This window comes from Sorghum bicolor, chromosome 3 (assembly GCF_000003195.3).
Source record: "Sorghum bicolor cultivar BTx623 chromosome 3, Sorghum_bicolor_NCBIv3, whole genome shotgun sequence".
Lineage (NCBI taxonomy): Eukaryota > Viridiplantae > Streptophyta > Magnoliopsida > Poales > Poaceae > Sorghum > Sorghum bicolor.
The window spans coordinates 53,440,185-53,501,132 of record NC_012872.2 but is presented as its reverse complement, the minus strand read 5'-3'; the positions used below and the strand labels follow the sequence as shown (position 1 = coordinate 53,501,132).

Genomic DNA, 60,948 nt, shown 5'->3' with positions numbered 1-60,948 from the left:
ACATAAAAAAAGAAACTTTTTTCTTATGGATTTGCAGCGTGTCAATCAAGGCCTTGTTTACTTGCAAAAAAATTTGCAAAATGTGAACAATAACACTTTCGTTTTATTTGACAAATATAGTCCAATCATAGGCTAACTAGGCTCAAGAGATTTGTCTTCCAAATTTTATACAAATTGTGTAATTAGTTACTTTTTTTACCTATATTTAATATTTCATACATGTAACGTAAGATTTGATGTGAAAGAGAATCTAGAATATTTTACAAAATATTTGGAGAAGTAAACAAGGCCCAAGCGGCCCAGCACAACCATGGCCCAGACAACCCACAACGCCTGTACGTGCGATACGGCCCAAGTATGGTTCAGCAACAACGCCGACAAGCCACGCCCAGGAAAAAAAAATCAGAAAAGAAGCCCCTCCTTTCTATTCGCCGCGCGCGCGCCGTCTCGCGATCCGCCGGTCTCCTTCCGCCGCAAGCTTTTGCCCCATCCCCATTCCCACCGCCGCCTCTTCCGCCTCCGCCGGCAAAATGCCGGTCTACCGCATCCGCGGCGTCGACGTCGACTTCCCCTTCGACGCCTACGACTGCCAGATCACCTACATGGACCGCGTCATCGAGTCCCTGCAACAGGTGACCGGAGTCCCCCTTCCCCGCTCCTCCAACCCCGCGTGCTAAACCCTACCCTCCCTGCGCCGTTTGCGCGCCCAAAGTTTTGCTCGGTTTTGACTGCTTTTGCTTTGCGTTTGCGTTGCCTCGGCGGATCGATGGACAGGGAAAGAACGCGCTGCTAGAGAGTCCTACGGGGACGGGGAAGACACTGTGCCTGCTGTGTGCGTCGCTCGCGTGGCGCCGCACCTTCGGCGAGTTCCTGCGGGTCGGGCGCGGGGGCGGCGGCGGCGGGACTCAGCAGTTGCCCTACGGGAGCCAGCCGTCCGTTAGCCAGCAGTCAGAGGATTCCACGTCTCAGCAGCAGCAGTCGCGGTACCCAGTCATCATCTACGCCTCACGGACCCACAGCCAGCTTCGGCAGGTTATCAAGGAGCTCAAGGCCACCAGCTACAGGTCGGCAACCGAACTTGTACTGCAGCACCTTGTTTTTATTTGAGAGCTGACTGTGTTGAACTGTATGCTGTTAAGTAACTTCTCATGAATGCCATGGTACTGAGGGCTGGTTATGTCTTCAGTAGCTGCAGTTGTAGATTGACAAATCCTAGAGTCTCTGATGGTTCAGATGGTGTTTCACAGGCCGAAGATGGCTGTGCTGGGTTCCCGTGAACAGATGTGCATCCACAACGAAGTGAGCAAACTCCGCGGAAGAGCACAGAACAATGCCTGCCACTTCCTCTGCAAGAAACGACGGTGCCCTCATAATAACCATGTTTCTGGTAATTGCAACAAAATTCTTTTTTTGTTTGATATAAGCCTTAAAATTGGCTCTGCAGACAAAAATAAACAGCAACCTAAAAGGAAAATGCATACACAAATTCTTGCCTTTACCTGAGATGCTTTGGTTGATACAAGGCTTTGTCTCTCTGAATGCCATGATTTATTATTTTATTCTTGCAAATGTCTCTTCAAGTGGAGGGCCTTCCTTAATGCCTTAAAAAAATATTGGTTCAATACTCTGGTTGAATACTTCTGTTTTATTCAACCTACTTCCCTGGTCCACCTTTTGCAGCTAAGTTTTTTCTTTATATTCCAAATAAATTTCTATCATCAATAACACATATATTGAGCATGAATGGCATTTTCCTGCAGAGTTCATGAAAAACAAACCTGAGCTTGGGAATGAGCCTTTTGACATAGAAGATTTGATTAATATTGGGCGGCGTAAGGGCCCGTAAGTTTTAAAATTTTTCTCCCTAATTTGCATTTTTAGAGAAATAACAATAACAAGCATGACTATAGATTTTTTGACCCACAAATGGCATCCTTTTCTTTATCACTTCAGGTGCCCATATTACATCTCCCGGGAACTTTCAAAGTCGGTTGATATCTTGTTTGCTCCTTACAACTATCTTATTGACCCGGGAAACCGTCGTTCCTTGAATGGCATACCATGGGACAATGCAGTTCTTATATTTGACGAAGCACACAACTTGGTAAGGAGCTTCTTCTGCTTGGACTCTCAATACTATATAGCCCCTTAAGTTGAGCATTCCAGATGTAAAAAAAGTACTTTTTCAGACTTAAATGTGCCATAACTCTTTTATGCAGGAGAGTATATGTGCAGATGCAGCCTCTTTTGATTTATTTCCGAATAACCTCACAGCTTGTATAGCGGAAGCTCATGAATGCATCAAACTGTGTGCAGCAAAGAGGTCCATCGAAAAATCTGCTGATAAACAATTTGATCCTGAAAATTATGCAATACTCAAAGGTGAACTATAATTCTTTCAACTTCTCAAAGTCGCATTCAGATCCATATTGTCCACTTCTATATGCCTCTTTCGTTCATATGTGGAAAGCTTGCAACTTAACTTTGATGATTTTAAGAGTGATCTTCTTGTGGTAATGCCGGAGCATTCTTTCCAGCTCTCTTAATGGCACTTGAGAAAAAAATTGGTGAGCTGTTAATTGCATCCAAGGAGTTGGGCTACACAAAAGCTGGGAGTTACATATATGATTTTCTTTCTGAACTGAACATTACATCAGACACATCCAAAAAACTGATTGAGACAATTGATGGTGCTTCTCTGCTACTAGAGGAAGGTAACTGATTTTTATGGTATTAATTTTTCATCACAATACACTAATATTCTTGATAATTAGTAAGATCAAAGTTGTCCATCTTTGCAGCTCGATTGTGTTGAACACATTAACTTTTACTAAATATCTGGATGGTTAGTGCAAAGTAGTTCAGTAACTATTGTTCTTTTTGTCCTCGAGCATGCAGGAGAATTGTGTATATTTGTATTAAGATGGAAAAATACACACCCACAAACCCTTTGTTTTTGAGAAAACATACACGCCTTTTTCGTACAACAACATGGCCTTGACCAAAACTAGAAACTAGAACACCTATTGGTTACTGGCCACCAGCTGCAGGGAAAAAAAGGAAAGATAAGCCTCGAGCCCCCACCAAACTCCAGTACCACATCCCTGCAAAGGCGAGCAACAAGGCTCCATCCAAGTTGGGAGACATCGATTGTGATTATTTAAAATCATCCAAGTCCAAGAATTAATATCGAATTCAGCCCATTCCTAGTCATGTCAACCACTCCAAACTCCACATTAGCCACCAGTCGCCAAAGGAGATTTCATCTTGTTGTGGAGAAAGATTGTTTGGCCCAACTTTGTGCAAAAGATGAAACCAGAATTAATTGTCTCCTCCCGGTCACAAAGGGGGTAGCAGGCAGGATGGCGGGAGACCATGACGTGCCAATCGATCCGCAGTCCAGCATCTATTATGGTAAGCAATCACATGAAGAAGTGACAATTCCCGGGTGCCCATGCTTTCCAAATATGTTCCCATGAACTGAAATTGATAGAGACGAGGAAGAAGCCCATGTAAGCTGATTTAGCTGAGTACTGTTCAAAGGCTGAAAGGTGGCATATGGGAAATTCTCTATACTGGGCTGCAAGGCAACCTCCTCAAGAATATCCCACAATCTCAGAAATTCAGCAATAACACCTATTAGCTCCCTGGATGTCAGAAGTCCATCCATGACTGGTGAGGGCCTCCCTCACAGTCCTCTTGCTTGCCCCAGGGGCGGATACAGAAAAAATAACTTTGGGGAGGGGTGGTGGTGGTGGTTGAGCTTACAAAGGCACTATAGGCTTTGCCCTTCTTCTCACAAGTGCAAAAACTTGCAGAGCAAGATCAGCAACTTGCTGCCCATGTATAACTTCTGAAAAGGTAGCACCATCTCTAACTTCTGAAAATATTGCTATGGAAAAGAAGTCCCTGACTGAGTTATGAACTTGGATAGGAAATGCTAACCATGGTCTATTAGTCTCGATTTTGTGAGTGGTGCAAAAGCTGCTGTCAGCTGTGAAAGATCTGCTGTGAGCTATGTGCTGTGGGAAAACTGTAAGCTGTTTGGTTAAAAGTTAAAACAATTAGAAAACTGTTAGAATTGGCCAACACATTCTATTCCAGGCCCAAAGGGGCAAGTATACATGTGTGTACATATGCAAAGAACCCCTCCAATTAGAGGGAAAATACAAAGTACATCTATATATCTAACAAAAACTACCCCCTCTCTATCCCCTAACAGCTGTGAAACATCTCTCTGTTTCCACCCATTTGGAAAAGCCGAAAGCAGGGTCTAAGATGCCACTGCGCAAAAGAAGCGGTAGACGAAGTAGCTGACGCAGATGTAGGAGAACCGGGTGATGGGGGAGTCAAAGCGGGTGAAAGAAGACACAACCAATCAATCTCCCATAGGCGTTGTGAATCTCGATACATAGGCCCAGTTCCCACCAAAAGACCCGTACGAAGATCCTGAACACAACAAGAATCAGACTCAAGGATTATGCGACAACCATGATCAATGATTTGACCCACAGACAGAAGTTGCATGGTGAGTTGAGGAACATGCGAAACAGTAGGAACATCAAAAGAAGTCGAACAAAGATAGGTGGATCGGAAGAAGACAAAGAGGACATGTGATGAAAAGAGGCACCAGAGTCAAGAAACCATCGGGATGATATACGTGACGGAGGAGGAGGTGCGGAACTAGAAGCCTGAGCTGTAGTCCCATGAGCAGAGGTTTGAGCTGTAGTAGTGAGGCGACGAAACAGGGTAAGAACCTACTGCTCCGCTGTAGACACAGAACGAGTGCCCTGCGAAGTAGAGGAACCACCAGATAGGGGCCCTGAGAGTGGCGTCTATCATGACGCCCCTGTCAATTGCGCTGCTTCTTGCGACAATCCTTCTCATGTCCGTAGAGCTTGCAGTAGCCACACTGCACACCAGATGGGACCCCTAGCACCATCGGAGACTGGGATGGAGGCGGGGAGACCGGTGGAGGTGTGGTTGGCTGGCCGCGAGGACGGAGCGCTGCGGCGAAGCATGACTCACACCCCTAGCTCAAAGACGGGTCTCCTCAGTTCGCAGCTTAGGCATCGCCTTTGAGAGCGATGGGCGCGGACGACGAGTCAACAACTGCGCCCGAACATTCTCAAACTCCGGACGCAGCCGAGAGAGGAACTCGTAAAGGCGAAGTATGTCTCTCTGGTCCCGGTGATGCCAGACATTTGTCATCTGACGGTGGAAGTTGCCAACTGTAGAATCAAGGTGACGACTCTCCATCTAAGCCTCAAATGCCTCAAGTATGGCAGTCTTGGCATCATCGTCAGCATTTGGCGGGTACTTGGGTGGCGTGGGGAGAATAGGACAGGGAGGACAGATCCGCTCATCCGTGAGGTAGCCCCACAAGAGCTGCCCATCCATATGGACCTCCAGATGGAAAACAAATTCACCCCAGTTTGTGCCACTGAAAATGTCAGGGCACCGAGGGACAGGAATAGCACCAGGGCGATCGGGCGACGCCATGGAAGAAGGAAGCTCATTGGTTGGTGTTTTTTTTGGGGTGTGTGTGTGTGGGGGGGGGAGGGGGGGGGTTGTGGAGAAGGAAATAAAAATAAAAAGAAGGAAAACAGAGGAGGGAAGGAAGAGTAGTGCAGGGCTGCTGGAAACAGAGGAGGGAGGGAAATAGAGGAGAGGAAGGAAAGAGCAGTGTAGGGGCCGCTCTGGCGGTGTGAGGCCAAGGGCAGCGCAGGGGCCGCGTGAGCGGGCGCGCGGGCGCGGAAAACTTCGAGCGAGCGGGACGGGAGCTGTAGGCCGTTGTGAGGCGAGAGGGAGCGGGGCGGACAAGGGAGGCATAGGCAGCCACACGTGGGCGGCTCGAGCATGGCGCAGGCGGCCGCACAAGGCGCGCACGAGGCGGCGCGGATGGCCATGCGGAGCGGCGCTGGGTGGGCACGGACTGCTCCCCGAAGCGGGCGCGCGACGCGGCGCTGGTCGGCTGGTGGCTGAGATAGAACCTGGAACCCTAGCTTGATACCATGTTAGAATTGGCCAACACATTCTATTCCAGGCCCAAAGGAGCAAGTATACTTGAGTGTACATATGCTGAGAGCGAATATATCTCAGGAGTGGATTGATATATTGCATTAGGCCTCATAGGCTGATTATATAGGGTACATAGGACTAACACCCATGTGAGTAGGCAATGTGGTACTATTCCTATTTACTATAACATTGAGCAGCCAAGTCAAATAGGTTTGGGCGCCAGGCTCATGGCCAGCCCATAGGGTGCCTATTCTAACATATGCAAAGAACCCCTCCAAGTAGAGGGAAAATACAAAGTACATCAATACATCTAACAAAAACTACCCCCTCTCTCTATCTCCCTAACAGCTGTGAAACATCTCTCTATTTCCACCCATTTGGAAAAGCCGAAATCTGAAAGCAGGGTCTAAGATGCTGCTAAAATTGTGCTACGCAAAAGCAGCTGCTTCTGAAAAAGCAGCTTCAGGTTCAATCCATTTGGTTGGCGTTCTGCTTTTTGGCAGTTCCAGAAGGTGAACCAAACATAGCCGAAGTGCCCATCCAAGCGTTTGCAAGTAAGAGATAACGAGTGCACCATACTGCGGAGACAGCTGACTTTCGTCCATGCCACCAAACAATGACCATCCGTTGCATCCTTACGCTCTTTCCCAGGAGAGCTTCTTCTAATCTTATCAATGGTCTTAATAGCCTATGGTGGGAGGTCTAAAGCCATTGCAAGATAGATCAAAGTGGAAGTGAGCACAAAAACCAAAATACGTCTCCCAGCTTGTGTCAATAGTTTGCCTTCCACACGGTGGAAGGTAAGCAATTATATCAATTAGAGGCTGTAATTGTGCTATGGTTAATTTCCTCAAAGATAAGGAATACCAAGGTACTTACAAGGGAAACTGAGCACCTCACATGTCAGCTTTTCTTTCAGAACTAGAATATCACTTCCGAGCTTTGGATAGGACACACGTTGCTCTTCTGCACATTGGTTTTGAGAACCGATCCTTCACCAAATAAATGAAGAATGTCCAGGGTTATCTCTATCACTAGCGGTGGGCCGGAGGAAAACACATCGTCTGCATATAGAGAAATCTTATGAGGTAAGACACATGTAGCAAGGGGTTGTAGGCTCCCTCACTGGAAGCCAGAGACCAAAGTCACCATATGCCCAAGTATCTCCATCACAAGAATAAGTAGCATAGGTGATAATGGATCACCTTGCCGCAATCCTTGCCGGTGTAAGATAACCTCAACAGGGATCTCATTCAGTAGCACCTATGTTGAAGATGATGCTAAAAGGCCACTTATAATATCACACCAAATAACCCCCAAACTGAGCTTTCTCAACACTTCAAGGAGGAAGGGCCAAGACACTGAATCGAATGTCTTTGTGATTATTGAGTTGCATGCACCGACCAGTTCAACCCAAAAGCTTAAGTTGATAGGGAGAGGTGGACAATTCACTTATATTACAACACTCCCCCTCACGTGGAGGCTCCCTTAGGCCTCAGACGTGGAATAGGAGCGAGCAGCAATTATTTTATTTAATTGCGCTAACTAGGATTCGAACTCGAGACCTCTGGCTTTGATACCATATTAAGTTGCATGCACCAACCAGTTCAACCCAAAAGCTTAAGCTTATAGGGAGAGGTGGGCAATTCACTTATATTACAACAGTGATGTCTAATTTGAGGAGAAGGTGGGGCTGTTTTTGTTGATGAAGAAACTTTGCCATTTGTTGGACAAGTATGAAGTTATCCTGAAGGAAGTGTTTCTTAAGGCATTTTGATTCAGACACCATAAGATGAAGCCAAGTTGCCAAATGATTAGCAAGGACTTTGGTGTTCACTTTAGCAAAACTGTGAACAAGGCTTATAGGCCTAAAGTCCTTGACATGACCTGCCCCATCCTTCTTAGACATAAGAGTGATATATGCCGTGTCAAGTGCTTCCATGTTCCTGAATTTTCTGCTCCAAACTGCTGAAATGCAGCCATACTATTCTGTTTTAACTTTTATTCTGTTCCTGCATATTTAGGAAATTCTGCTGAAACTGGGCGAGGGGTCCAGGCAAAGGCCACAGTGTCTAGATTGGAGTCAATTAGGGACATGTTAGACATAATTTTTAGGGGTGGTGGTCAAAACCATGCAAAATATTATCGAGTAAGTTTCTCATCATTTACATTTCTCAGTTCATTTTCATTGGGTGTTTAAGTATCTCTCTAATTGCATTTCCCTGTTCGCTTTCATTCGGTGTTTATCCATTATAGCTATTTCCATGCCTCATAATTCTGACAATCTGACTTCCCTCTTATTACTACCATCCCTTTACATATTTGCAGCATAAGCTTTGCATATTTTACTGTACTCTTACAATCACACTTGATATTTTCAGTTTCATGTGAACGAATCTCAACAAACATCTGGAGATGCATTGAAAGTTCTGGGTAAGTTCAAAGTCGATCCCTGAATGTTCTTTATATGAAGGAGAAAGTCTGTAATCCCTGGTACAGTCATGAGTACTATAAACTGCATGGATAGTATTACTCCACTGATTACTTTCAGATATTGTTGATTATTTAAAGGAAAACACATGTGACACTTGGTACAGTTCATTCTACCTACATGCTTAGAATAGTTACACCAACTCCCTTCAGGCATGGTGCCGTCAATAATAATTGAAACATAAAAGATTTATATTATTCCAATCCACACTTCAGTTCATTCTCAACTACTGAATAACTATATCTTTATTAATTATCTACAATTTTCTTGCATTCTCAGGTAAGTCTTCAAGGACCCTTAGTTGGTGGTGTTTCAACCCGGGGCTGGCAATGGAAGAATTTCTCAAGTTGGGTGTGCGCTCCATTATATTAACCTCAGGCACCTTGTCTCCCTTGGATTCACTAGCCATGGAACTAAACCTGTAAGTAAATCTATGTTGATTCAGTTTACTTAGTCATTGGATTGTATCTTTATTGGTTGCTTATTGATATTGGCTTCTCTGTTTGATGTTAATTGTCAAGATAATGTTTTTTTTCCCATGAATCCAGTGAATTCCCAGTTAGACTAGAAAATCCGCATGTCATTTCCTCAGACCAAATCTGGGTTGGAGTTGTGCCTGTCGGCCCTTCTGGACATGCTCTTAATTCTTCTTATCGCATGCGTAATACTATACAGTATAAACAAGAGTTGGGCACTGCAATAGGTAGGCCAATAGTAACAATATATGCAGCTGCTTTTGTTCTGATACATTTCTGCTGACATATGTGCTCATTTTGCAGTAAACTTCGCACGCATTGTGCCAGATGGACTCCTTGTTTTCTTTCCTTCATATTCTATGATGGATATGTGTGTTGAATTCTGGAAAAATAGGGTATTTGTTGTTTCTGACTAGTAGTTCTGATCACTTGAGGTGCTTATATACTTAGAAATCCATAACTTAATCTCTTACAGAACCATTCAAATTCAGCGTCTGAGAACACAATTTGGCAGCGGATCTGTAAGCACAAGCAGCCAGTTATAGAGCCTAGGCAGTCATCAAACTTTCAAAGTGCAATTGAGGTTTGAAATATTTTATTAGATGTTGCTTGCATGATAATGATAACACTTCGTATGCTCATATAATTATGAACCATTTGATTTGCAGGATTATAGAGCCAAATTACATGATTCTTCTTCTGGGGCAATATTTTTTGCAGTGTGTCGTGGCAAAGTTTGTTCCTGTTCTTTGCAACCTTTGCTATCTATTATCACTTTTTTTTTATTTTAGTTTTCCATTCTCAATGATATTGAGTTAAATGCTTCTTTTGCCAGGTCTGTAACATGCTAATCAACTTATTAACCATTATGTTTACTCTTTTTTTTTTGCGCTGAAAGATAAAACATGCTTAACGGCATAGGCCCTGTTTGGAATGGCTTTTCTCCCAGCTTCCCATCAGAAAAAAGCTGAGGCAGCTGCCAAATGCTCGGCTTGCTTCTTTCGCTTCTATGAACGGGCTGAGAAGCGAGAAGCCAGGGCTGAGGTGCTGTTCCCAGCTTCTTCCCCACCGCCTGTACGTGCATGCCCCTCCTTTGCCTAGCTCACTCTCCGACGCAGCTCCTGCCCTTGTGCAAGCCCTGATGTGACAGATGCGATGGCGCCGCTCCTCGCCGGCGGCACAACTATTTTCGGACAGACATGCGATGAGCTCGGACCACGCGTTTCGGTTTGTGGCTGTGAGACGAGCTCGAACGGGGTACATTGGTCTCGGCAGCTCGATGACCTCGGACTGTGGTGCAGCACCAACCAATCGGTGATGTGTGGGGTGGTGCAGTGCGGTTTCCCCACAGACCTCACCTGGAAGACAGCCCCGGTGGAGTGGGCCTTGGGCTTGGACTTCATGGAGAGGGTGAGGATTCACAGGATTCATGGATGCAAGATTGGGGTAGGGACATCGGAAGGGGTGGAGATGGGAAGAAGCAAGTGAATTCCAAATGGGAAGATTCTCCTTTTACAAAAGCGAGCTCATCGTAAAAGCTGACTTATCAAATATAAGCTCATAAAAAAAGCACCTCCAAACAGGGCTGTAATAGCTGTATGAGTGCTGTAATGTTAATATAAACACTGTACGTTTATAAAGCAGTTTCATGAATGCTCTGCGAAAAGCAGGCATACAAGATCATGAACACGAATGGCTTGTTTCTGCTGTAAACATACATTTCATTGCGCTATAGAAGTAACCATTGGCTGGGCAAGAAAAGATTGACGCTGGGGGCCAAGCAGGATACTTATGGAACAGGAAGTCTATAAACTCGATGGTTCTAGTGCAAAATTATGAAACATGAGGGCGTCTCTATGATTAAAAATTAAGTGAACAAACCAATTGGTCATTAGAAGGACATGTACTAATAAGTTGGCAGTACCATTTCCAAAATGTTGCTTTTTCACTAATCTTTGAGCTTTTGCTCCCTCATTTGTTCATTTTTGTACTTGTGCAGGTTAGTGAGGGTCTTGATTTTGCTGATCGTGCTGGGAGGGCAGTGATAGTTACGGGAATGCCCTTTGCTACTCCAACTGATGCCAAGGTTTGTTTCTATCTGTATGATGTGTAGTGTCCTCCTAAAGCTTTATCACTAAAAGTTAATGTCTCCTTTTGTTACGCTCCTGTTCTTGCTTTGGAACTGACAATTTTGTACCAAATATATTGAGTTTTGCTGGCTTGTTATGTTGAGCCAGGTTCATACGTGGATATTCACACACATTTTTAATTGTCACTTTGGATGAGTTGAATTCTGCTTCAGCCTTTTTAAGTCTGGAAGTATTTTGCCACCATTCATTAGTTTTTCTAAAGGCTATTGATTTTCTTTTGTTCCTTGCTTTTTGACCTGCATGATTTTATTATCATATATTCATATTGCACAAAGTACTAGCTCTTGGACTTTGGGCAAGAGTAATTGGTATTTTCCTTTAGTTAATCGTCAATTTTCCTGTGTCTTTGTTCCAGGTTCGGCTCAAGCGTGAGTATTTGGATAAGCAGGGGACACCATCTAATAAAAACACAAAGGTTCAACAAATTCATTGTAAATTGTTAAGCAAACCTTTGCTGATCAATTTTACAAAAAGGTTTTGCAATTGTTTTTTAGACATTGACAGGAGAAGAATGGTATGTGCAACAAGCAGCAAGAGCTGTCAATCAGGCTGTTGGACGTGTTATCAGACATCGCCATGACTATGGAGCTATTCTTTATTGTGATGAAAGGTCTAAGCCTAATCATTGTCCTCTAAGTAACAAATCATTGTTGCTTTTGTGCTGAATTTCCTGTGGAAGTATATTCTTTATTGTGCTGGACTGTCAATTATTTCTTGAGCTTCCATGGTATAGTAGACACTATCATGCATACAGTTATACCCAATTCGATGGCATCGTTAATCTTATTGAAGGGGGATATTCTGTAATTACACACATGATTTCTTGGTTTTGTCCAATCATTAATGCCTTGAATATTTTTCTATAATAGTAGCTACATAGAGCACTCTGAAGAAATCATATCGAAACCACTTCACTATATTTGTTTATTCTGTTATTCATGTATTCTGTAATCGGTATACTGCCATTTTGGGCTCCATAAGTCCATATTGTAATCCTTAGAGTTAAACCAGAAAAAAGAGGATCAGCGTTTTTTTTAAACAATGGGATCTGCGCTTTGCAAATATCAAAATAGTCTTTGCATTTTGTGAGCTTAGGTTAAAGTAAACTAATATATGCAATTTTAAGAATCATGAGGCAGTACATGGCTTTGCATTTTGAACCATGTTGCTTGTTTCAGTCAAACATCTCCAGAACAGGTCGCCTTTATTAACAGAGCTACTTCTCATTGTATGTTGGTTATTATAGGTTTGCGTGGCCAAATTATCAATCTCAGATGTCATATTGGCTTCGACCTCATATAAAGGTACTCCCTCCGTCCAGTAAAATTTGCAATTGTAGAATTCAAAATTTTCCCAAAAAATTTGCTTACATATAGTCACTACCATGATGGACTATCACATCATGTGGGACCCACACAACACCTGTACTAGTGCCCATGTCTCTCGAACGCTCGTCGCACCAGTAAAAAAGAAATAAAAAAACTGCCGCACAGGCACGCCATGCACAGCCTCACCTCACGCGGACACCGTCCCAGCCACTTGTTTTTGAACTGCCATGCGTCTTGCAATGATGTGAATTCAGAACAGTCAGTGCATCAGAAACCTTTACAGGGGCAAAAAAGTCATTTTACACTCACCTTGATTTGCTCCTCAAGTCCTACAATTGCAAAAAATTTGGGACGGAGGGAGTACATCTTTTTACTGTCTTTCTACAGTGCTCTTTCCTGTGCTTATATTCCTTCTGCAGTGCTACTCAAAGTATGGGGAAGTAGTCCAAGGATTGACCCGTTTTTTTCGAGATAAAGCTTCTTCAGATCCTTTGTCGCTAGAGCCAACAGATTGTAATAGTAAGTCTAGTTTTGAATATTGTGATAAACTTCTTTTATATGTTTTTTCTATCTATTTATACGCAAGTCCACACATATTTAATTAATTTTTGAAACTTAATCTGGTGTACTTGTTTTTCTCGAACAATCCAGTGTACTTGTTAATGGTACATGTTCTGCTGTGAATATGGTTTTTTTACAGCTTATTTGTTAGTTGACATGATGCAAAATTTTCTTCAGAAATATATCATTAAGGTTATCTTAGCAAGTTACCCTGTTAAACCTACGGTAACAGTCCACATCTCCAAATTAGCAGGAGTGTCTTTAATTCACTGGTCATATGTTCGTAAGGACCCAATTTGATGCTTGTAGGTAGTTTAGGATTCAAGTAATGAAAGTGTAATATAAATGTTTGATTGTACAAACTTGAACAGAATGGGACTGAATCAGCAAAATCAACTATAGTTCTACCAATACAGGGCTGGTGCAAAGGCGAGGTTTTCTTCAGTATAAAAGTGGCTGTGGCTCAAGCAAATTGCATTAGACAGAAATTGACAAAGGATGTCTATGTCTATGTCTATATCGGGGGATAGAGAGCTGATTTTTGGCCATTATTGTTGGTTTTGCAGTCCATATGGTCACTGATTTAATCATTTAAATTGACCAGTGAACCTGATGAGTCTGCCTCTTGTTTTAGATTGCCAGCTTAGGAGTGTCATAAGATTATAAGAACCTATCTGAAATCAGCCCCTGGGGATAAGGGAATAGTTGATGCTTTGCGCCACCAAGACCCTATGGGCTTTACACCACCAAGCGGGTGGAAAATCTGTTCGTGTATTATTATATAATTGTAAAATGCCATTTGCAGTTCTTCATGATGGAAAAGGAATTTTGCAAATTTGAATATATTTTGAACTACATTCAAACATTTGTAGCTTTGAAATTATGATTCGAGCTGTGACTATTAAGATTAGAAGAAACTAAAAAGAATACTAGCACATTAGTACATACACGCGTAAATTACACTAGCGGTCCTCAAACTATTAGGATATTCTCATCTAGGTCCCTAGCGAAAGAAATTATTCACCAGCTAGATATAGCCCAAGACAGCCGTGCTCTCCAACCAAATGAGTTGTGGCTGCGCAACAACCTAAAGAAGCACACCCTTGCTCTAGCTTCACTAATGAGAACAATAGCCAGGTCAAGATCCCGAATAGGATGGCTTAAAGAAGGGGATGCCAACACCAGACTGTTCCATATGCATGCACGGCACAGAAAAAGGAAGAATTTTATTGCTAAATTGAGGGCAGGAGATCGCATTATCACTGCACACGATGAAAAGGCGGCTGAAATCTACGAGTTCTATTCAAATTTGATTGGTACAGTCTGTGACAGAGAAAGAACTATAAATCTTGATGCACTCAATATGCCAGGATATGATCTACAGGAGCTGGACAGGCCTTTTACAGAAGAGGAGGTCTGGAACACTATCAAAGACTTGCCATCAGATAAGGCCCCTGGCCCTGACGGGTTCACAGGAAAATTCTACAAAACCTGCTGGTCAGTGATCAAAGAGGATATAATGGCTGCCCTACACAACATTTGGGGAAAAAATTTCAGGAACCTGTCGATGCTGAATTCTGCATATATCACTTTGATCCCGAAGAACACGGAGGCTGACCAGGTAAAGGATTTTAGACCCATTAGTCTGGTACACAGTTTTGCTAAACTAGTGACCAAAATCCTGGCCAACCGGTTGGCTGGTCGTCTTGATGAAATGGTTTCCCCCAATCAGAGTGCCTTCATCAAAAGGCGGTTTATTCAGGACAATTTCATGTTGGTGCAGCAGACTGTAAAGTATCTACACTCCCAAAAACAGCCAACAATCCTCCTGAAATTGGATATCACAAAGGCTTTTGATTCGGTAAATTGGTCATTTCTTTTGGAAGTACTCAGGAAGCTCGGTTTTGGTGCGCGATGGTGTGACCTTCTTTGCGGGTTGCTTTCAACCTCCTCCACCCAAGTTCTCCTTAATGGCAGTCCCGGGGAAACTATTCAACATAGGAGAGGACTCCGCCAGGGAGATCCTCTTTCTCCAATGCTTTTCATCTTGGTGATGGATGTGCTGAACTGGATGGTCACAAGGGCCGATGAGGAAGGAATCTTGCAACCTTTGGCTAGAAGGCCGGTTCAACACAGAATTTCACTATATGCTGATGATGTAGCTCTCTTCCTCCAGCCCGCAGCAGCGGATATCACCCTTGAGAATGCTCCAGCTATTTGGGGAGGCTTCGGGACTAAAAACAAATGTGCACAAAAGTAATGTAATGCCAATCCAGTGTTCCGAAGAAAACATGGGGACTATCCAAAGTTTTCTACCTTGTGGTATTCAGGAATTCCCGTGCAAGTATCTTGGGCTGCCCCTCTCCATCAAGAAGCTGACCAAAAACCAAGTCCAACCAATTGTTGATAAAATAGCAGACCAACTGCCAAGATGGAGAGCAGACCTAATGACAAAGGCAGGAAGGGTGGTGCAGGTCCAACATGTCCTAACTGCAATGTTAGTTTATTTAGCCATGGCAACTGAGCTACCGTCATGGGCTTTTAAGGCAATTGATAAAATTAGAAGAGCATTTCTATGGAGAGGTAGAAAGGAAGCAAATGGCGGACATTGCCTCATCGCTTGGCCCAAAGTTTGTCGCTCTAAAGAACTTGGGGGGCTGGGAATTGCGGACTTGAAATCTCTGAACTTAGCACTCAGCTAGATGGCCATGGCTGAAAAAAGCTGAACCAAATAAACCTTGGGCAAGTCTACTACTTCAAGTTGGCAAAGAGGTGGAGGGTCTCCTCTCTATGGCAGTGATTACTGAGGTAGGAGATGGAGCCAACACACACTTCTGGAATGATAGATGGCTCGGTGGAAAAAATATCGAGGAACTAGCACCAAAAATCTTTCGTTTGGTCCCTAAAAGAAGAACAGGCAGGCGTACGGTGTTGGAGGCCATGACTGATGACAAATGGATTGATGATATTGGAGTCGGAATACCCGTAGAAGCACTGATGGAATACCTGGAATTATGGGATAAATTATCTAATGTTCAGCTTCATGAAGGGGAACAGGACAAACACATTTGGAGATTTTCAGCTTGGTAAATACACGTCTAAGTCTGCATATGATGCACTCTTCCAGGGCGCCATACAGTTCAGATCATATGAGAGAATATGGAAGTCATGGGCTCCTCCAAAATGCCGTTTTTTCATGTGGCTTGTTGCTCATAACCGATGCTGGACAGCTGATAGGCTCGCTCGACGAGGTCTTCCCCACCCAACCAAATGTCTGCTCTGTGACCAAGAAGAGGAAAGCATTCAACACCTCCTAATTGGATGTGTTGTTGCTAGGCAATTCTGGTTCTCTCTATTGCAGCATGTCGGACTCTCTTCACTCACGCCTCAGCCTGGGGATTCAGCCTGGGAGGACTGGTGGGAGAAAGCGGAGGCTGCCACCGCTGGGGATGTGAGAAAAGGATTAAACTCTATCATCATTCTTGGCGCCTGGAGCATCTGGAAGCATCGGAACGACTGTACCTTCAATGGGGCTGTACCAAACATTAACACAGCCCTTAGTATTGCTAAAGATGATGCCCATTGGTGGTGTTTGGCAGGAGCGAAGGGTCTGTCCTTGCTCACTGCTAGGGGGTCTTAATTAGTTAACACACTTGGTCGATGTAACCTCAGCTTTAGGTGATGTTGCAATAGAAATCAGGGACGGGGTGGTGATGTGTGTGTGTGTGAGAGTGTTGGGTCTATGTATGACTCCTTTTTTCTTCTACTAATATAATGATACGCAGCTCTCCTGCGTGTTCGAGAAAAAAAAACTATGAAATTTCATATCTAGGCCCCCAAACCTTGAGGACCGCCAGTGTAATTTACTCTTAGTACATATTTAACTCATGACTGATACATCTTTCGGTTTCTTATATTTATGACCACTGAAAGGGTTGCTATACAGCTTGGTTTTATTTCTATTTATAGAATAGGATAGCCAAGGTCAAGCAGCATAATGCCAGCTCTCTTCTAGTGAATGTTTGTCTAATTTCGTTGAGGGAATGCAATACAAACTTTTGGCATTTAAATTACTACACTTGTGTGCTGTTTCTTTTATTTCTCTTAGTATTTGGTATTTATTTACAACTCATTGCATAATGTTGTTACATGCAGATTGTACAGCACCAGTAGCAAGCAAACACATCCCTGAAGACAAGCTATCAGATTTGGTACATCCTTTGCATTGACATAGCTGATCAAGATTTAAGTTTAATGCCTCTGGAGCTTACAGATGCTGCCTTCCTTCTGCTAGGCTGCCAGTGCACAAGATGAATGCCCGCAAATCACATCATCAGGAAATTCAACCATGAGAAGAAGTAACTTCATGAAGTTGGCTCAGATCACTCCTGCTAATCGTTCAACCCTTACTACAAAGCACAACTTTACATCTACATCTACGAAGCACAACTTCTCAGAAGACCAACTGTCACAGGATAACAAGGTTGCTGATATGACTGATGACTTGGCAATACAAGGGCATCTGAAGGAACATACCTTCAAGTCTTTAGGGCTTAAGAAAGCTAAAACAACAGACAGATCCAAAGATGTTGGCTCGGATGACGTCTCTTCAAAATTGCCTCAAAATGTAGGGTCAAGAGCTTTGTCCAGATACCAATGTGAAGGATCTACACCTGAACCAAAGAAAAGCACTACAGCAACAGCATGCGGAAAGAATGAGGCAACCTGTGAAAAATCTGAAGGCCAGGAATCTAACTCAGGGCTAGCGTTCCTGAAGCTGGTATGCTGTTATTTCACTGTAGTTTGATCCCATTTTGTGCTTTGCAGAATCAGTGCAATTTGTTAATATGTAAATGTTTTCAGTATTTGCATGAGATAATTGTATTCCTTCAATGTTTGCTAGGCTCATGAAAAGCTTAGTACCGCAGAGTACAAAGAGTTTGTTGAATATATGAAGGCCCTAAAATCGAAAACTATGGATACCAAGGTCTCACTTGAAGCAATAACAAAGCTTTTTTCGTCCCCAGGAAAATTTCCACTTCTTGAAGGGTAACATTACACTTATTGGCAATTTGATATATTTTTTGGCTTTTCCTTTACTGGTTGTTCCCTTGTGTTATTACACCTTTGTTTATGCTTAATTGTCATTCTCGTTTGCTTTACAGGTTCAGGGTTTTTGTTCCAAAGAACTATCTTCCATTATATGAGCAGCTTGTTCGAAGATAGTGTTTGTAGTACATGACAACCACTTCTGCTATGTTCGCAGGCATATTCACTTTTTGTTGTGTCATGTTTTCATTAAGTGATAACTACAGTGCTGGTTATCAACACGTAACTGTTTGTCAACAGGACACTATCAGATTCTTGAGGTGCATGCATTTACTTTTGGAATGTCATATGGCGCTTCTGGAATCTGAGGAAAAGAAATGGACATGACAAAACTCCATTTAAGGTTGCTAAGCATATAAGTAGAGTAACCATTGATCATTTTCTAACATAGTAAACATTTTTTTTAATTGGAAATGAAATCTGGACTACTACACTGTTAATCTTTAGTTGCCATTGGGCCTGACCAGTGCTCTACACTGTTTAACAATCCCTCATGTTTATGCCAGCATGAAGTTTAACTTTTCCCCTGTTTTTCCTGAAAATTAAGTTCTATCAAGTTCCTTTGACAAAAAGGCATCCTATTTTTCTATGTTTTTCTGTTGGTGATAACCGCATGATTTCTATGGATTTTTTCATATGATCAAATCATCAAACTTCAGAGTGGCTGGGTTTAGCTTACTGAATATAGATGATGAATTTACAGAAGCAGTGCTCTACTTGTTTAGATGTTACTAATTTGTGGCTGTATTATCTTCTCTTTATAACTGGAATTATGCCTTCTAGGTAATAGATGTCACTCAAGAAACAACACTTGGATACTTTCTTGTTAGACAGAACAATACAATGTCATGAGCACCACCCTAATGATGATTGATATTCTTGGGGTATGCTGTAAAATTGTTAGGAGGGTTAAATAACTAGGTTCCTCCTTTTTTTTTTCTCAATCTCCATGTTGCTCAAACAATACATAGTATAAAACTTTATCCGTCTCTATTGATTATTATCCTATATAGTATGACAAGGTTTCCTGAGTGTCTGGTTGCCTTTTGCACTTGCAGATGAAGTTCTGAAACTTGAACGGTGAAATGCAGCATGCTGCTTGTTGTTTCGGATATACTCTGGAAGCCAAAAACAAAACACTCTGAATGGATGCCATTAAGTAGAACCATGGGAGACATCAAAGATAAATGTAGAGTTTTAAAATTTGGGACACCATAGTTGTCTATGTGACTGATTAAGCTGATAGTTTGGTGTACTATCCTATGGTTTACCACAATCAGTATCTTAGTTGTGGGTAGTGTGAATAAACGAATAATAGAATGAAAATAGTACTCCATCCAGAAAGCTATGTATCTAGAAAAGTCAAAGTAATTTACAATTTGAAACAGGGGGAGTAACTTTTACTATGGGAAAATGGAGTCTATCCTAAGCTCCAAGAGCAACTCCAAGAGAAGGGCTAAATGATTTTGTAAATGTAAATATACTCCAGCCAGCAGATTGCCTATCCCCTTCTCTAAAAATAGCCACAGGCTATTCCTGATTTTTCGACTTGCCAAAGAAAGATAGCGGTCTCCCTGTCGTGGCGCTGTTCTGCAGGAATTGGAGGCTGGCTCCCTGTCGTGGCGCTCGGTGAGCCTCAGAGAAGCTTTAAAGTGATGTTGCTTCTGTTTAATCCAGGTCTGATGACGTGGAGACAAGTTTTTTTTTTTAAAAAAAATAGAAAGTCAGTTTGGAGAAGCTGCTGCGGAACTTTTCGATTTAGAAAGGCTATATTGTTTTAGAGAGCCAATTTATCAAATCCAAATTTACTTAGGCTCTTGCTGATGCTAATAAAAATTCCTAACTGCCAACAACTTGTCGGTTTCAGCACAAATGATGTGTTTAAGCTTTTATGTGCAGCTCTATTTGCATGCTGCTACATGTTTTGTAAATATTTCTTTGCTTTGAGCTGTACAATTTATGAAGTAACGGTTGTCCATCCTAGTGATTTTTTCGACTTCTAAGGCTCTTGTCCGCCCACTGGTCATTTCCAGGGGTTGAACTGGCCATATGAGTTCCGGCAGTCAGGTCAGCAAAGGCTCTGAGAATGTGCTTGTGCACAGCCTTGTCATTCAACTGCAGGTAGAAAAAGAGCAGCTCCTCCAGGAAGTCCCAATCCAATGGATGACATACGCAACCATGGTGCATCTTTATCATGTTCTGCATGGATCTCCAGAAGTCTGTGTAAGGGTCCATGGAGAACACCACTATGGCTGCGCTGTCGCCGCCTTCCTCACCTGGCCTAGCTTCTTTGATGTCTTCTAAGGCTGATTCTGAGGAAGATGATGTCTTCGTTGTTGGTGGTGTCTCGTTGACGACTGATGTCGATGTGCCTGCTGATGATGATGGATCGTTGTTGTCATGTATGTAGAGGGACCGGAAGTTGTCGAAGAGGAAGCGGTCGACGTCGGAGAGCGTCGCCGCCTGGTCCTTGCTGTTGTCGTCCGCACTGGCGTTGGCTGCGTGGTCGCCGTCCAAGTCCAGCGACGGTGTTCTTGGGAACCTGCAGGTGGAGAGGAGGTGTGCGCTGGTGATATTAGCCGAAATGGCTGAGCTGGGGATGTGGATTGGAGGGATTTTCTTGAGCGTCCTGGAGAGGTAGAGCTGCAAGGATTTGCGCAGCCTGGTTCTTCTCCTGTCGTCTTCCATATCCACACCTCTCTCTCTCTCTCTCTCTCTCTCAAGGCCGAAAAGCAGAGCCTAGCGTGCTAGTAAAGGGTACAATGAGAAATATGGAAGGAAACAAACAGTAAACAAGGGTCGTGAATGGTAACATCCTTTCCTTTTTTCTTTATTATTGTGCTAAGAGTTACGAGTGAATTCATGGAGGATTAAATATGCAAGAGGTGTTCATGTAAGGGAATTTAATGACCTGGTTTTCTTTCGTAAAACATATAATAATCACAGATTCATTGAATACCTCAAGTTACTTTGTGAAAGAAGTGTAAGTGTTTGTTGAACACATATCCTTTATCAATACACGCATACTTTTCACTGCATAACCTTTTCATAAAAAGAAGAGAGATAAACCACTGTTTTTTTCCTGACTAGAAATAAACCACTGTTTGTAAACCGAAGAGCAACACTTCAAGTTGTAATTTGTAAGCCTCCTTTACTACCAATACCAATTACCACACAACGTGTTATACTAAGTTATATGGTAGGATACTTGATAAATTAGACCTAAGTGACTACTACTACTTAATTATCCCAACCCTAATCCCTTATCCTTCAATATTAATGCTCTCAGGTTTCACTTTAATTCCATGTATATATCCAATAACAACGTGTAAATTTGTGTAGAGGAAAACCATATCTAATCTAATAATAATGTGAACTCGAGGATCATCATCTAACACGAGTGAGTACAACCTCCTAGTACAATCAAAGCTTCGCCCATACACTAGCACTAGAAAACTAGAACTAGCAAAACATGGACGCAAATGAACTATTCATCCTATGTAAGAGGATGGCACATGAAGGGGCTCCGAAGGTAGGCTCACCCCTCCCACACTAGTGACCATATGGGGTCCTAGCATCCACCTTCCCATAGCCAGTGGCCTCTTTTCCTTGATGACCTCACTTCTCCCTTGTCCCTCTCCATCTATGTCCTAGATCACACCTCCCACATCCAAATACCCTCATGTCCTCCTTGATCCATATCCATCTCGTTCTCTCGTGATGCCTTTGATCATTCTACTCGGTGAGGACAACATGGTGGATGATGTTTGTGCGATCCCCAAATTCTGTCAGTACTCATAGTCCTGGTTTGAGATCTAAGTAGCTAGTCCCTTCCATCCCTTTAGTGTATGAGCTTTAGCAATAAAGGTGTCCTCTTTCTCTTACCTAGGATATGAGTTTATTTATTTTTCTTGTTCCTTCTTTGGCATACATGTCATCACTTCTTCCATGTAGAAGAGTAAGAAGAGATTGTAGGATCGACTAGCTCTTATCTAGCTCTTTTTGACATTTGATCTTTGCTTAGATCAATACCTATCAACTATTAATCTCTTCTCATTTACGGAAGCAAAGCCATCATTGAGACCAAACCCTACCATTTTCCCTTGTCTCACTTTGCTTGTCTTTTCTTCATTCGAGATTTGACAAGAGTTTGATAATGATTATTGCAAAAAGTCTTATTCAAACCTCATCAAACTCATGAGTCCTTTAATTGATTTTGTCCCTGTTTAGTTCTCCTTGCTAAATTTTAGCCAGCTAAAATTATTTTAGCTATTCTTGATGACTAGTGAGACTAAACTATTTTAGCTCCTTTTTAGTCAATGTGTTTGGAGTTTTAATTACTAAAGTGACTAAAGTTTAGCTGACTAAAATTTAGCAAGAAGAACCAAACAGTCCCTTTGTCATTTAACCACCAAAACCACTAAGGGCTAGATGAACTCTAAGGCCGATGCTGCGTGTGCTACTGTCGTTTGGATCAGCAGAAAAAAACCCCACCATATCAAAACGGAAGCATGGGATTAAATCTTATACTGGCATTTTAAAAAAAGGAAAATAGATAAAATTTTTTAAAGTAGCTCGTGTTGACCTTTAGGATGTTTGGCACATTTACCTTGACGCTGGACCAACACATAGATCTGCTTCATCTTCAGACTCGGGGAAAGGTTCAGTAGTAGGGGGGCTGCTGACATAACCTAGGTCTAATTGAATTTAATTTACAGAATAATATTCTCATTCCACTAAATTTTATGTACACTCTCTAATTAATTCTAGAAAAGAATTGAAGACTAGGCGGGTGTTACATCAGTCCATGTCCATGCTCAACGTTTTCTCTAATCTTTGCTAAAAAAACGTTTTCTCTAATTTATACTTCTTAACTTTGCAAGAGCATAGAAGAAAACGGCCCTTTTGCTGGAGTAAATAAAATTATTAAAAAATAGATCAAATTACGAGGAAACCAAGTGGCATTTTATTAATTAAGAAGAAAATATATACCAAAATTTTCTAGATGAGAACTTGAATAATATACTAGATGCTTTGGACATCATCCACGACCTCCTCAACCAGCTCAGCTATAGCTTCTTTGCAGTAAAAATATGTTGTATTGTAAACATAAGTAACCATCCTATATTTCCCGTAATATATATTTGTATCAGAGTATCCAAATTATATATAATACTACAAATATTTTTTAAAATGCTTCTCCCGTGTAATAAAATCCCCACATTCACAACGGTAATAATCGTTTGTTGTCAATGGTTCTTGTTGTCCTGGGCCCTCAAATCGTGAACGAGAATCGCATGGCTGGCCTGCACAGGGCCCGGTCAATGTTGTCATGCAGTGCAGTTTTCGACTTTTCTAGCGCCGCCGCTCCCTGAAGGTTTCTACGTACTCTGATCCTACTACAAGGTAATTAATATAAGGGACGATTCCATTCACGACTTGGCATCCAAAGAGTCATCTCTTGGTTGGTCTGAACTCAACTGACGCAGATCTTGCAAAGGAGCCAACGAGGTTGGTAAAATGAATGACTCATCAGAGAGATGATAGGCATTTGGCCTGGCAAATTAATATGCGATGGTTGCACATGCCAAAATCTCAGCACACATATAAGGATGGTGGACACACGTACCAGAGATGTTTCAACTGTCAAGTCAATCCTGCCGAGCCAGACAATAAAACGAATTGACCGACTCAAAGCTCAAATTTCTCCTCCTACAAGTCCTTGATCAAACAGGGCATGCAGCTCGCTCGATCGCCACACACGCTTAATTTTCCTGTCCTTCTTCCACTATAAATACGTATAGCCACCGATTCTTCTGCATCGCCACAAGCATTCTTCACTAGCTAGCACCTAGCATAGCTATTAAGGATCAGAGTATCGAAGCTGCGATACACATCTTTTCAGGCAGCTTCGAAAACTCTAGCTAGTTTCTGCAGCGACAGAACGAAGATGGTGGCCCTGAAGGCGTACGTGCTGCTGTTCACAGCCTTCTTCTTCTCGGGGCTCATGCACCTGTCCATGGCAGCACAGGAGAAGCAGGTGGCCGCCATGGGGACGGCACGGGTGGTGGTCGACGCCAAGGCGATCGATCAGGCTGTCGCCTACCTGCTCATGTTCGCTGCGCTCTTCGTCACCTATTTTGCTCACTGATCTTTCGGTGTCTCCATCGTTGGTAGTATAGCTAGTTTTGTGTCTTCTCTAAAAGAGAGACAGGCTAGCTCGTTCTATGATGTAATATATGCCGGGTCCTCTCCGTACAGGAATATAGTCAGAGGATCCAGAATGATCGATCGGCATTACATCGAACAAATTGTTTGTTGTCTATTTTTTAAAAGATATTCCATCTACAATGATGTATCCTGCTCATGCTGATAAGTTCAAAATATTTTAATCTCTTTTGAGAAAATTCTCAGTTATATATATGACATACTATATTATTATTTTTGCATGTATGTACAAATTAGTTCAATTTACGGGAAAGAGATGCACGATATGCTTCTGTGTAAATCGTGTTACTTTATTTTGAGGTAAGTTGCATGCACTAGAAAGTTAACTAATCTACCGAGAAAGTGGCCATTATATTTTTCACTTTTCAGTTCGACTTGCCCAAGTGTAGAAATATTCACACAAGACAACGTACAAACATACGCATTTCATATGAAAATTGGCTCTGGTAGCACCCTGCACTGAGTGAAGATAGAGGCAGCAAAAATAGCTAAATTAACAAGCATTTCATCAGAAATAGTTTGATGAACAGCGCAGAAATGATGGCTTGAACGCTTCAGGCATATCAAGCAGAAGACGAATGTTGTACTATAACATAAAGGGTCCGTTTATTTCAGCTTTCTACTTAGTCAGAGCTGAAACAAACAGTTCAGTTATTGAGCTGGCTTTTGAAAAGTTAGAAAGATAGCTTCTGAGAAATAAATTAAAAGATAAGCAAGCTGAGAAGAACTTTTCTAGCTTTTGATATGCTGAGAAGTTTAAAATTTATTACAAAACAATAACAAGAATCCAATAACTAGAAAGTCAAGTTTTAGAAAAAAAACTGTAACTCAAACAAATAAGCCCAAAGTAAATATGCAAGATGGGACGCCCACGTACCGACCCTCTCCTCTCTCTCTCTCTCTCTCACACACACACACACACAAGATGGCACCCACGTACCGACTCTCTCCTCTCTCTCTAGGTGGAATTTTACTCCGAAGATATCACTAGAAAAAAGATCTTGTGTCTAATGCATCTATTGACACATAGGTGTTTTAAAAAAGTATTCCCTCTGTTTTACATTGTAAGTCTTGTTTTTTATCGTGTATATCTAATAGGGATGAATCCAGATTTCTAAATAATTAAAAGATCCAATATCCGTATCCGTTTTAGCATTGGTATGGATATTCATATTTATATTCTATTTTAATATGGATGCTAAACTGATGTGTTTGAATCCAATTTTGTGATTCTTCTCTATTCAATTCTAGACCCATATTAGAAAAAATGAATACCCAACATTATCTTTGTATCTGTGAAGAACAAAGTGCCATCTAGAACTTATATTTATAACTAATTAACAATGCAAATGATAATTATTTTAATATAACAAGTTTAAATTGTATTAAAGTTGTATCTAGGGCTATTATAACTATTAAGTTCAATTTATGATCATTATAAAACTTATGATTAAGATGATATAAAACTAGTAAAACTTATATTAATGATTCTGTTATATATACAATAAAGGATATATAAATTTTAAGTTTAATTAACTTTAATATACTAGTCATATTAATTTTAAGTACTTTAATTTATTACTCCCTCCATCCCAAATTGTAAGTCATTTCAAGAATCTTGGAGAGTCAAAGCATCTCAAGTTTGACCAAAATTATAGAAAAAATTACAAAGTTTTGTGGCATCAAATAGATATACTATGAAAATATAAATAATGAAGAACCTAATGATGATACTTAGTTGATATCATAAATGTTATTATCCTGCAATATAAATTTAGTCAAACTTGAGGTGCTTTGACTCTCCAAGATTCTTGGAATGACTTACAATTTGGGATGAAGGTAGTACATATTAATGAATTTTATATATTTAAAATTATTTATAGATAAATATTTATGTAGACATTTGTTAGTTTTTATATATTTTATTATTAAAATATTTATTAATATATATGTTTCTACACTAATATTGATTTTTTAAGAAAATCTACGTATTATCTTCAAAGTCATGTAGCTATCCCATATATATCTGAATGCAAATCCAAATTCAAGATATTTGTTTTGTACTTGAATTCGAATTAAAATATGGTAAAGAGTGCTATACAGATTCGGTTTCACACGAATCCGATCTGAATCCGTTGCTACCATCAAATACATAGCAAAAGGCATATACCTAGAAAACACACTAAACGGCTAATAATTTTGAATGAGTAGTAGTTCTTAATGAAAAATGCACTCTAGCATGTTTTATTGTTGTTTTTAATTTAAAAGTTAAGCTAGATTATATTTATCTACTACACTTCTATTTATATATACTATCAAACATACTCATGCATTGCAACGGGGCTTATAATTTATTGTGCGGTTCTCACGCTAGTAATAAGGAGCTAACTATCTTTTATTGAATTTAATTTGGCTTTGCTCAACCCTAAATCAAATAAATTCCTATGTCCATAATAAATTCTAGTATAATAAATGATTTAATCCTGTATGAAAAATTTACAAGAGATTGTGCGGTTCAGTAGTAGGCAGGCTAACATAGGTTAGTTGAATTTAATTTACGTACAGAATAACATTCTCATCCTTCCACTAAATTTTATCTAGTCTCTAATTAATTCTTGAAAACAATTGAAGACTAGGGTGTTAATCTGTGCATGTGCAACGTTTTCTCTAATTTATACTTCTTAGAGAAACTCCAAAAGACAGTCAGAAAAAAAGAATAACTCCCAAAGACTATTTGTATTATTTCTAATTTATGGGAAATAGAGATATTAGTGGGAAAAACTTTTAAGCAACTTCTTTAATTGAATATATATAGACATCCTCTATTCCAAATTTCTCACTGGCCAAAGATTAAAAACAAGAATAGCTCTCTAGAGCGGACACAAGATACATAAAGCTATTAAATAAAATAGTATAATATAAAAATATAGAAAGTGATTTTTACTCAAGTGATTCTTCTAATGATGATTTACTGAGTAAATTTTAGAAAGGCTCTCGAAGATACTTAAAAGTTTATGAGAAGCAAACATTCTTTGTTCGAGTAAAAATATAATATTAAAAATTAGATGAAATTAGGAGGGACCAAGTGGTATTTTATGAAGAAGAAAATAGACATCCAAGTTCTTCTAGACAAGAACTTAAATCTAGATTCTTTGGACATACATCCACGACCTCAACGGCTCAACCAGCTCAGCTAGCTTCTTCCCAGTAAAAATATGTTGTATTATAGTAACACATTACAAGTCTCCAGTAACTAATCCGTAATGGTATCCAAATATATACTACAAATATTTTTAAAATACTCCTCCGGTCCCGCGTAATAAAGTTTCCACATCCACAAATGGTAATAATCGTGTGTTGTTAATGGCTCTTGTTATCCTAGGCCCTCAAATCCAGCACAGGGGCCGGTCAATGTTGTCACATGCACTGCAGTTTTCTAGCGCCGCCCATCCCTGAAGGTTTCTACGTACTTCCTACAAGGTAAGGGGCCGGCGATTCCATTCACGACTTGGCGCCGGCATCCAAAGAGCAAAGAGTCATCTGATGGTCTGAACTCGACTGACGCAGATCTTGCAAATTAATATGTAGCCAACGAGGTGGGTAAAATGAATGACTCAGATAGACATCGGCTAGGCAAATGCGATGTTGCACATGCCAAAACCTCAGCACTACATATGACATGACGAGATGTTTCAAGTTTCAACTGTCAAGTCAATATAATCCTGCCGAGGCAGACAGACGAATTGACCGACTCAAAGCTCAAATTCTCCTCCTACAGGTCCTGATCAAACATGGCATGCATGCAGCTCGATCTCCACGTTTTTCCTGCCCTTCTGCCACTATAAATACGTATCGCCACCGATTCCTCTACATCATATCGCCTATAGATATACGAGCACACATTCTTCAGTAGTAGCTATTCAAGGATCAGAGTTTAGAAGCTGCGATACACACATCTTCCAGGAAAAGCTGCTTCAGAAACTCTAGCTAGCTAATATATACAGCGACAGAAGATGGCATCCGTGAAGGCGTACGTGCTGCTGTTCACAGCCTTCTTCTTCTCCGGGCTCATGCAGCTCTCCATTGCAGCACAGGAGAAGCAGGCGACGACCGCCGTGGCGACAGCGCGGGCGGCGGTCGACGCAAAGGCGATCGATCAGGCTGTCGCGTACCTGCTCATGTTCGCCGCGCTCTTCGTCACCTATTTCGCTCACTGATCTTTCGAGTGTCTCGATCGTAGTATATATAGTCTTGTGTCTGGTCTAAAGACAGACACAAGCTCGTTGTATATATATATGATGCAAATGCCGGTCGTCGTTCCGGGATCCTCCTCACTGCACTCATGTATCAGTTCAGTTAGGAGTATTTCTGATCAGTTTGTTGTTTATTTGTTTGAGAAGCAATTTATGCGTGCATGATGATGTATCCTGCTGATAATTTCAAATATTTTAATTTTTTTGAGAAAATTATATCACTTATATATATACGACATATTGTTGTTTTTGCATGTATGTGCGAATTAGTTCGCCTCAACTCTATCCTACAGGAAAGAGGTGCACAGTATGCTTTTGTGGAAATCGTGTTACTTTATTTGCAGGTAGAATATTATTAAGTGGCATGCACTAGAAAATTAACTAAGAGCTTAATCTACCAAGAAAGAGCTAGAAAGGTGGCTTCTGAGAAAATAAATTTAAATACAAAAAATATGTTGGCTTTTGTGTGCTGAGAAGTTAAAAATTTATTTTCAAAAATAAATAGCAAGAACCAATAACCAGAAAGCCAAGTGCTAAACCAAAAGCTAATTAAAACTCAAACAAACAAGCTCAAAGTAAATATACAAGATGACACCCAAGTACCGAACCCGTGGAAATTTTACTCTCAATGCATTTATGTGTACATAAATGTTTTAAACTACTCCCTCTCTTCTAGATACATAGTATCTAGTATGTATCTAGATATAGTGCATATCTAATAGAGATAGATCTAGTGTCTAAATATTCGAAAGATCCAATATTTATATCTATTTAGCATTGATCTGGGTATTTTTATTCATATTCAATTTTAATATAGATGTTAAATTGATGTATTCAAATATATTTTTTCATCCATCTCTGATCAGTATTTGAAAAAAATGTGAATATCCAACATTATCTGTATTGCGAAGAACAAAGTGCCATCTATAACTTATATTTATGACAATTAACAATGCAAATGATAGTTATTTTAATATAACTTGTTTAAACTATATAAAAGTTATGTATGGCTAATTATAACTGTTAGGTTTAGTTTATGATAATTATAAAATTTATACTTAAGATAACTACTAAAAACTTGTGCTCCCTCTAGATTGCTAAAAGAAGTCATTTTGATAGCGACAGTATTTTACTTTGACTTCTTGTTTTTATAAAAATATTTAAAAAGTGATATATGTATATTTTTTATGAAAGTATTTTTCAAGATAAATATATGCATATAATCATATAATTTTCATATTTTAAAACTTAGTAACTTAAAAGTTATTTATGATTTATATTCTCAATGTTTGGCCAAGCCTTGTCCAAAATGACTTCTTTTACGAAGGATATTAATGATATTTGTAATATATAATTAAGCATTTAATTAACTTTAATATGAATAATCATATAAATTTATGTACTTTAGTTTATTTATATTTTAATGAATTATATATATTTAAAAAATATATGTAAATAAATATTTATGTATATTTAAATATTTATGTACACTTTTATTGACTACATATTTATTTGATTATTGAAATATTTATTAATATATATGTTATCCACACTAATGTTGACTTTTTAAGCAAATCTACATGTTACCTTCAAAGACAATGAATATCCTAGTGTGAATCCGAATTCGAGATATCTATTTTATATTGGTCATGCTCGCGCCCGGACGTTCGATGGGATTGAATCTCATCGGGCGCCCTCCATCAGCACGGCCCCCCACCATATACAGAAGAAAAAGCATATCCCGCATCGCCCCCATCTACACGACCTACGCCTCCGTCCATCCGAACAGAACAAAACCACAGACTCGCACTGCCCCCACGCGCACGGAAGAAGTGGATCAAACCTGCCCTAGCTCTCGCGCGTACGGGATCCGTCCCCTCTCTCGACCTCGTCAGCCCCCTAGCACCTTCGCCCGCCGCCAGCTCGCCCCCAAAGCCCAGCCCCAACTCGCCACCCTCCCTTTGTTGCTGCAACAGTAGGATGCAACATCAACCGAGACCTAATGCGACAACTGAAGAAAACCATTGCAACATTCAACCCAGATCAAATGCAACAAACGAAGAAAACTGTTGCAACACCAAGCAGGTGAGCTCGTCGGAACCCTAGCCTACTGTGACATCAACCGAGACCTAGTGCAACAAACAAAAAAAACTACTGCAACATCACCCTAGATCTAATGCAACAAACTAAGAAAACCATTGCAACATCAATCCAGAGAGCTTGTCGGAACCCTAGCCTACGTAACATCAATCAAGACCTAATGCAACAAACAAAGAAAACCATTGCAACATCAACAAAGACTTAATGCAACAAAGGAAGAAAAACAATTGCAACATCAACTTAGACCTAATGAAACACACCAAGAAAGCCATTGCAACATGGTGAGAAGTTGAACCACAGAGAGCTCGTCGGAATCCTAGTCACCACCACATCTCATAGATCCAGAGGGAGGAGGAGTAGAGGAGGAGGAGGAGGTGGTGGTGGTGGAGGAGCACATCCAGAGGAGGAGGGGATGGGAGAGAAGCCTCGGATCCAAATCCGTCCCCACCTACCTCGTCGAAGCCATGTCGTCGTCATCGTCTCTGGATGTATGGAGGTGAGAGAGCGAGGGAGAGAGAGCAGGGAGGGAGGGAGGCGTGCTCTCCTTGCCGGAAGCTGGCGTTGTCGCCCACACTCTGGTGGCATAGAGGCACGCAGAGGTCGTTGCGGGGGAGGGATGGAGGGAGAGAAGGAGGGGTAGCTCGCTAGGCGTCGCGAGGTGGAGAGCGCGCTGACGAGCAGCCTAGGCGGGGGTGGCGCTGGCGAGCTAAGAGGGGGCGCGTGCGCTCGGGCGAGCGGTGCCACAGGAGATGATGCCCCAGCCGACGATGTCATCCTGCTGGTGGTGCCAAGTTGCTGGTGGCCTGGTGATACCATGGCCATGACATACAGGTGAGATGGAGTGGGGCGCGGCAGGGGATGCGTGCGACGCAGCTGGTGATGGGGTGCGGCGCTGATGCGGGCGGAGGAGAGTTGGGCACAGTGGATCTGACTTCCATTGAAGAAGAGGAAGAGGAGGAGAAAAAGACTAAAACAAATGAGTGGACAGAAATAAACTAGAGAATGAGTGGCTGTGCGGTGTTTGTTCGATATTTTGGGTGAGGCATGGTCCACAGGCAAGGGCATGTCGAGAAGGACGGACGCCCTGAGGAGAGCATTACCGATTTTATATTCGTATCTAATAATATTTGTATTCATATCCAAATTCAAATTAAAATTTTGTAAATAGTACTATGTGGATTCAGTTTCACACTTATTTGAGTTTAATCCATACCTAATATCTAAGAGCGTCACTGTCGAGTGGACATAAATAAACTAGAGAATGAGTGGTTGTACGTGGATGGTGTTCGTTAGATATTTTGAGTAAAGCATGGTCCACAGGCAGGGGCGTGTCCCGAAGGACGGACGCCCTGAGAAGAGCATTACCGATTTTATATTCGTATCTAATAATATGTGTATTCATATCCAAATTCAAATTAAAATATTGTAAATAGTACTGTATGAGTTGAATCCATACCTAATATCTAATATATCTAATCTAAGAGCGTCACTGTCGCGCCGGCCTTAGGAACTAATAAGGCATGGCTTTTGCTCACAGACCTACGCTGTCAACACTGATGATAACATGCATGTTCAACGAAGCTTCCAAGGAGGGATTTGACGCCCGGCGCATCACCATCGTTGACCCGTCCGAGAGGCGAGCTGAGCTTTCGCCTACAACTCATGCATATATGGCACACCGAGAGCCGTTGCTTGGCAACCTGATCGAGCTGGAGAGCCACTGTCAAGAGCCAAGCCAACCCAGAAGGGCTGGGCCTTGCACGTAACCACATCCAGGCGTCGCCCCTCCGCCACCAGTTGCAGGCCAGGCCGGGGTAGAAGAACACTGCGTGAATCTGGAGCCCACCCCGGACCCGGAGTCGTCTTGGGGAAACTAGCACATGCATGTGTATATGACATTGGCATACTTAGGCATGACGTATTCTGTCGGCAAAATAGCACATGAATGTGAGGGCAGGGTGCAGTCAACATTGTTCTGCAGCTTTGTCCGTTGCTATTTACTGAAGATTTCAACCAATACTCACGACATGCACACGAGACATGCATCGGGTCATCGCCCATCTCATGTTCTCAACTGAACTCATGCGAATCCTCCAAACTAGACAAAACCGCGCGCCGAGATGGAAATGTTCAGCACATTTATGTGGCGACCATGATAGTCAATCCTGCCGAGCCAGAGAAAGACCATACAGACTGACCGATTCATCTTCTCTTCATAATAACTTCAAATTTCCCTTCAGTCCTCCGGCCAAACTAAGCACACTGAGAGTTCATCTTCATCGCACCTTTGCCCATGTACTGCATCTATATTCTATATATATGCGTGCCCTCCAATTTCTTTCCATCTCCAAACAAATCACAGAGCTTCGCAGGCGCATTTGCATTTTCATTCTTCTTCAGCTTCTTCAGCAGCGCGGTGTGAACTAATGGCATCCATGAAGGCGTACGTGATGCTGTTCACGGCCTTCTTCTTCTCCGGGCTCATGCAGCTCTCCATGGCGCAGGACAAACCAGCGACGGCGGCGCGGGTGGTGGATGCCAAGGCCATTGATCAGGCGATCGCATACCTGCTCATGTTCGCTGCGCTCTTCGTCACCTATTTCGCGCACTGAAGCATGATCGCTGCTGCCTCAGTAGACACAGTAGTACAGCATCATGAGTGGCCTGAAGCAGATAAGCCGGCCCCTTGCTGTAGCTGTAGTGCTGTTATAGGTTCTGACTCGCACTCGTGCATCAGTTCAGTTCGTGCCGATGAGTTTGCTGTCAATTTGTTAATACAAAAGAAAAGCTTCCGAGCAAATTAATGATGATGTATCAAGAATTCCTCATAAGTCAAAAGGCTGTTAATTTGTTTGAAAAAATCTCAGCAGTGTACATGACAGTTTTGAGTATAGTGCAGAGATGTGCCAGTTCTTTGGAGATGCTCAAAGGTATAGGATGTACGTGCGTGCGTTCGTGAGAAGTGCACTTGTATTTATGAGCGTCTGTGTCTATAACTGAATTTCACAAAAAAAAATGTAATTGAAACGACCATGAAAATCTAAAAATTCGCATGTAAGCACATTTTAGGTGTATATATTTGTTGTAAAATTTTTAAATAATTTTAATAAAAAGGACACCTCAAATCATAGTTTTACATGTAACTCAAACATTAAGTTATCTCAGAACAATTCGTATGCACCTCAAATATTGACACAACCTCACACTTACGCCAAGTTAAGGATTAAGGGAATGTGTGGTTTCATAAATTTTGTATCAGACAGAATCTAGTTTACACAGCTAGACAAACACGTACATTAGCGTCCCTGTAATCCTTAAGCATATGAGATAAGAGATTGATTCTCTATTGGACATAAGACACCCGTACGTGCCTGAACCAACATAATTTTGTGTTCCGTGTGCTACCCTTTTAATTCCCTGATCACAAAACACTGATTTGCATTGTTGACGACAATTTCTCTGATGACAGACATCCACCAGCATGCATTTGCGTTGTTCTCTGTCCCCAATTAACAGGGAGCAGGTTCGGCGTTCTGACCCACTCTTTCCCATAATGACATTCAACGAACAAACGTAGCGCAGTCTTCAGATTCTGCATACATAGCTGACAGACGTACTCGTTTGGCCATTACCTAATCTGGAGCCTATCTGCTGTCCAAATCCTGTTCTGTAGCAACAGCCAACGGAAAAATCTGCACTTTGGCGGTGCTTTCGTCCTCCACGTTAAACCAGCCGTAGCACAGATGCCGAGGTCCTTAAATTGCAGGCAATATGCCGATTTGGCTGAGTACTGCCCATTTGATGAATGCAGCCATTCGGTCTTCCTGCTGTGGCATGAGCTCAGGATGACTAGTCGAATTAGGAATTAGGAGAAGTGCGATTAGTAGTGGACATCTTAGCCTAATTACTGGTTTTAGCGGGAGGTGATGCTGACACCACCGTCCCTTTCGCTCGTAGCGCTTGCCGGTTTTTTGCGCTCACCACCTTTGCATGTCTCACGCTGCCACTCAGGGAACAGAGCAAGGAAGAAGAAGGGAGTGAGGAGGAGCTAAATGCAAATTTTATGCTATGTTGGCTAAAGCACAGTAGGAGGCAACCCCTCCTGTTTACATAAAAAAAAACTAATTATATATGCCACGTTAGATCTAATAGCTAAACAAAGGGATACAGACTTGTGGTGAACCTTTTAAAAAGTTTATGGACATGAAAATCACTTTTAGAGTTGGACCTAATTGAAAATCCCGCATAAGTTAATGGATCTGTAATACATTTAACTTCTCTAAAAACCATTTCAAGGAGCGAACTAATCATAGATTAGTTGGTTGGGTTTCTTGTAATGGAATCTACCCACCAAGCTAAGTCCTTGATTTGGCACGATTGTATTTTTTTAGATTTAAACTTTTAGTAGTATGCGGATGTCTTTATCGACAATGAGACGCTTGTGGTGACTTTGTAAATCTTGAGATCTGCGGACTCAGTTCAAAGATGCTCATAAAGGTAGAATTTGCGTATGTATGTTTATAGAAGATGAGTATGTATGTGTTATTGCTGTCTATATTGTCGTGTAAGTGTTACATAAATCCATGTCCATGCTCAACTTTTTCCTAATCTATACTTCTTACCTTTGCAAGAGCATTGAAGCAAACGGTCCTTTGCTCCGGTAAAACTATATTAAAAAAATGAAGCAACTTAGGAGAAACCAGCCGGAAAATGAACCAACTTAGGAGCAACCAGGTGGTACATTTTATTAAGAAGAAAATAACATCAAAATTCGTTTAGACGAGAACTTAAACCTAAATGGTTTGGGCAACCTCAACAGTTCATCTTCCTTCCGGTTAAAGTATTGTAACACATGACAAGACTACAGTAATTAACCGTCCTATCCCCCAGTATATACTAGATCGCATGGCCTGCAGGGCCCGGTCAATGTTGTCATGCATTTTTCTAGCGCTGCCACTCCCTGAAGGTTTCAAGTTACTCCTACAAGGTAAAGGACGATTCCATTCACGACTTAGCATCCAAAAAGTCATCTCATGCTCAGTATATACTGAACTGACATAGATCTTGCAAAGGAGAGCCAAGGAGGGGTTAAAAGCGAAATGAATGGCTGAGATAGACAATTGCCTGGCAAATGCCAAAATTTCAGCACATGACGAGATGTTTCAACTGTCAAGTCAATCCTGGCGAGCTAGACAAACGAATTGACCGACTCATAAGTTCAAATTATCCTCAAAACTCCTGATCATGCCACACTATAAATACGTATAGCCACACCGATTCCTCTGCATCGCCACAAGCATCAGAGAGCCTATATATAGGAGCGCATATATTCTTAACTAGTAGGCGTAGCTATTCAAAAGGATCAGAGTTCAGAAGCTGCGATACATCTTTCAGGCAGCTGCTTGAAAAACTCTAGCTATCTAGTACACTGACAGTCTGACAGAAGATGGCGGCCCTGAAGGCATACGTACTGCTGTTCACAGCTTTCTTCTTCTCGGGGCTCATGCAGCTGTCCATGGCAGCACAGGAGAAGTCAGCGACCGCCATGGCGACGGCGCGGGTGATTGACGGAAAGGCCATCGATCAGGCTGTCGCTTACCTGCTCATGTTCGCTGCGCTCTTCGTCACCTATTTCGCTCACTGATCAGTGGTATATATAGCTAGTTTCGTGTCTGGTCTAAAAGACAGACAAGCTCGTTGGATCTGTAATGCCGGTCGGTCCGGGTCCTCCTTCCTGACTGAATTCATGTATCAGTTCAATTAGGGGTATTTCTGATCAGTTTAATTATTGTCTACTTGTTTGAGATACAATGATAATGTATATCCTGCTGACAAGTTCAGAACTTCAGAATATTTCATTTTTTTTTAAAAAAGAAAATTCTCTGTTATATACGACGTAGTGTTATTTCTGCATGTATGCGCAAATTAAGTCACCTTAACTCCTTAATCGTGTTACTTTTGATTGAGGTAGTATATCACTAGAAAATTAACCAAGACTCCAAGAGCTTAATCTACAGAGAAAATGGCCACATATATATTTTTCACATAATCAAAATTAGTTCAACTTGCAAATTTCAATGTTGACATATTCACACAAGATTTGAAATTGGGTAGGTCAATTCGTAATGGAAAATGTGCCCAAACATATGGTCAGATTTTCTTTTCAGAAAGAGACTTCGCAGATTATTTATCGAGAGAGTTACAATACTCCATTTATTCACTAGGAAATAATATCTCAAATAAATCTGAACTATTGATTTTTTTAAAAATTAACTAATTAATTAACCTAAGAAAAATAAAAAAGAAATACTATTATAGTAGTATATAAAAAAGTATAACCTAAGAATTTTTAATTAATTAATTAATTAATTAACCTAAGAAAAAAGAAAAAGAAAGGTATGTTGCGGCAAGGAAAAGGGCCACGTTTTTCCTATTCCAAGTGTAATTACTCCCATCTTCAATAAACCATATTATGCATGGGCATATACATATTTATTAGAAGGCCTTATTCAGTTTACCCTAAAAACAAAAAACTTTTTAAAATTCTCCATCACATCGAATCTTACAGCATATGCATAGAACATTAAATATAGATGAAAATAAAAACTAATTGCACTGTTTGTCGGTAAATCACAAGACGAATCTTTTAAGCCTAGTTACTCCATGATTAGACAATGTTTGTCAAATAAAAATGAAAGTGCTACAATAATGTCAAAATAAAAAAAAATTGGATCTAAACAAGGCCTGAGTATGTTTATATACTCATTTTAAGAAACCACAAATCTTACTACATGATTTTTTAAAAGAGTATCTTTTAATATATTGTTATAATACTATTATAGTAGTATAAAAAAAGTATAATCATATAGTCTATGTACACTTGTATACTCGACATATATAAACCTAGATGGTCTAGTAAGATCACATAATCTGTCTACATACACTTTGTCCATTTGTCGGTCCATATATACACTAAATTTGAAGATATACACATGGGAGTAATTAGGAGTAAGAAATAATTTCCTTTTATAAAACATATATCTTACCATCAGATTTAATTAAATAATTATTTGATAGTATTATCTACACTTCTATTTCTATTCCCTAGTCATGGAATATATGGTATTGAATCATTCAAATTTTGTCCCAAATAATAAGGTGTGAATTAATCCCCTCAAAATCCCAATCACATATATACCTGCCATTCATATCTACAACCAAGCTTAAAATATTGTAAGCACAGAGTCTCTTTATAGTTAAGGGAGAGTTACATGCATCATTTGCATTTGTCCTAAACTTTCTAGAATATCTTATATTTCAGTATGTTTGCATTATTTTTGTTGTATGAACAAAAAAGAAATGAACCTAACCGTTAATATATATAGGAAGCAAATACCATGACAAGTAGCTGTCTCACTAAAACTAGTTGATCACTGAACTTATTTGAATCAGTGCATGACTTGTCTAACTTATATTTGGTCTTAACGTGGTCTTATTGTTCTGAAGAAACTTAGGATAACTTCTGTAGCATTCCATTGAAAATATGTGAACCCGTTTTATTCGTTTGACTGATAAGTTATGGTAGAAAGTACTGTTGCTGATTTACTGTAAGAGAAAAATACTATTGAATGTCTCATAGATTCGGCTGATAAGCTCACACTTTTAACCTAGTACAAGCATTCCGTAGCATTCCATCGAAAATGTGTAAGACGTACTCAGCCTGACGTATCTGTCCGCAAACTAGATCGCATGAATGTCAAGTAAGAGCCGGGCCCACACAGTCTGCCAGTCAACATTGTTCTGCAGCTTTGATTTGTCCGTTGCTACATACTGAAGATTTCAACGAAAAGAATTGTATTCACAAACTTGCACACAAAACATCGTTCATCTCATGTTCTGAACTGAGAACTCATGTGAATCCTCCAAAGTAGACAAAACCGAGCGCCGAGATGGAAATGTTCAGCACATTTATACGGCGACCAAGATAGTCAATCCTGCCGAGCCAGAAAGACCATACAGACTGACCGATTCATCTTCTCTGCATATACAATAACTTCAAATTTTCCTTCAGTCCTGATCAAACTAAGCACACTGAGAGTTCATCACTACCGCTATATATATGCATGCATGCCCTACAATTCCTTTGCATCTCCAAACAAACCACAGCTTCGCAGAGCAACTGCATTTCCAATATTTTTCTTCAGTGTCTTCAGCAGCTGTGAATTAATGGCATCCGTGAAGGCGTACGTGCTGCTGTTCACGGCCTTCTTCTTCTCCGGGCTCATGCAGCTCTCCATGGCGCAGGACAAGCAGCCGGCGGCAGCGCGGGTGATTGACGCGAAGGGGATTGATCAGGCGATCGCGTACCTGCTCATGTTCGCTGCGCTCTTCGTCACCTACTTCGCGCACTGATGAAGTGATGGTCGCTGCCAGCATCATGAGTGGCCTGAAGCAGATGAGCCCCTTGATGTAGCTGTAGTGCTGTCATAGGTTCTGATTCGCACTTGTGCATCAGTTCAATTCGTTCCCATCAGTTTGCTCTCAATTTGTAAGAAAAATAGAGCAAGTTAATGATGATGTATCAAGAATTCCTTATAAGTTAATTAAAAAGGCTGTTAATTTGTTTGCAAAAAGTCTCAGCAGTGTACATGACAGTTTTGAGTATTGCGCAGTAGTGTAGAGAAATGTAATTGAAACGACCATTTCTCCTTTACTCGATACTCTAATAAGTGATCATCAAAGTCAAAATTACATTTCTAAATTGAAATGATCAATTTTTGGGAAACTAAAATTTACTAGAAGTTTAGAGACACGTTGATGCATTCATGCTGCAGCATTCAGGTGTGAATTTTTGCAAAAAAATAATTTATTCAAATTCAATTTGAAAAAAATGAGTTTGAAAATTGGTTGAAAAATAAAAAGGCAAATTCTTTTCACCGTCTCTCTTTCAGCCTGCGCGGCCCACCTAGCTCGCGGCCCATTTCCTCTCCCCCTCCCCTCTCTTGGGTTCGGCCCAGCCCAGCCTTCCCCCTCCCTTCTCTCTCTCCGCCAGGTGGGACCCACCCATCAGCTTCTCCCCCTCCCGCAACCACTCTCTCTCACTTCGCATGGAGGCCGAAACCGTTGGCCGCATTTCCCCCGCTCCCACGTTCTCCCCCGCTCCTCGCTCCTTTTGAACTGCACCCAAGCCCGAGCTGCCTCCCCACTCCCATTTCGCTCTCTCCCCACTCCTGCTCTATCTCGCAGCGCTCGCAAAAACCGCCGCCGAGCTGCCGATTTTGCGACGCGCCGCATCGTCGTTTTGAGCCATCTCCGCCTCCGCTTTTCGCCGTGGTGAGCTCTCCTCCTTCCCCTCTTTCTCCCGTGCGAAGTGGTAGTCTCTAGAGTCTTCCCCACGTGCACTGAGGCCGTTGACTATGGCGCTACCGCGGACCGCCGCGCTGGCCACTTCCCCGGCCGCGTTTTACCCCAGGACGGACTCACCTATGACTCCTCTCTCCCCGGTGTCTTGGGCTTCGAGAACGGTGCACCGTAGCAGCCGGACGTGCGACTCCAGCGAGCACCAGGCCACCAGAAATGGTCACCACCGCGATCCCCCTCAACTCCGTGGCCGGCCTTCTCCCTCCTCCCCTGATCAAATCCTGGCCGTCAGTTTCAAATCCGAGGGCCGATATCGCCCGATGCCCCTTCGTGGGCCGTTTTTCTAAAGAGACCCCAAACTTTCTTGATTTCACACGCGCAGTCCCTGGCCGAGAGGATTTCCTAGATTTTTCGATTTATTTTAAATCGTTTATACCTTGAAATAATTACAGAATTGCCATTGCACTGTTTTGCTTATAAAATCATCGTTTTAGCTCTGTTTTGATTCGTTCAAGTTGCGTTAGTTTGGTAATTTCATAAGCTTTGTGTTCATATCACTGTTGTTTAGGTTCACCAGTGTTAGATTTTCTAGAATATTACAAGTTCATAGATCGCCTGTGAAGTCCCATTTAATGTGTAGTCTTCGCATCGTAACTTCGTTTTCTGTGGAATTCGTGTTGACGTGATCGTAGGAGCACGTAGAAGATTTTGGAAAACTTTTATTTAAATTTATTTATTGCTTGTGTACTGTTCTAATTTAGGAATTGTTTTCTTGCATGTCTGTCTTGGAATGCGTGTTGGTTGTGATGTGTTGATCGAGTTCAGACGGTTGTTGACGGTCCTTAAGTATCAAATTTAATTATCAAATAAACAAAAGAAAAGGATCCAAATAAAATCAACATGCAGACTTAGGGTTTTATCTGACAGAATTCCATGAGTTTTGGTGTTTGTCTATTTCTGCAGGGGGTTATCAGGAAATATGAAAGAAAGACCCACATGTCGGGATTACATAGAGATATTAACGTACTGCGCAATTATCTTACATCTAGAAGATTCCAGAAGCCACGGGAACGAAGCGGAGGCAGAACGGAGCCTGGCCTAGGGCGCCCGCCCTAGGGACCAGGGCGCACGCCCCCCTCTAGAGTCCAATCAGAACTCTCTTTCGGGATTACGCTCCACCGACCTAAAGGATCAAGGATAACCGTTCAATCAATGTCGGTTTGATCCGATGGCCCATATTCACTTGGAGGGACTATAAAACCAGACCCCCTGGCCCTTGGAGGAGAAGAGCTCTCAACCCTAATTCATTATTCATCAAGGGAGAAGAAGTCTTTGATCAAGCCTAGAGCCACCACATCAATTAGATATCTAGATTAGCATAGCTACATAGGATTAGAACTAGAAGGAGTCAATCTTCGATTGGTTTCCGGATCTGTCAAGAGGATTCTTGGTAATTCTCTAATTGTTTTTCTAATTGTTCATCTTTGTTCTTCAATATTATGAATATGACTTTGTTCTACTTCAATATATTGCTTATGACTTTGCTCTACTTGTTTATATTCGCAATTATATTGTTCTTAGTTTATCATAGTTATATACTTGGCTTAGTTAGATCGGAATTATATACATGTTTAGGATCGTATAGCGTTTATCCATCAGATCCATGGGTAAATGATAGATATTGTGTAGGCGTGGTGCTTATACCGTATTTATCTGCGATTGTACCCTATATGCCAGATCGCGGGGTAGTTCGTGATAGTGACAGCTTCATTGATTCTTATATAGTCCCCCTCTCGTGTATAAGGCTGACAGAGCAACATTATTACAGGGGAGTGATTGCTATGTTTCTCATTTACCTTGATAATATCACTATGCATGAGCGTAATCTTGTCTCACAATGATTGCTAAGTATAATTGCACTAACTATGATATGCTAGACTGTATAGTTAAGAATAACTTAGGAAATATTTTTGTAGTTCGTTCTAATTCCATGCTAATGACTTGCTAGAATATCTAATTGAGGTGCTTATCATATTTATTATGTGGCTAAGTTATGCTGATCATATTAATTATCTTTGTCACTATTCATTACTTTATATATTCTTTATGTGACACTTATCCCTGTATGAAAGAATTAGATAAATGTACTCAATTATACATGCAATGATAGATACTCAATTCAATATTCCAATCTATAATAAACATTGATGGTTACTAATCCCTTCCCAGTGGTAAAAATATAAATAACGATACCTAGAATACTTCCCGGTTAAAATGCTACATCGGTATTAATCTGTGCGCTTGCAGATCCCATTTGTTATTTATTTAGATGAGCAATTGCATATTTCAATACCGTGTCTCTTATGTCATGCTAAGGATGAAAACTTGGCTTAAGTGGCATGAGGGATAGGTTTGACATTTTTAGCACCGTTATCAGAATTAGAAAACTAAGTGATGCGACACGTTGTCCCGATCTTCATGACGTAGGATGAACACCGATAACTAGGTGAAGAACAACCGGATAACTTACTGCAAGCAGCGATAACTAGTGCAACCTGGCAAATAAAACTCGAAGCCAACCACCGTCTTTAACCGACAACGTGAATCGAGGATTCGCCCAACCACACTCTCAAAGAACCAACCAACACAGCCTACAATCAATCAAAGAATACCTTGAAGGGAGTAGGAGCACCAATTGGGAGCGGATGAAGCCGCCGCCTATGTAATCCCGTGAGGAAATCACAAGAGCAAAGGGGTAGAGATCACTCTCTGAATTTGTTAGCACGCAGCTGAACAAAGGGGTTCTGTATTTCAATTATCAAAGTCTTGGATTACAATGAGTCTTAGGGGGTATTTATACTAGCAACAGCTCTGCTAGATAGGTATGAAAACAAAATAGAGTTTCTGAGGGAACGCAATGTGAAAGGTCCCCTCGAAATGGATTCCCGAAGTGGCTTCGCGTGACTGTTGGCCTCCAGAGCAGTTTCCAATAAACTGACCATAACTTTTTATTGGGAAGTCGAAATGATGAACTGTTTCTTGGGTGTGAAACTAGACTCAAAGGGCTTTCCAGCAATGTATGACAACCAGCATGAAACATTGTAGATTGGTACAGTTTTACTTGGCAAGTTGTACCAACATTCTGTCACGACAGACTGTTGACCTTCTGAGCAGTCTGTGCTAATTCTGGTTTAGAGGCAATATGGAGTATCCAAACTGGTCGCCACTAGATTCATTGGAAAGTAGACTTGTCAAGCTTTCCAACAAGTGCTCATGGACCTTCATAGCGTTTGTGAGTGAAAAGTTATGAAGATTTCTTGCACTGGTCCGTTTTTGACTTCCACTGGTCCGTTTTTGACATCTTTTGGAACTTGCACTGGTCCGTTCTTCAGGGTCCGATTCATCCTTCTCTTCTTCTATATACCTGAGTACAATCAAGGTACAATACTTAGGTAGTATATAATTCTCATTAATATTAAAATAAATCTCACAAAGTAGTGCGTGGACCTCTTGTTGTAGCTTCTTTGCATGACTACGTGTAATCGGTCCATCGATGACTTGGGCTGGTGTCGATGTAGGTGAAACTTGAGTAGGTGTAGCTTGACTTGGAGCTTGTGACATCTTGCTTGGTGGCGTGGTCATATCATCCTCCCCCCTTTGAAAAGGAGTCGTCCTCGACTCTAAAGTGTCTTCACTTGTGAATGGTGAGAGATCAGCAACATTGAAGGAGTTGCTCACGCCATAACTTGCAGGAAGATCAATCTTGTATGCATTGTCATTGATTTTCTCAAGAACACGAAATGGACCATCTCCTCGTGGTAGCAATTTTGATTTGCGCTGCTGAGGAAAGCGATCCTTGCGCAAGTGTATCCACACTAAGTCCCCGGGTTCAAATAACACCTTCTTCCTATGTTTGTTCATACTTGCAGCCTTGCGTCCTGCCTTGAGTTCAATTGCTTCCTTGGTCTTCTTGTGTACCTTCTTGATGTATGCAGCACGCTTGGAGGCTTCCATATTGGTTCTTTCCTGCAATGGAAGGGGCAACAAATCTATCGAAGCAATAGGTTTGAACCCATATACAATTTCAAAAGGACACATATTAGTGGTAGAGTGTACTGCCCTGTTATATGCAAACTCCACATGTGGCAAGCATTCCTCCCAAACCTTCAGGTTCTATTTAACCATAGTTCGCAGCAACATTGACAATGTGCGATTCACCACTTCAGTTTGTCCATCGGTTTGAGGGTGATAAGTGGTGGAGAACAAAAGCTTGGTTCCGAGCTTTGCCCATAATGTTTTCCAAAAATAGCACACAAACTTGACATCACGATCAGATACAATGGTTCTAGGCATTCCATGCAGCCGCACAATTTCCTTGAAGAACAAATTAGCAATATGTGAAGCATCATCGCTCTTGTTACAAGGAATAAAATGAGCCATCTTTGAAAATCTATCAACCACAACAAAAATTGAATCTTTTCCTTTCTGAGTTCTAGGCAACCCCAAGACAAAATCCATGCTTATGTCTTCCCAAGGAGTTTTAGGAGTAGGTAAAGGAGTATATAAACCATAAGGGTTCAGTTTAGACTTAGCTTTGTGACAGGTGGCGCATCGCTCCACGAATCTGATGACATATCTTCTCATCTTGGGCCAATAAAAATGATCTTGTAGCAGCTCATAGGTTTTCCTTTGTCGAAAATGGCCAGTCAATCCTCCCCCATGAGACTCCTGCAACAAAAGCAATCTAACCGAAGAATTTGGAACATAGATTTTGTTAGCTCTAAACAAAAATCCATCATGTATATGATACTTTTCCCAACCTTTTCCATTTTTACAATGATTATATGGTTCTGAAAATTCAGGGTCATTACTGTACAGTTCTTTCAAACTTCAAGTCTCAAAACCTTTACTTCAAGTTGGTTTATCAACACACTCTTTCGTGACAGAGCATCAGCAATAACATTGTCCTTACCTTTCTTATATTTCACAATGTATGGAAATGTTTCGATGAACTCAAACCCCTTTGGCATGACGACGGTTCAGTTTTGCTTGTCCTTTCAAGTACTTCAAAGCTTCATGATCAGAGTGAATAACAAATTCTTTTGGCCATAAGTAGTGCTGCCATGTTTCAAGCACACGCACCAAAGCATATAATTCTTTATCATACACAGAATAATTCAGTTGAGCACCTCCTAGTTTTTCACTAAAATATGCTACAGGTTTTCCTTGTTGCATTAAAACTCCTCCTATCCCAATTCCACTAGCATCACATTCTACTTCAAAAGTTTTAGTGAAATCAGGAAGAACAAGTACAAGTGCTTCAGTCAAACGTTTCTTTAATTATTGAAATGCATTTTGTTGTGATTTTCCCCATTTAAAGTCAACACCTTTCTTTGTCAATTCATTCAAAGGAGCAGCGATGGTACTGAAATCTCTCACAAACCTCCTATAAAAACCAGCAAGGCCATGAAAACTTCTTACTTGACTTACATTTGTTGGAGTTGGCCAATCCTTGATGGCTTTCACCTTGCTTTCATCCACTTCTATGCCCTTTCCTGAAACAACAAAGCCAAGAAACACAACATGGTTTGTGCAAAAACTGCACTTCTCAAGATTAGCAAATAATTTCTCCTTTCTAAGCTCTTCCAAGACTTGCTGAATATGATTCACATGTTCCTCAAAAGACTTGCTGTAAATTAAGATATCATCAAAGTAGACAACAACAAATTTTCCAATGAAAGCTCTCAAGACATGGTTCATTAATCTCATGAAAGTACTAGGAGCATTAGTCAAACCAAAAGGCATAACTAACCATTCATACAACCCAAATTTTGTTTTAAATCCAGTTTTCCATTCATCCCCTCTTTTCATTCTTATCTGATGGTATCCACTTCTCAAATCAATTTTAGTGAATATGGTGGAACCACTTAATTAATCAAGCATGTCATCTAAATGTGGGATAGGATGGCGATAGCGAACAGTGATGTTATTTATAGCTCTACAATCAACACACATTCTCCAAGAACCATCTTTCTTAGGTACTAAAATTACGGGAACAACACAAGGACTTAAACTTTCACGAACAAAACCTTTATCAAGAAGTTCTTGCACTTACCTTTGTATCTCCTTTGTTTCTTCTGGATTGGTTCGGTATGGTGGTCGATTAGGTTGTGCAGCCCCTAGAATGAGATCAATTTGATGCTCAATCCCATGAATTGGAGGTAGTCCCGCTGGTGTTTCTTCTGGAAAGACATCTCCATAGTCCTGCAAAAGATGAGACACAACACTAGGAAGAGAGGTCATGTCGTTAGCTGAAATTAAAATGTCTTTGTACACAAGTACAAAGAGCACTTGTTCGGGGTTGTTCCTCACTTCTCTCATTTCAGATTTTGTGGCTAGCATGACTAAATTCTTTCCCTCTCCTTTCTTTTTCTCCCTCAAATTTGGCTTGTGGCACTCACTCACCGAATTGTGGATTGCACTCAATTTCTTTTCCTCTCCTTCCTCTCTACTCACTGGAACAATTTTAGATTTCTTTTGTAAATGTTCAGCCAAGATTTGTTGGGGTGTCATAGGCTTGAGAACAAACTTCTTCCCTGTTAGATTGATAGTAAACTGATTTATTCTCCCACAATGTTGGCTATATCGATCATATTGCCATGGCCTTCCAAGAAGCAAGTGACACACCGACATAGGCGCCACATCACACTCTACTGTGTCAACATATTCACCAATCTTGAATGGAACGTTTACTTTATATCCAATCTTGATATCTCTCGAATCATTCAGCCACTGTACATGATATGGATGTGGGTGTCGTAGCAGCTTCAGGCCAAGTTTATCAGCCATCTCACGGCTAGCAAGATTATGGCAGCTCCCTCCATCAATAATCACGTTCACCACCTTATCATGCACCTTTGCTCTGGTTTGAAATAAATTATGTCGCTGCCCATTTTCAGCTTCTTTCATTTGAACACTCAAGATTTGAGTCACCACAAGAGCGGCACCATGCTCAAATTCACAGCCAGTATGTTCCTCATCTTGATGGGCCTCACCAACATGTTCTTCCTCAGCTTCCTCTTCACTAGCTGATTCAAATTCTCCACTATCATTCACAATGACCACACGATTATTTGGACACTCTCTTGATACATGTTCATGGCCTCCACACTTGAAGCACTGAATTCCACTACTCTTGGAAGTGGAACCCACTGAAGTAGTGTTTGATGCTGCTGGTTTTGAACTTGGGACACCAGTGTTCTTTCCACTAAAAGTACCCTGAAAATTAGATCGTGAGCCTCCACTTGAGCCTTTCACCATGGATGGTTCAGCAGAAAACTTGGTGATTGATTTGCTTCCTCCAAAGAAGTTCCTCATACGAAAGGACAAGGACTTGCTGCTCTTAGCATCTTGCTGCAATTGACGTTCAGCTTTGGTTGCTTGATGTACCAAATCAATAAGATGACGGTATGGCTGAAACTCAACAATGCGCTGAATATTGCGATGCAGCCCAGCCATAAAACGTACAATAGTTTGCTCTTCATCTTCATACACATTGGATCTAATCATAGATTTCTCTATCTCCTTATAATACTCTTCAACAGAGAGACTTCCTTGCTTCAAATTCTGCAATTTATCAAAAAGATCACGCCGATAGTGCTTCGGCACAAAACGACTTCTCATTTCTCTCTTCATTTCATCCCAAGTTGCAATAGGATGTCTTCCATCTTCTTCACGATCACTGAGGAACTGCTCCCACCATATCAGAGCATATCCTTCAAACTCCAGAGATGCCATTGCCAGCTTCTTCTCTTCTGAATAATTACGCAAGCGAAAGATTTTATCCACTTTCAGCTCCCAAGTGAAATAAGCTTCAGGATCAGACCCACCATCAAACTTTGGTATGGTAAACTTTAGTTTTCCCAGCCTCTCCTCATGATTGCCTCTTCTACGGTGTCGGCGACCATATCGATATTGAGAATGATCATCATCATCTTCTTTTTCAGATTCTTCATCATCATGATTTCTTCGACCTTGACCTCTTCCCCTACCTCGGTTCCTCCTTCCTTGTTCCCTTGAGCTTCTACTAGCAGCACTTCTATCACTCATATCTCCATCTTCACCATGGTTGCTTGCTCCATCATGAGGTTGGCGACGCCTTCTGATTTCAGTCATAAGGTTCTGAAGATCTTGTGTCAACCTATCTTACTTTTCTTCTATGCTTTGTCGGAGTTCATTAAATTGTGCCAAAGTGACACAATCTTCTATTCCATCACCCATCTTCCTGTAAGGTTAGCTGAATACAAATAATTTGTATTGGTGGAATATGAAAATTTGGTGGCCCTCACAACTCACCTCTCTAACCACCAAAGCTCTTATGAATTCCTCTACTGCAGATTACAAGGAAAACAAATGTGTGGTGGCAACTGAAAGTGATGGCGAGGCGAATACAAGAACAGAGAGTACCGATTATGATGGTTTTTATGTGGAGCTTGGTGGGGAGTAATACACAAGTTATGCAATCTGAATTCTAGTTGTTGTAAAGTTAAGTAACGATCCAAACTAGAAGTTCTCTGCCTAGTGCTGATCAAAAGATTTGAAGTGTATAAATAGATCACACACATGCAAAGAAATTTCAGAATTGATGCAAACAAGGAGTATGATTGGGATGCAAGTGTTGCAATCAGACCCAACCAAAGTTTTGCACCAAACAAAGATAGCAAACTGGTTGCAGAACTTGATATGAAACTTTCAGCACTTGTGCACATAAATCAACTAATCTTTCAGACTTTCTCTCTGAACCTTTCTCAACTTTTTTTTTCACTTCACTTTTTTTTACACTTTCTTTTCTTTTTTTTGACACACTTTTTTTGTAGAACTAAAAATAGGGATCAGATTATGATACTTGCACAACTAAAGACAAATAAAACAACAACCAGTAGCTAGATAGGATCAAAGTTAACACAAAGGATGATATAGCTATAGAGATTTTTTTGTGGGGATTTTTAGATATAAAAGAGGCACAAAGAACACGCGAAGGATAACTGATCAGCAACTAAAACAAAGACTCTAATGGACTGCGACTTAATCGAACTCACTAAAATAACCGATTGAAAGAAAGGTCTAAGCAATATATTTTTCTGGCTTTTTGGTGGATAGAACGAAGCAAAAATATATATGTAGCTAAGGATAAAATTCCTACCGTGGTAACGAAAGCTCTGATACCAGATGATGCGACACGTTGTCCCGATCTTCACGACGTAGGATGAACACCGATAACTAGCTGAAGAACAGCCGGATAACTTGCTGCAAGCAGCGATAACTAGTGCAACCTAGCAAATAAAACTCGAAGCCAACCACCGTCTTTAACCGGCAACCTAAATCGATGATTCGCCCAACCACACTCTCAAAGAACCAACCAACACAGCCTACAATCAATCAAGGAATATCTTGAAGGGAGTAGGAGCACCAATTGGGAGCGGATGAAGCCGCCGCCTATGTAATCCCGTGAGGAAATCACAAGAGCAAAGGGATAGAGATCACTCTCTGAATTTGTTAGCACGCAGCTGAACAAAGGGGATTCTGTATTTCAATTATCAAAGTCTTAGATTACAATGAGTCTTAGGGGGTATTTATACTAGCAACAGCCCTGCTAGATAGGTATGAAAACAAAATAAAGTTTCTGAGGGAAGGCAATATGAAAGGTCCCCTCGAAATGGATTCCCGAAGTGGCTTCGCGTGAGTGTTGGCCTCCAAAGCAGTTTCCAATAAACTGACCATAACTTTTTATTGGGATGTCCAAATGATGAACCGTTTCTTGGATGTGAAACTAGACTCAAAGGGCTTTCCAGCAATGTATGCCAACCAGCACGAAACATTGTAGATTGGTACAGTTTTACTTGGCAATTTGTATCAACATTCTGTCACGACAGACCGTTGACCTTCTGAGCAGTCTGTGCTAATTCTGGTCTAGAGGCAATATGGAGTATCCAAACTGGTCGCCACTAGATTCATTGGAAAGTAGACTTGTCAAGCTTTCCAACGAGTGCTCATGGACCTTCATAGCGTTTGTGAGTGAAAAGTTATGAAGATTTCTTGCACTGGTCCGTTTTTGACTTCCACTGGTCCGTTTTTGACATCTTTTGGAACTTGCACTGGTCCGTTCTTCAGGGTCCGATTCATCCTTCTCTTCTTCTATATACCTGAGTACAATCAAGGTACAACACTTAGGTAGTATATAATTCTCATTAATATTAAAATGAATCTCACAAAGTAGCACGTGGACCTCTTGTTGTAGCTTCTTTGCACGACTACGTGTAATCGGTCCATCGATGACTTGGGCTGGTGTCGATGTAGGTGAAACTTGAGTAGGTGTAGCTTGACTTGGAGCTTGTGACATCTTGCTTGGTGGCATGGTCATATTACTAAGTCTTCTTTTGGTAATGATGTTAAGAATACCCAACAAGCATTTTTGGCGTCGTTGCCAGGGAAGGTTGATTACTAATCAAGAATGGATATAGAATTTGAGTCATCATTCGCATCACTAATATGATTGAGCTTATCAATTCTCTCATACAGTTTTACCCCGATATTTTTCTATTTTATCTTATGCAGGGTAATGTATGAATAGAAGACATCTTGTATGAATAGAAGACATCTTCCAGGTAATTTTGTTGTCAACTCCGAAGCGTTATTCAGAAAAACAAGAGCCAAGCTCAAGAAGAGATCATTAACACTTCAGCAAGAAGCTTCATCCAATCAAGAAGATCACCGGAACTTGTCTTCAGAGTTCGAAGTCATGGCGAACAAATCAATCCGTGAGTTCTCAGCTCCCACTACGGACAACATCTGTACCGGACCTGGTGCAGAGATCGATGGCAACTTTGAGCTCAAGCCTGGACTTATCAACATGGTGCAATCCAACCAGTTCTGTGGGAAGGCACACCAAGATGCTAGTGCTCATCTCCAACACTTTCTGGAGATTTGCAGCACATTTACCATATCAGGAGTCCCCAGAGATCCTATACTACTTCGCCTCTTCCCATTCTCACTGTTAGGGAGAGCGAAGCAGTGGTTCTACGCTACAAAGGAGAAGAATACTACGTGGGCACTCTGCTCCATGAACTTTCTGGCTAAGTTCTTTCCCATGGGCAAGACCAATGCTCTCTGTTGGAAGATTACAAGTTTTCAGCAACAACATGATGAATCCGTTTCAAAAGCATGGGAGCGCTTCCAAGACTACATTCTAGAATGTCCCCATCATGGAATGGAGAGTTGGCTACTGATACAGACGTTTTATCATGGGCTCGGTGTTGACGGTCCTTAATGCTCACATTTAACCATCAACTAATCATGAAAAAGGATCCAAATGCAAGTGACACCTAGACTTAGGGTTTTATCTGACAGAATTCCATGAGTTTTGGTGTTTGTCTATTTCTGTAGGGGGTTATCAGGAAATACGAAAGAAAGGCCCACACGTTGGGTTTACATAGAGGTATTAATGTGCTGCGCAATTTTCTACCATCTAGAAGACTCCGGAAGCCACGGGAATAAAGCGGAGGCCGAGAGGACTCAGGGACAGGGCGCCCACCCTACTCTCCTGGGCGCCCTCCCTCACATAGAGTCCAATCAGGACTCTCTTTCGGGATATTGCTCCACCGACCTAAAGGATCAAGGATAACCGTTCAATCAATGTCGGTTTGATCCAATGGCCTAGATTCATCTGAAAAGACTATATAAGCAAGGCCTCCTGGCCCCTGGAGATCATACGTCTTCTACAGAATCAAAGTTAGGGTTTGAATTCTTCATCCAAGTAGAGAGGATCCCTCTAGTTCATCTAGTTCTAGTTCTACTTCTAGTTCTAGTTCTAGTTCTTCTAGTTCTAGTTCTAGTTCGTTCTAGTTGTAATCTAGAAAATAGGGAGAGAGAAGAGGAGAGCGGAGGAGGAGGAGCCAGATCTGTCAGATCTTCCTCAACATTATACTTTTGCTGCAACTGGTTCGTTCTTCATCGTTCTCCAAGTTCTTCAATTCATAATTCCTGAGTTCTTCAATTACTTTTATTTACATTCAAGTTATTTATTGGATTCCCGCTTGCATCAAGTGCTCTAATCTTTGAAACATTAGAGTAGTAATTAATAGATTAGACGTGGTGTTTAGTCTTGCAATTACCTGGAATTACACCCAATCCTGCGGATTGTTGTGGTAGCCCTAGGGTAGTGACGGCCCTAATGGTCGACGTATTCCACCTCGTTCGGATCGGTGTTTGTAGGACCGAAGTCAGAGCTTCCTAGCCCTCTTCTCATCTCTTTCTGTGGTTAGTGTTCTGATGTCCCGAAATAGATAATCTTGAAGTAATTCTTGATTCTTAGATCAACAAGAGAACTCTTAGGAAACTTCCTCTCTTCCCACCAAAAATAATTATATAGTTATCCTTAGGCGATCTTGGATCTTAATTAGTACACTCACGTTCCCTGTGGAAAATCGATACTCTGGAATACTTTCGGGTGAAGGCTACATCGGTATCCGTGCGCTTGCGGATTTTTCTGTTTGCGTTTAAAATACCCAACAAGCTTTCTGGCGCCGTTGCGGGGGAACGGTAGGTGTGCTAGTTTCGAACCAAGTCGTCCGTATATCCTTTTTCTTTTCCTTTTTTACCACACTCACCATATCATTTTCACCATACCACATAGATTTCACTCTAAGCATTAATGAGCATGGAATTTATTTCATAGCCACTTCATTTACTCCATGCTCATATGCAACATCTTCCCAATCCATTGGTTTTTCCAACATCACCACATTCGAGATCTCCAACCCCCTCATCCTTTCTATTTATAAAAACTTTAAAAGGGCGGTTGTCGATGCATATGTCTATATTAAATATTGTAGATCTCGTTGAGTTGATCTTGATATAGGTCAGCGTTGGAGGGGAAACCACTTCGCCGACATAAATTGATGGTTTCCCAAGGACAAGCTTAGTGTCCTAAAACAAGCAATGATCAGATTGTAATATGAACTTTTAATTATTTGGAACATTATCTTGTGTGTTGAGCATATAAGGATAATTGTAAAAATATTCCTTCGGGTATTCTTGTCACTAACCTTTCCATCATTGGAGCAAGAAGATTGGATGAATGACAAACACAAGGTATGTCCAACCAATCATCATACAACATTAAGTTAAATTCATCCAAACTTGAATTTTGCAAAATTCAAGCTTGGGGGAGTACTTTACATAAAAACATCCTTTGCCATGTTGCTATGCTGGTTGTCCCTACCTTTGAGACATGCTCAATTTGTTAAATACTAATCACACTACTTCATCTCCACTTGAGTAGATCCCTATAAATGCTCTCACGCTACCTTTATTTGCTTTAGTATATGTCTAGGTTTGGAGTAGTTTCATTTATCTCTTAATTAAGCATGGTGCTTAGTTTAGGGCTGATGATCTTACTTCCAAGGGAATTTAAATTAAGCATGATGCTTAAGTTAAAATGCCCTCCTAAATCAAATTAGACATGGTGTCTAGGTTGATTTTTGAGCCGATAGTATGCTATAATAGATATTGGATATTTTGTTGGACTAACCCCTGTAGGAAAACTTTCAATATCGACCTGGGAAGTCCTGAGATAAACTCACATTGGAGAAAAAGAGAGAGACGCATGAAGTTTAACAATTTACACAAGGAAGACATAGCTCACAAGAGATGATCCATGGAGGGTACCACAAACACGTTGCATAACCACTAAGAAAGGAAAGCTTACACAAGGTGATACTGTTCCATCATTCTTCAAGTAAGGTAACATCTTAAGGTACTTTACTATCACTTCTCTAAGCTTCTCCTTGGTTCTGGCGTTCACATGAATAAAAGAGACAAACATGTATGATTTACAACTCTAGATTAACCAACCCAGTCGATTCAGCATGTTTAGTCCTTTAATCTTTGTTTATAGTACTACCTTCGTGATCCCACACTCCAAATCATATAAGCTAAAATGTTGCACGCTCAATCTTTGGAAGATATATATATATATAACATAAGTATAGATAGATTATCTTTCTATTAGGTTGAGTGATCTGATCTGACGAATGTTTTAAATGCTACACTCATGATCTTATTATCCATCAACTTTGTCTTGCTCACTATGCTTAAGGATAGAGAAGAATAAATACACTTTTGGTTCTGTTGGTGTTTTCCACCAACAGGGCCCATGCACTTGATCTCTGCCTTGTCTCTATGAGCAGGTACAATTCAAGCAAACTATGAAGGACTTTTACAACTCCCAGACTCCACCAAGTGAAGAACCTAGATCTACGAGCACAAACACACTGGAGATACTGGACACTTAGGCAATCACTGCCCTGAGATGCTTGAGGACATAACTACTGGAGTATCCCCGTTGTGGAAGTAATTATTGACCTTCTGCCGGTCAAGAGAGGCGATCAAGGACGCCCCGTTATCTCGATCTCCATCGGCATGGTGGACTTCCCAGAAGCACTCTGTGACTTTGGCTCCAGCGTCAACATTATGTCCAGGGTACTCTATGAAAAATTATTTACACATCCTTTATTATTTACACATCCTATATGCAATAAATGTCTTGTAAGTATGTATTAGCTGTCTCCCACCTATGAGCTCCAGATATCAAAACCTTATTAGAGTAGGGTGAGAGAGAAGGCAATGCCATTATGCCTCATACCAAAAATACCACATACTTTGAGAGAAGGCATACACCATTACTGCCTTGGTAAGGATCCAGAAATACCACAAAAGAGAGATCTGAGAGAGTCATACAAGGAATCTCTGAGTTTTATTTGAAAATCTACAAAAACTCCAGAGCTATAGTTAATCAAAAAACAAGAAACATGGCGCTTGACTAGACCGTTCTATCTTTTAACTGCTCAAGACACAAGTGACGGTTGCAAGCCCCATGGTGGAAGGTAGTATGAGTAAGTTTAAATCTTAACAGTTACCCTAACCCAGAGATGAGATCTTGTTTGAACGCATGTATATCTTTAAGGCATGAAACCACTGCAGAAACTCTTGAGTTCATCTTTGCTCAGGGACGAGCAAAGGTTAAGCTTGGGGGAGCTTGTTAACGGTCCTTAATGCTCACATTTAACCATCAACTAATCATGAAAAAGGATCCAAATGCAACTGACACCCAGACTTAGGGTTTTATCTGACAGAATTCCACGAGTTTTGGTGTTTGTCTATTTCTGCAGGGGGTTATCAGGAAATACGGAAGAAAGGCCCACACGTCAGGTTTACATAGAGGTATTAACGTGCTGCGCAATTTTCTACCATCTAGAAGACTCCAGAAGCCACGGAAACGAAGCGGAGGCCGAGAGGACTCAGGGACAGGGCGCCCGCCCTACTCTCCTGGGCGCCCGCCCTCACATAGAGTCCAATCAGGACTCTCTTTCGGGATATTGCTCCACCGACCTAAAGGATCAAGGATAACCGTTCAATCAATGTCGGTTTGATCCAACGGCCCAGATTCATCTGAAAAGACTATATAAGCAAGGCTCCCTGGCCCCTGGAGATCATACCTCTTCTACAGAATCAAAGTTAGGGTTTCAATTTTTCATCCAAGTAGAGAGGATCCCTCTAGTTCATCTAGTTCTAGTTCTAGTTCTAGTTCTTCTAGTTCTAGTTCTAGTTCGTTCTAGTTGTAATCTAGAAAATAGGGAGAGAGAAGAGGAGAGCGGAGGAGGAGGAGCCGGATCTATCGGATCTTCCTTAACATTATACTTTTGCAGCAACTGGTTCGTTCTTCATCGTTCTCCAAGTTCTTCAATTCATAATTCCTGTGTTCTTCAATTACTTTTATTTACATTCAAGTTATTTATTGGATTCCTGCTTGCATCAAGTGCTCTAATCTTTGAAACATTAGAGTAGTAATTAATAGATTAGACGTAGTGTTTAGTCTTGTAATTACCTGGAATTACACCAATCCTGTGGATTGTTGTGGTAGCCCTAGGGTAGTGACAGCCCTAACGGTCGACGTATTCCACCTCGATCGGATCGGTGTTTGTAGGACCGTAGTCAGAGCTTCCTAGCCCCCTTCTCATCTCTTTCTGTGGTTAGTGTTCTGATGTCCCGAAATAGATAATCTTGAAGTAATTCTTGATTCTTAGATCAACTAGAGAACTCTCAGGAAACTTTCTCTCTTCCCACCAAAAATAATTATATAGTTATCCTTGGGCGATCTTGGATCTTAATTAGTACACTCACGTTCCCTGTGAAAAATCGATACTCTGGAATACTCCCGGGTGAAGGCTACATCGGTATCCGTGCGCTTACGGATTTTTCTGTTTGCGTTTAAAATACCCAACACTCGGCAACAGTGCCCGAGAGACCATGGATGCTGCAGCTGGAGGAGCATTCCTATCACTCACCATACCACAAGCCACAGCTCTTGTGGAGAAGATGGCGTCTAATCAAGGCTGGAATGAAGAGAGGACCCAGACACGCAAGAAAGGTGGAGGTATGCATCAGCTCAAGGAGATAGACATGCTATCTGCAAAGCTAGACCTGCTCATGAAAAAGCTCGATGATAAAGCTGGAGATAAGAAAGAAGTTATGCACGTCTACGACTCTCACATGACTTGTGAGAAGTGTGGAGATACTGGACACTTAGGCAATCACTGCCCTGAGATGCTTGAGGATGTGAACTGCATCAACAACAACTACTACTACTACAACTGTCCTCAATAAAATGAAGGTTGGAATCAACAGAGGCCTAACTACTCAGGTAATTATCAAGGTAACAATTCTTACAATAATAATAATAATTTTCCACCTTTGAGAGAGTTAGTGTCTAATCAAGGAAAGCTAATGGATAACCTATCTAAGAAATTGGCATCTAATGATAAAATGTTAGAAAATATAAATAATAGAATGAAAAATTTCTCTACTGCCATCAAGAATCAAATTAGCTTTAATAAAATGATTGAATCTCAGTTAAATCAAATAGCTGCTGTTGTTCCTGCTACTAACCCCGGTATACCATCACAACCGGAAGGATTAGAATCTGCAAATCTTGTAGACATGTTTGATGCAGGTAATTGGAGTAACCCCGTCACTGAAGTTACTACTGACCTTCTGCCGGTCAAGAGAGGCGATCCAGGACGCCCCGTCATCCCGATCTCCATCGGCATGGTGGACTTCCCAGAAGCACTCTGCGACTTTGGCTCTAGCGTCAACATTATGCCCAGGGTACTCTATGAAAAATTCTTTACATATCTTTTATTAGAAACAACCATGTGTTTGCAGTTTGCAGATCAGGCGTTAAGTTTCCCCAAGGGAATATTGAAGAACCTCTGTATCCGAGTTGGTACCTTGTACGCCCCAGCAGACTTCGTGGTGATAGAGACCGGTAATGATGAGAGGGCACCTATCATCTTAGGGAGGCCATTCTTAAACACCTCAGGAGCTGTCATCTACGCTAGTGCTGCCAAGATCAGTTTCTACATCAAAGGGAGGAAGGAGACGTTTTCCTTCAAAAACAAGACTACACAAATCCCAAAGCAATCCCAACAAAAACCAAGGAAGAGGACCAAGAGGAGAAACAGGAACAAGCAAGTATGGATCGAGTCAGCTAGGATGATCACTGCAGTTCAAGGAGGTCAAGATGATCGACTTAAGTCACCGTTTCTGACCAAGAAGGACGACCCAGGAATGCCAAGCATCTATTGCTCCATAAATGGATACAACTTCTACAAGACATTTTGCGACACCAGATCGGGCGTCAACATAATGGCCATAGTCACCTATCAGCTCTTGTTCGGAACCATGCCCCTAAAACCAACATACATTCAGCTCCAGATGGCAGATCAGACATTTCGAGAGGTTAAAGGTAAAATAACTGATGTCCCTATCAAAATAGACAATCATTTTGTCTACACAGACTTTCACGTTATTAACATGGGAGAAGACGAATACGATCCACCCGTCATCCTTGGAAGACCGTTCCTCAGCACCGTTAAAGCAATCATCTACATTGGAACTGGAGAAGTCCATATGCACTCACCCTCAGAGAATGTACGCCGCTATTTTACTGACCCTAACTATATCATTGAAGACTCTAAGCAGGTCAAGACAAGAAGAAGACGACGCAACCGCAACCAGAAGAGGCAAATCATCAAGGACGGATGGGGAGACTATGAAGGAGAAGTAGTAAGATCAGAAGACATACAACTTGAACAAGACTATCCTGAGGAGACCGTAGCACCGAGTCAGGTGTGGAGAGGGAAGATAACTATACATGAAGAAGAGACGCTGCCGGAAGCACCGACTACGCCATCCAACAAATCCCAGGACAACTGAGAAGACAGAGAGTCCCGTTCGGATGACTTAAAAACACTCAACGCCTTGCCAAAAGCTAAACTTGGTAGTTATCCTTTCCCTTTTAATTATTTAAAATAGTTTACTTAATTAATTATGTTCATACTATCCTAAAAAGAAAATAAAAATGTTTAAACCAGTAAGCCCCATGTAAGTATACGAGTGGCATAAAACCCATAAGCACATTCACTGTGGTGGCATAAAAATAAAATAAAAATTTCTTTTCTGCTTTATAAAACAAAAAATATAAAAATAGAGAGTAACATTTATTGAGGAGGCTCAACATGATAAAGGCTAGATATTTATGCTAACACCTAATCAGTTTCACAAAGCTTTGTTGTCTATTTGAGCTCCACAGAATTTAAGAATCAAGAAGACTAGCAGACAGAGGACATTCTAATCGCCGTCACGATACTGCCAACTTTCAAATACACCTCTACCACCTGCTAGCTACGTCAGAAGAAATTATGTCAAAATTCAGCTTGGGGGAGAGCACCCCTATTTATCCCGCTAAGTATTTCTATCTATCTTTATACTTATACTATATTAAAATATAAATATATATAACTATGAAAAACCAAATACAAATTTTGTGCTTATATATAAATATATATCTTTTGCTTAATGTGTTTAATAAATAAATAAAGTAGCTATGCTATCTTTATCTTATACTATATTAAAATATAAATATATATAACTATGAAAAACCAAATAAAGATTTTGTGCTTATATATAAATATATGTCTTTTGCTTAATATGTTTAATAAATAAATAAAGTGGCTATGCTAAACTGAATCTTAATAATAAAACTCTAGCATGGATATGATGAATAGTTGCTCTGCCTAATTTTCAAATTTGAAGTTCTCTCTCTAGTTTATACATAACTGTTATAATTTAAAGCTTGCTCTAAACCTGAACTTGTGGGAAGAGAACTTGATCTGAAGTTTAAGTTGTTAACGGATATGATATGGGAAGGTTGAGCTACTGTTTATCTCTTCCGAGAGATGCTAGAAATCTAGAGAATTTTATCTTTGAAAATCTTTAAAATATCACATGATGAGTTTCTGTATGATGAGAGTTTAAATTCCTACCACAGCCATATATACATGCTTGCTAGACTTTGAGCCACACATTTACTTTTTACTGCTTATGAGCATTGAGTGTGGTCAAGCTGTGTAGACCCTTAGGAGCTTGTCATGTGGTTAAATCAAGATTCACTTGCACGTTCACTCACACATGCTGCTTCTACTCCAAAAGTATGCATCCACATATATCCACTCATTTCCATCTCCAGAACCACCAAAAAATATTCTACTCCTAATCCAGGAGAGAATAGCCAAAAACATTTCTGTTTTTCCCCTGTGAAATAAATGCTCAAGTTATCTTGTTTACTACCACTTGTTATATTATTTCAGGAGATGAGTGCTCTAAAAAAGAGAGAGAGAGAAAAAAGAGATACGAGGAAATAAAAAGGGGCAAGTGCCCGGAACCTCGAAGGAAAAGAAAAAGTGAGACGAGAGGTAAAAATGGACAAGTGTCCGACAGTAGAATTAGGGGTACAAAATACCCACCTGAGAGGAAAGAAAAAGAAAATATAGAGCATCTCATTCTCCTCAAAAAGTTTCAAAAGAGCAGGGAAGGTATGTATCCCCTCAAAAGAGCAAAAGTAGAATTAGACTTTCACCATTGTTATCACCATCATCATCATATACCATTCATTCGCCACACATGCACATCTTGATTTGACTTATTGGCTTGTTTCTTTGGATCCATGGTTTGACTATGCAATAAATGTCTTGTAAGTATGTATACTTTATCTCCCACCTATGAGCTCCAGATATCAAAACCTTATTAGAGTAGGGTGAGAGAGAAGACATATACCATCACTGCCTTGGTAAGGATCCAGAAATACCACAAAAGAGAGATCTGAGAGAGTCATACAAAGGAATCTCTAAGTTTTATTTGAAAATCTGCAAAAACTCTAGAGCTATAGCTAATCAAGAATAAGAGACATGATGCTTGACTAGACCGTTCTATCTTTTAACTACTCAAGACACAAGTGACGGTTACAAGCCCCATGGTGGAAGGTAATATGAGTAAGTTTAAATCTTAACAGTTTACCCTAACCCAGAGATGAGATCTTGTTTGCAAGCAACATGAATCCAAGAAAATTTTATTGAAAATCTTTGTAAAAAGGGTTGTCATCAATTACCAAAAAGGGGGAGATTGAAAGCCCTACTTTGGTTTCGGATAATTGATGAAACCCTAGTACTAAGCTCTATACTAAGTGTGTGTAGACTTAATGAGGTTGATACATGCCAAGTGATGGAGCAAGTGATGATCATGGTGACGATGGTGATGACCACAAGATGATCAAGTGCTCAACATGGAAAAGAAGAAAGAGAAAAACAAAACCCTATGGAGATCAAGGCAAAGGTATTGCTTAGGGTTTTGGTTTTGGTGATCAAGACACCATAGAGGGTGTGATCACATTTAGGATAGATAGCCGTACTATAAAGA

General features: G+C 40.9%; 2 protein-coding genes across 5 annotated transcripts; one reads left to right on the top strand and one right to left on the bottom strand.

Moving 5' to 3' along the window:
• On the top strand, positions 402-19,986 carry LOC8082472 (regulator of telomere elongation helicase 1). Of its 4 annotated transcripts, XR_002451315.1 has the most exons (25): positions 404-632; positions 775-1,064; positions 1,248-1,387; positions 1,761-1,842; positions 1,954-2,104; positions 2,220-2,382; positions 2,538-2,714; positions 8,046-8,170; positions 8,403-8,454; positions 8,792-8,933; positions 9,061-9,215; positions 9,292-9,383; positions 9,464-9,571; positions 9,657-9,722; positions 10,988-11,074; positions 11,494-11,553; positions 11,633-11,748; positions 12,385-12,442; positions 12,886-12,985; positions 17,183-17,238; positions 17,322-17,807; positions 17,931-18,076; positions 18,193-18,293; positions 18,377-18,479; positions 19,195-19,986. XR_002451315.1 is itself a non-coding variant. In XM_021456903.1 (23 exons), the coding sequence occupies exons 1-23, from the start codon at positions 531-533 to the stop codon at positions 18,251-18,253; spliced, it is 3,015 nt and encodes a 1,004-aa protein (XP_021312578.1). In that variant the 5' UTR covers positions 405-530; the 3' UTR covers positions 18,254-18,482. The 4 variants fall into 4 exon arrangements, 1 of the variants encoding a protein (XP_021312578.1); XR_002451314.1 differs by having other exon boundaries at positions 405-632; positions 18,193-18,479; positions 19,195-19,550; XR_002451316.1 differs by lacking the exon at positions 12,886-12,985 and having other exon boundaries at positions 402-632; positions 18,193-18,479; positions 19,195-19,550.
• On the bottom strand, positions 20,117-20,824 carry LOC8082471 (transcription repressor OFP14). Its single transcript, XM_002455830.1, has one exon. The coding sequence runs from the start codon at positions 20,822-20,824 to the stop codon at positions 20,117-20,119; it is 708 nt and encodes a 235-aa protein (XP_002455875.1).

Bases quoted from the DNA above. Each gene is read 5' to 3' on its own strand.
- LOC8082472 (XM_021456903.1), top strand. From the start codon at position 531: ATGCCGGTCTACCGCATCCGCGGCGTCGACGTCGACTTCCCCTTCGAC. The intron at 633-774 runs GTGACCGGAGTC...ATCGATGGACAG, and splicing joins TCATCGAGTCCCTGCAACAG to GGAAAGAACGCGCTGCTAGA. The intron at 18,077-18,192 runs GTAACATTACAC...TTTGCTTTACAG, and splicing joins AAATTTCCACTTCTTGAAGG to GTTCAGGGTTTTTGTTCCAA.
- LOC8082471 (XM_002455830.1), bottom strand. From the start codon at position 20,824: ATGGAAGACGACAGGAGAAGAACCAGGCTGCGCAAATCCTTGCAGCTC.